This window comes from Rhea pennata, chromosome 9, assembly GCF_028389875.1.
Source record: "Rhea pennata isolate bPtePen1 chromosome 9, bPtePen1.pri, whole genome shotgun sequence".
In the NCBI taxonomy this organism is placed as follows: Eukaryota; Metazoa; Chordata; class Aves; order Rheiformes; family Rheidae; genus Rhea; species Rhea pennata.
Genome location: NC_084671.1, coordinates 15,573,107 through 15,645,195, shown reverse-complemented (window position 1 = coordinate 15,645,195; position 72,089 = coordinate 15,573,107).

Below are 72,089 nucleotides of genomic sequence, written 5' to 3'. Positions count from 1 at the left end.
AATCTATCTCAATTTAAGTCAATACAATATAACATTTTTGTACCATCTCCGCAGCATAATCTTTCTGCTAACTGCTAGTAAATGGCTGCATTCTAAGATTGGATTAAAAAATTGTTTGCGCAATCAAAACCGCATCATGTGCATTTGAAACAAGAGTAAAACCAGAAGCTAACTCTAATTCCACCCTCCCCTGCTTCACTCAGTGAAGTCCATAGTAATGTACATTTTCAATTACTTTCCATTCAAAATTCAGCAATTCAACAAACTGTCATATTAGCCACAATTGTGTCTCACTGGCAAAACCTAACACCATTATTATGCAGAAACTGTCAGCACAAAAGTAGTGTCATTTCTCACTGGCAGAAATGTTTTTGCAGCGCTCTATCCAGCAGCAACGGATAGCACAATTTAGGCTATATGATTTCTAAACAGAGTTGAGTCATTTAAATATCATTTTCAAGCAATCACAAGTTCTGCCTCAGAAAATATAGTAGCATCCAACATCTAATTGTTATCCTGGAATATTCTAAATACTGTATCTCAGAAGAACATTAAAATGAACTTCTATTTGTCTCTTCAAACATTGAATAATGTTATGATAGATCAGTTTGAACTAAAAAAAACAATCAGATGCAGAATATTGTTATACTAATTTATAAAGCACCAATCATGTTTTCTAGTATGATGAACTGTCATGCTAATGAGGGCTGTAGTATAACAGAGCAGCTAATAGACAGACTAACTCATATGAGTTACTGCATACTCAGTTACTTACTTTAATCAGGTAAAGTATTACTGTATTACGTTTTCAAGTTCTATTTTTAAGTCCTTTAGGGAGACAGTCTCTCTTCAGGCAGAAAGCAAGGTTACTTGGGAATAACAGGTCATCTTCATCAACCGAGGACAAGTTACCTGAATGACCTCACTGTTACCCCCCTGGTCTGGGAACACAGAGCAATTACCAAAGAGCAACTGATGGGTGGCAACTTGCAGCCTCGCTGCCTACACAATCACCACACATCTAGCCTCACAGTAAATGGAAAGTAATTTGAGATGCTTTATTTCCCCCAAAAAGAGGGATAAACTGTCTCACATATACTCTATCCATCTGGGCAGTAACTACAGAAGTGCTGATGTCTGATTTCCGGTTCACGTGGCCATGCTGTGGGTCTCCTTCACTGTATTCAAAATAGGAACAATACAGGGAAAAAATTGGCCAGAATCTCATAAAGATGCATTCCCTCTAGCAGGCTTTGGAACAGCAAAAACACCATCCTGGGAATGGGGAAAAGTTAATTTGAGTATAGTATCACATATGATCAAAGCATCAGTTCTACTTGAACTGTGTGAAATGTTTTCAACAGAACATGATGAAACTATTCAATACACTATTGACTTCATGTGATTCGCTATAAAGTTGTGTTTGGAAGGACTACTAAAGTTCATGAAACTCCATCAAATAACTGCCAGGGTGCACTCTTGCACATGTCACAGCATAACTCAGTTCTTAAAATCTGGGAGGTTTGACTCTATTTTTTCAATTTTCTTGAACCCCCAAGCTCAAAGCTAAATTGTTGTCCAGTAAAAGACACTTAGGGAAATGTTTGCAGCAACTCTAACAAACGAAAACCACAGTGCTCTGCACAGCTCTTTCCTGCTAATGCAGTACTGGTCACATCTGGTGCTCCTTTTATCCTAAAACAAAGATAAATTCATATGCGAGAACAAAGAGATATGCATGTCATTTGGTGTTATTTTACAAAAGAAAAGAAAATCTAGTTTTCCCATGTCAGCAATCAGAGCTTTAAATCCATGAAAGGAGATTTGCATTCATTATTTAACCACAAGGCAACACAACATTTTTAGAAAGATCCAAGATTGACTAAACTTCCCCTTGGGTTGCCTTTCAGACGTATCTTCTGTAACCCCACACACTACAAACATTCCACTAGAAAAATGTATTTACCAGGTTTTAAGATCTCTGCAATGCTCCTTATTAACATATTATGTTGCTAGCTCACCCCCAATCAATAACACTTACCTTTCTGTTACAGCGTTTGATAGTTCTTAATCCATCCTAGTGTTTCACTCAGCCTGCAGCTCTGGATGTGTCCTGATTTTACAGCTTGTCATCCTCAAACATATTTCAGATAATTGTTTGAGTCTCTTCCTAAATACACCAGCAATTTTGAAAACTTGTATTACAAATAAAATTATGAATTTCTTTAGCTTAAAAACTGCTATTATTACTTATTACCATGGAAAATGTTATTTAGTGACTTAGGGCCTGATTCTGTTCCCACTGAACACAATTGCACGACTCCCATCGCCTCCAGTAGACATAGGATCAGGCTTCTGACTTGCAAAGCTTTAAGAACATCATTAGTGGAGTTTGAGTAGACTTTACAACTAGATTCTGCTTAGCTCAGACATCCTGTAAGAGATCAGCACATTCAAATGCGATGACAAGAAATTGAACATCAGGATAAAGTTGGAGGTTGTTTTATTTCTTCTGGATTCTGTAGTGTAAATTTGTGGTTGCAAATGCTGCAGTGACAGCTAGAACTAGAACTGTTGCAGGTAACTCCTGGTGTACAGCCCGGTGCTGGACAGAAGTTTTCATAACCTAGGCCAAACAGCCACAGGAATCTCAGAAGGCATATTTCTGGTAACATGTGGGTCAGAAACAATACTTTAAATCCTTCCTTAAGCCTTTTCTTGCTCTGCAAAAACTTCCATAAGGAACTCACCACAATAAAAATGGTATTACCCCCCACCAAGCAAAGTGGGAAAAGCCACATATATAGACATTCAGGACATTTTATATCTGATATTATATTATATATCTTTGTGGCATGAAGATTTAAGCTCCATTCTTGAAATTACTTGCTCACATGCTTTATTAAATGTAGATTCCTTCACGACCCAATTGGCTTCAACTGGACTCGTTTTGCGTGTGAAGTTAGGTATACATGTAATTATGGGTAGGATTATCACTTCAGCTGTAAACTCTGCAGGCCACACTATGTCTACATCATTATCCATTACGAAGCGGAGTCCATAACAGCAAGCAATACTGTGATAATTGTGTACTGAATTATACAGCTCACAATAAGTGAAGTACAGCACTTGGATTCTGTTCACATATTACTATTGTTGCTATTATTCTCAAACTATATAACTTCCCACACCAAGTGATGCAACCGCTTAAATTCTTCTCTGGACAAAACGTGTGACTATTTACTCTATGGATCTATTTTGTATGGTTTGAATTATGTCTAGTGGCTGCACATTTGGACTCCAATTTGGCAATCAGAGCCACATGTGTTGACATGTAAATTTAACTGACTTAAGCCAGAATCTGCTTTTTTTGACAAAACCTAACATCTGATCCCCTTTCTCAGAAACATCAATACAAATAAAATCCTGTTGACTTCAGTGGCAACTACCTCAATTTTATACCACTTAGAAATAGCTACCGGGATTACAGAATGTTTCAGAGAGTATGTCTACATCAGCATTTTATTTCTGACCAGGAATGCATTTCGATTCCTAATCAACCCCATTCACCACATTTTGCCTCATATTGCAGGGAATTCTCAAGCTGCCCAAACTGGATTCCCCTTGGATGAAAATTAGACTGGAAGATGTACTCCTAGCACACCTGCTGTGCTTCAGCTGCTAATGGCTATGGAACTAGCAGAGAGCCAGTCTGAAGTAAACTCCCTAGATAACACGTGCTGTGGATGTCAGGCCCTCAGTCCCAGCTTTGTTGCTTGGTAGACAGGTTTTACAGCATCCACACTACTTGTTGCCGTAGAAATAACCAGAAAACTCAGGCATCCATTTTTGGTTACCTATTACATTCACTCAGTGTTCATATCTCTCCATTCCTGGACTTTTGTAAAAATTTTGATGTTTCCTAAATTTTAGGACTGATCAGAGTCCTTAGTTGTTCATCATGGGCAAGTCTTAATATTCATATATATATATATTCATATATATATATTATTCCTTTCTTGCTTCCAATTTCAAACCCCATTGCAAAAACATAACTAAACGTTCATGGAAAAGTTCACAGTAGAGTGCTAGGTTAGTTTTTGCTAAACTGAATATAGCTTTTCAGCATAAAATTATCCCCAAGTATAGAAATACCTGTTGGTTTTGTCACTAAATTTTCAGCACCATTACCAAAAGTAGCATGGAAGCCTCTCTACTAGCATTGGAAATATTTGGTTGATGATTTCCCTTAAATCCTCTTTTATGGCAGGTCTTATACAAGGATACCTGTGAGGAAATCAATGGCCACTGAATCAGATGGCCTTCTCACTCACACTTCCCAATCTCTACTGCAATTTGCAAAGCTCAGTTTGTCCTTTGGCTCAGTTGCACTAACCCAGGATGAAGATCTTAAAGTTTCCCAAGTGGTCCTTAATTAATGGCTGACATGAATACACAAACACTCTTACCCAGACTGATACTGAAAGTTAACAAATGTATTTGCAGTCCCTCAGGATTTACTGATGGCCTTTTCTTAAACTACGGCTAGCATAGCTGTTGCTTATCTTGTCCTCTACGTCTTGGTTCAAAACTGGCCAGAAGGCTTTCCTCTTCCTCTTCGTATGTTGATATGACTTCATGAAGAAAATTATTATGTTACAGTTCACTTTTCGCTGTTCTAGTTAGCAGAGAGATACCAAGTACTTTCACACTAAGGACATAGATTCTCCAATACGTTTAGATCTCAAGTGTCAGCTTTGGGGCCCATTTTCCTAAGAAAACTCTCCTTTCTGCTAAATTCTTCCCTCTTCTAAGGATACATCGCATATACAGAAAGATAGGCCAGTGCCTCATACAAAAACAGAAAGTTAATTTATGTATTCTCCCTGGCATCATGGATGTTAATTCAGTGTGCATACAGCCACTCTGCTGCACTATTACACATACACGATGACTTCCTCGACATCTGCATAAGTTACATTAACAGAGATGTCAGAGAAATGTATTCCTTTAAAGAGTGCTATTGACAGCATCAGTATACCCTCATTCCTTCTAATACCACTTCCTCCTTCCCACAGTTCAGCAAGTCTGTTTCTATTTATAACAAAAATGTAATCTGTTTAAAGAGACCTCCGATCTCCCTTGCTTTACAGAGGCGCTTATCAGTAAGCAGAGTAACGAATATTTTAATAGGCTACTGGAAGTTTGCTGTAGTTAGTGTTTGGTGTATGCTACTTATCTACAAGGGCCCCTACTTACAAGTACCATGGGGGCATCACTGCAAATGGCAACTTTCTCTCTTCAGCAGGCTCTGCCCAGAACCGCTCTATGGACAGAAATGTGCTTAATGGCCACGTCAGTGGTGTCACAACCTAGCGCGCACAGAATACAAAAGTGGCTGTATAAGGTCCCACCGAAGATGCCTTTACCAGCTGTTCTGCATGACCTACAGAACAGAGGGGCAATCAGGAAAGTAAGAATGTCTCAAGCAGTTTGGGATCTGCAAAAAAAAATATGAACACATGACTGTAATAATAAGTAATAAATACATGCCAGTCTGGGCAGATGAGATAAAGAAAGGCTCCAAGATACTGAGTACCTTGAACAAGTCTTACTCCTCCCATTCAGGGGCATATGGGAGTACAAGCACTTTTCCATAGGCTTCGTATGGATCACATAGGCCTGGGCTTGTTCAGCTCAGCAGTGGGAAGGAAAGTGCACAGAAAAGCTCTGATAATGTAACTGAATGTTGAGAAAAGGTTACTTGTGAGTTTTCCTGAAAGCAGAGAAAAAGTGTGGGTGTTCTTTTAGAACAAAAAGTGTTTTCACTTTTTGTGAAGGTGCAATTACTTCATAGCAGTTAGTATAAGTAACAATACTGAACAAATTGCAGTGATTACAAAATCCGCTATAAATACGGGTAGCTCTATTCTTGACAATAATTAGTGTACAGAATCCTCTCAATAGTATCGTGATTAATATTTATTCTGATGTCATTTTTGTTCTTGGAGATGGGAGGGGACAAGAGGGAAAGGAGAGAACATCCTAAGAGCTGAGCATCTTTGAGAAGCAGAACCAAAAGCATAGGAAAATGTTTTATTTTTCTGCTTACTGTCATTCTCCCCCTCCCCCCAAAAAGGCAATGCAAATGGTGCTTTACTGGTTTAAAAGTAAAGCCAGAAATTATGTGGAGTTGGGACTGCTGAATTATTCATGAGTTCTGATTGAATGGGATCATTATCTCTGGCCTTACAAGCTAATAAATACTGTCTAATGCCTGGGTACTGTTTTGATCTAATAGTGTGAGAGGAAAAAAAAAAAAAAAAAAAAAAAAAGACTCCTTTTTTGCAGGCTAGAGCCTAAATTAGGGAGGAGCTCCCTGATGAGTTCATTGCAGGAAAACCATGGGGTTTTTTTTTTGTTTCCCCCCCCTTCCATTGACTACAAGGTGCACTATGCTGTTCTCAGTCTCACATGCTGCAAAGGCATTTTTAACTTGGGCATGAGGTTAAGATGTTTCTCAGTGGTGTCTACACAATGATTTATCATTTCTTCTATCTTTTCTATTTTTAATACTCTTTTCCTTTCTTCCCCTGCCTTCAAATCTCTTGCACCTCACAGTATAAAACACTCAAAACCAGAGTACTTCTACAAAGGCAGGCAGAGCAAAGTAAATGATTATACTAGCTAATCATCCACCTGTGAGCAGTCAAATAATCTTAAATTGCATATTTCTGTGTTTTATTTCAGGATTGATTGTGGTGACTCTATACTCACTTGATTTAATATCACTCTAAGCCAAATATCTTGTATGGAACGTGAACTAAGGTTCTGCTCAGAGAGCTATCAAGGAAGGAAGGAAATTTGTTAGAGGCACAATGCCAAACTGTATTTGTTGATATGATTTGAAACAAGTGAGCAAAAACATTCAAAAAGCATATAAATTAAAATTAAAGCCATGGTATTTCACTGCATAGTTTTACATATTGTTTCCTGAGGATTACTTTTCAAACAGGACTTGTTTCAATGAGAGGAAATAATTAGGATATTATTACAAGTTAAAAAAAATCCTTCATAATTAGATAGGGATTAGTAACTTCATTTTCATATGATTAACACAATAAAACCCATTTTTCCCCAAAGTAATCGGAGGCCTATTAAGCAACATGAGATCATATATCAAGGGGCCTTTTAGTAATTCATCAGTTTGTAACATTTACACAGGCTGAAACTCTTCCATGAAACAGCTGGCTTGATTCTATCCAAAAAAAAAAAAAAAAAAAAAACATAGGATTTTGGGTGCATTTATTTTGATGTCTAACACCATCCTTGAAATCATACGATTTAATGAAGGATTTTTTAACAAGAATTAGAAGCGTGTGAACAGCTAGTGAAAAGTGTGAACATTTCCTCATATAATGTACCAGTAATGGAGCTCTCTGCCTTTCTTAATTTAGCATGGGAGAACCCACCTGGTACATCTGGATTTTAAGGAGTAAGTATCTCCTAATAATTGTCACATTTCAAGCTTACAAATGCCTAGTCTTACGGTATTTTGTTAGTAAAAATCTTGTTAAATGCTTAGCTCCATTATGATAACTAGGCTAAATATGAAGCAAATTATTGACACATTTGCTCTTTGTACACACAGCTCATAAACAATAAGTAATAAAGAACAGATGTGATGTAAATTTAGCTTTGTGAGTCTATTCTGTAGAATAATTCTCCAAACATTACCTTTTTAGTCTCCTCCTTTAGTGCTTTTAACTGCAGCGAAAATACAAAATTGTTCCTTTTGTTGTTATTAAGTAGGGACGTGATCACCCATTCTGGCTTTTCCGCATTTTCTGCATATGATGCCAGTCATCACAGCCAATGAGACCCTCAGACACTAGTCATTATCTGTCACACTCCTGGACCAAAATAACAAATAATATGCCTGGAGGTGCTGCGTTTTGTGCCTGCTAGTTTCCCCGCATGGCATATGCCTAGATAGACTCAGATGAGAGGTGATTGCACAAAACAGTGATTGTGAGATGACTTAGCAGAACCCGTGATGATGTCCTAATGGCCTCCTGCGGAGGGGAACAGGGGTAATTGTTTGTCAGGGGAAGGAACACATCTGTAAGGAGGCATCCTCTGCAAACCAAGCAGCCATGTGGAAAAAGGAAAGTGAGAAGCACTGTGCAGCAAGGCAGCATTCGAGCCTAATAAAATGAATAACAAGGAGAGGTGAAAAATGAAACAAAATATTATAAAGTTATAAAGTGGGTTGCTGGGGTGCTCCAGATTAAAAATAAAACAAGCTGTCTCTGCACTATACTGTTCTCTTAAAATTGTGGAATGAAATTCTGTGACTCCTAATAAGGAAAGTTAAGGCAACAAACCCAGGAAATGTGAATGCATTCCCCCTCAAAACAAGCAGGCACACAGCAAACAGCCTTCCTGTATGTTCTTGCTCGTAACAAGGTGGCTTTGCAGCCAACAACCCTTTGTTCCAAAGTTTTCTTCTTCCAGCATTTTAATCCTCTGTTTCAAATATTTACTTTCCATGTGATCAGCTCATAGAAAATTGACATCCTCCCAACACTCCTCCTGTGGTAAAGCTATTGGATTTGAGAAATGAGAAACCATCAGTGTCAAGTCAGGCAATTAGGGCATCAGTCACATCAGTAGGAACTTGCCTTTATTGTCAACTGGGGCATAAACAGGCCCTTAGACTACACCCAGGACCTTATTTTATACTCCTTCAGCATCTTCTATACGATCAGAAATAAACTGGAGCAAATAAACTAATTAATCGCACACAGCACTAATTCCCCAGTCTTTTCAGCCTACACCTTAATTATTTATTTTCTACCTACAGTATAACCAACATCCTAATCTTAACAGAAGCAGTACTTCCTACAGATAAATTAACTGATTATAGCTTTACTGATCTATAAGAAAGTGCCAAAATTCTTTAAGGAACATAAAATCATCTGTACTCATGACCCACTCATTACACTTTACCAATAGGCATCCGGAAAAGAACCAAACAAAACAAGAGTTATGAGGGGTATCCCTGTAGTTCCATCTCGTGCTGCTTTTCCATTCACCTCCACTCTTGAGGGGCTATTGGGCTACATGAACTCAGAAAAACTGTATTTTTTCTTTTTTTAAAAAAAATGACCAGAATATTAAGTGAATTAGAAGGTGGTTTGAATCAGATCTACTTGCAATCCAAAAAGCATCCAATTCAGAATTAAATTAAATTTGCAAACAGAGCTGGACAAGTGACTTGCAAAAATTGGGCCAAAAGACAGCTACCAAAATACTTCAAGAAATAAACCATAACGCAAATCAAAACAGAAATTGCTTTGCATCAACTCATACAGAATTACTTCAAGTAATTTAAGTCATTTTAGAGCATATTTTTTCTCCCAAACGTAGGTTCATTTTTAAACAGAAGATGCTCCACTAAAAAGCTAGTTTTACTCAAAAATCTTCAAATGAAACATTTCAACATTTTCTGAAATTTATCAGTGCTTTCATATTTCCCTTTCATATTTTTTCTGCCAAAATTATCTACTTAATCTATATCTTCAAATACTTCCAATCCCTCCAAAAATGCTACTTTTCAGGACAGGAGCTTATTCTTTTTTCATACAGTAGATGTTATACAGTTCTATTCACCACCAGCTGACCAGAACTACTAAGTTTACCTTCAACCTCAGAGCAGACCATGTGGCAGTGGTAGAATAACCGAGCACACTGATGTTTACTTTGGGTTGCCTGAGCAAAGGGAACCCAAGTCTGATGGATAACTTTCCTCCTGTACCCACAAAGCATCAGGTCTACATACCCCTCAGGAGCTGTCAGTAACAAAAATAAAAAGTTCAGACAAAGGGCAGAAGGGAAAGATGTAAGATAGTATTTAGGCTTTACATATTGATTCTATGCTCTCTTCTCTGCTTAACAAAGAAGTTTACCTAACTTTATGGTGATGGTGGACTCCAGTTTAAAGCTCACATTCAGAGCATTTATCCTTCTACTAAATTCAGGGTTCATAGAAATATGCAAAGTTTCTATTCTACACGTAACATGCTACACATTTTTATATATATAGTATATTCCAGGTTTAAACTATTTGAGACAGTAGAAATCCTTTCTGGTTCTTCTATGATATTGTGAGCACAGTTAAAGCTTACCTTTTTTACATGTGATTAGAAAATTATAGGAAAACTTTTTAAGCCACTTAAGTGACAGAGAAGTTAAAAATCACCATTTCCCTCCTGAAGTTTTTACCACAGATCTTACAAATATCAGTTAAAACAGTTTTATTACTCCACTTATGAACTTTTATGGTTTTTAATTATTAAAACTGTACTTCTGAATAAGTGTCCTTCTGTTGTAACACTGAAGAGAATTTGCATCTAATTGCCAGGATACCAGCATGTGCTTTAAAATTGAAGAACATTTAAATATTTCAAATAGTACTTTAATCCTATTAGTTTTGAAAATAATGAAGGTCAACCAAAAAGTAAACTGGCAGCATGGCTCTGCCTTAGCACTGTTTCTCAGGCAGCACACATTGTTTTTCTGTAATTCATCATACAGAAGACATCAAAATGACACAAGACATCCCAAGACTACCTTTATCCTGGAGGCAGAAGCAAAAATGTGCATTTTGCACCTTCACACACTCATCAGCACTCACAAGCTTTTGCACACCAAAGAGCATGGCAAGCTGCTGTTCAAATCTCACCCACCGTCTTCTAAAAGTTTTTTCAACTATGCAGAACACTTCCTACTAACTCATTGAAATCTGCACGGATTAAAGGAAATATGCTGCAGACAATAGTAGTAAGAAAAGGTTTCTTTCACCCCATTGTATCTGTTGCACCACGCTAGTGTATTAAATATCACTTAAAAAAGGCTAATGAAGTAGAAAGAAACAAAATTCAACCTGCAAAATCTGTGATAATAATGACTATCAGAAACAGGAAAAATAAACAAAAATGCTCTGGTTTCAAATGCTACATAACCTCAGTAAAACGTGGCTTTTTACATCTTGAAGTCTTGCAAAATTATTGCATGTCTTCCTAATTTAAGTCTACAAAGTGCAGGAGACGCAAAGTCAGAAAAAAGTCTAATAAGATCTACATGATATTACAGATCTACAAGATCTATATGATATTACAATGATATTAAGACATATGAAGAATATTGATCCAGAACTGAATCACGAATAAGTGAACAAATCTTACTGGAGTCAGGAAATTATCTGAAAGGAATAGAAAGTCTTATTCTCTCTAGAACTGGATGCTCAATATGTTTTCTATTTAGTAAAGAATGGAAGATGATATTGAAAATAATGGATGAAGTTACTAAATAATTAGTGTGAATTCCTGCTCATGACAAAAACAGGCTGAGTGGATTTCATGTTTTTTTCTGTTTGTTTGTTTGTTTTTGTACAAAGTAGTAATAGCAGTAAGATATAATTAGCCCTGGAACACCATACAGTGCAACTGACTTACAGTATCTTGGAAAGAACAAGACATTATGGAATGTGATGGAGATACCAAAGCAGTCTGCATGGTCATTTATGTATAAACCTTTGGAGGTAGAGAAGTGGGAAGAGCCTTTATAGGACTTTGGACCCTAGCAAATTAAGGCAAGTTTTGCTCTTTTGTGAATGTACGGCACTGCCATGTCAATACTGAATTTTTGAACGTACAAAAATCAGAGCAAGAGTTATTTGAAAAAGAAATGCTGTGCTTAACAAAGTGCAATCTCTCTCCTACATGCTTAATTTCAGTGGCTGTATAAAACCATGAGTACTAAGCATATGAGTAATGATTTGTTGAATTGTGTCTAAATTGTTTGCTTGCCTGAACTGAGTCAGATGAAGCATATGTGGGCAGCTTAAACTCAAGAACAGCTATTTTCACATTTTCTTTCCTTAATTTTAGACACCACACCTTGTTCAGTTTAAACCTCTGGCACCCCACTAAATTGTTCTTCAGAACAAAAATTGCATGAACAGCCTAACTTCCACTTTACACAGCACTAAGAACAAGAAGTGTTCAGCTTAGCAGGCACTCCAAATGAACTATTTCCTCTTCTATCAGGCATTAGCTCTCTACTCCAGCTGTATTTTTCTATCTTATTCTATGCTTCTCTGGTAGAACCCTGTTGCCTTGCTAGGAAAATATAGAATGAAATTAGCACATTGGCCAACAGCAGGTAGTGATGGTGTACAGATGTCTCCACTACTTGTCCATGTCCAACAGAAAATATCAAAGTCGTATTTTATGCTATTTTACACCCCATAGGTATTTTGCTCTAATACATTTTATTAATCTGTGGACATATATATGTGTATATATATATGTAAATATATATATATATATATATATATATCTTTCAAAAGCTTTCCTAAGCTTCCTAATTCATCATTCTCACACAGATCTTGCATAGAATTTTAAGTATAGTTATGTATACTGTCTGCTCCTATATTTAAACTTCATATTGTCATTTTAAAATTAATGCTATTCTATAAAAGTGTACATGTTGATTTAACAGAGATAAGGTAACTGCTCCTGAATACAGCTGTATTGCAATGTTTTTGATACTCCAAAATATACTTGTAAAACGCGAAATTTTCCTCCTGATCTATCAGGCTAACAAAAATCATTTTGAAGATTTTTCTTGTAAAGCCAGAGAAGAAAAGGCATCAGTGTCAGGCTACCCTAGTGTTAGGGCTACGGTAACATTTGCGTATAAACTTTCAGCAAGAGCCTTTATTAGTAACTCAGAACGCACCCCACAATCTTCATGTGGTCAAGAGCCCCAAACAATCCCTAACACCATCAAGCTGAGCGGAGTGGGGTCTTTACAAGTGGTCCTCAAGTAGGTTGTGACAACAGCACTCTTTGGGGATCCATCACTCCTTGCAGAATTGTCTGGGGCTGGGCATGTTGACTGTTGGCACCTTTCGAGCTGATTCCCCTCACTACTCCCCGAGGCCAGCCCAGTTCCTCAAGAGAGAATGTGAGAGCATGCTGTAGCATGGGAATTACTTTTGAACCGTCAAAACTGTCCCTCTGAGCCAATGTAACTATACAAAATGGAAAACTCAACAGGAGTTATTGAAAAATCTCTGTACAACATACAGGCTGCTCACCTGAAAGTCCCTGGTTTGAATAAGGCGAAGCAGGAATTTGAAGTTTCCAAGCAAACATCCTGAATTGGAGGTCTCATGCTCCACAGTTCCCCCTTCATCTGAGGAACTTCAGGCAAAACTGGCACACTCTTGAAAAAAGTTTTTCTATAAATCATATTTTTCTGGAAAAATAAATGAAGCCTTTTCAAGTCAGTTCCACTGCTGACCTACTCTTGTTTTCTGTCTGGCAGACATCCCTAAAAAATGGGATAAAACCCAGAAAAATGTTTGTCATGTTTTACTTCAGTCTGATTTAGCATAACATTGCAGTACTTTTCTGCATCTTTTATATCCCCAATCACTTGATTACCAAGTTGCATCATTGCTGAACCTGGCCCATACAAAACGAGAGAACATAATGACAGTCAGCCAAAATAGCATAAACGGCTGCTTGTCTAGACACATTAGTAGTGTCCTGAAACCTTGGCAGCCTGGTGACATAATCTAAAAAAATTTGCACCGTTATTCTTGAAATGTTTCATTGTGATTATGTAAATCTACTCCTTTATTTTCACTGGAAAATGTAAAAATGCAGGCAAAAGAAATCATGAATCATTTCCCCCTAACTAACAGTATGATTCAAAGGGAGGTATCTGCAAGCTTTTTCGTCTAATGAAAGATTCCTAAGAATAGCATATTCAATAACATGAAGGGACAAATTAACAACAGGGTTACAATATAATTTTTTTTTCTGTTATGTGTACTTACTTTGCTGTGGTAATTATTTGTTTGTAATCTGTTAAGGTATTTGAAAGGCCTGTTTCATGTTCCACTTCTGATTTAATTAGAAGATGACATTCACTTTGCAGTAAACCAAAAAGTTTAACTTTTTATTTAAATTCCTAGTTGAGTTTATCATTTCATTTCCTTGCTTATTTTCACTTCTAATTGGAAATAGATGGTTTCACTCAATCAAAATGTGCACATAAATTCTTCTAAATATGTACCAGATTGCCACCAATGACACTAGGTATCCATAGTTCCCACGCAATCCTTCTACAGAAGTCAAAGCTGCTGGTTCCTCAAATTCTGAAGAAAAAATAAATATTTTTTTTAAAAAAATAAAAGAAGATAATAGGGCCTGACTTATGCTAACTATAAAAGACATCTAGCAGTCAAAATATCTGTAGTTAAAGCAAGGAAGAATTTCTAAAGTCACAGGCTTGAACTTTTTTTTTTTTTTTTTTTTTTTTTTTTTTTTTTTTGAGTGTTTTTTCCAGTTGTAGGTATATCAGGCTGTCAGTGAGTGACCCAATCTGCAACTTTTTCTGACCTCAGCCAGTGATTACATCTTTGAAAATGCAACACCTTTGACGACTAAGCAGAGGACTCCAAGTTTCAAGAGCATTTAATGGCTAGAGACATTTTGACTTTCTTGGCTACTCAGAATGAGGCTCAGTGGTAGTCAGGATGAATAAGGGATCTGAATTTGACCCCCCTGTTTTTGTCTCTTTAATATTTGCCATTTCTGTGGCCTAAAAAGACTAGGGAAATCATTTAAGAACTAATGAAGAGCTATTTACCTCCTAAATCTTCTTCCCTTGAGTAATGAAATAATTACCCTCCCATAATCATGGAAATATTCAACTTGAATGTTAAATGGAGCTGTTGTGAAAAGTGATAGTGATGTTACATAGGTGATCACCATGGTAACGTTTGGAAACTGCACCGTTGTCAAACCAAGAATATAGTTTTGTTTTCCCATAAGAGCAGAATAAGAGACCAGGACTGAACTCTTCCAAGATCCCATAAACATTTATCTGTGTTCCCCACTGGGATGAAGGCTTAAAAGAAGAAAAAAAAACACCAGAACACCTTTCATAAGCTGAATTGCTTTATACTGTGATATTACTGTTAGTTTTGTTTTGTTTACTCTCTGTACATTAACCCAAGGCAGATCCCAAAGGGACAACGTAGCAGGACTACGAGAAGGAACTGGAAGATTTCATTTACATCAATTAGATAATTAGACATCCTGCAAACTATTAGAAAAGTTACTTAGCTTTTAAACTGTGGCTTCTATAGAGGAGCCCACTCTTTCCGCTTGCTCAGTTTAGGCTTATGCAATAAGATTTTCTAAACCAGCAGTGGTCGTGGGGACTGCACCTGAAGCCTGCTTACTGGTTGTATATTTATCCCTTCCAGGAATTCTCTGAGATGAAGTCTCACAAATGGTGTTACAAAACATATAAGATGCTACAGAAAATACAGATAATTTAGACAGATTTTCATGGAAAACAAGTGATGACCTAATGCATTTTGAAGTTACCAACTACAAATAATAGTGACTGAAGTATCTGTTAAAGCCAAAGGAGCTAAACTTCACCCAATGCAAGGATGCCAAGAGTTTAACAGTTGCTTTTCTGCTTAAAGGCTGTGTGAAAGCACCACTATTCAAAGAAGAGATCAGGTATCTGGGAGACCAAATTTCATGTTAAGCAAGATAAAGATACTGAAGTGTAAATGATGTTAGAGAAGGCCGGATTGAAAGTATATAAGGACACAGTACACAGTAGAATGGAGACAGTAGACAGAATACCCAAACTACATCTTCAATTTACAGCTTAAGAAGGATAAAGTTGGGATACTTGTTCCTGAAGTGTGATGTTCTTAAAAATACTCAGATCAGAAAATAGAAGATGATCTTCAGAAAGGATGTATACTTCTAGCAAATTACCAGGAAGCAGAGGATTAAATCCTCCTGTAAAAAATATAGTTGGTGAGGTAAGGACAGCAATAAAGGTAATACAGCCAGGCTCTAAAACTTTTTAGAGTTCCCCTTGAGCTAACAGTTGACCTACGGAGCACTTAAGGACTGTGTATAGTAGACTTCTAAAGGCCTATGTTCATTTAGTGGCAACTGAATTAAACTATTTTCTGATGAAGATGGGATTCATCTCCCCTAACTTTAGCTAACTAAAAATTAGGCATCTACTGTAAACTTTCAATGACATATGATCACTGAACATCCACAAAGGATAACACACTCAATTTTAAATTCCTCTCTTAGGATAGTACAACCACCCAGAATCTGCATGCTGCTACTTCTCTCCCATTCTACATAGTAGAGTTTCACTTCCTAAACATGTCTTTACATCTGTTAAACTCTGCAGGACCACTTTTACTGCATATGAACTCCAGTCTGAACCAAAGACTGCACTGTCCACAGCTGCCTACTAGTAGCATCAAATGTGGACTAATACAATGCCATCATCTGGCCTGAAGCTCCCTGTCACCCAACAGTTACAGTGACAAACTGGAACTCATCAAAAGATTGCCAAAATTCTGCCCCAGAGAAATGGAAGCAGAGGCCATTGCCACAAAGGAGTCTCCCTCCCTGCTTTGCACAGGGGACGACGACACAGATAGTGCTGAAGGATGTAGGGCTCAAGATCACTCTGACCGACGTAGAGAGGTGCTGAGGCAGAAACAGCATGTGGTACCAACTAAAAAATAGATTCTTTAGCCAAGTACAGCTAAGGACAACTCACAGACTTTTAGACTGTTCCAAAAGACAGAGATCAGTGAGGAGCGTTAGGCTTTGAGCAGCACTTCTTTCTTCCATGGACAGCAGGGGCATCTGACTAATACAAGATTGCCTACAGTTCACTCTTAGAGACTTTAGAAGCTGTAAGAGGCCTCTTTATTCCCGGAGCGCCTGGGATAACCACTTTAACAGATGACACGCTTCTAGTAGACTATGCTTGTGTGAAAGAAACAGCAGATTTCTTCCCTGGTAGAACTTCTGAGTCATATGCCCCTTTCTGCGACTGCCATTGAAGCAATTTTAAATATGCTTGTCAGTCTGCGGGTCAGCTGCCCTTTTCAAAAGCTTTTCCATTTTCATAAACATAGCACTTTCAAGTGACAGACCTGTTAGTCTCTTTCCCTTGAGGGGGATCACACAGATTATCCTCTCATGACCCATTTCCCGAGCTGCTTTCTGGAACCCTCCTGATGAGCACCCAGGTACCAAAGGGGGCTAAACATGCCAATAGGTTTGTCCCCTTGAAGCCCTATCAGTAAATCTGTGGAGACAAGAAACAATTCCTTCAAAACAAGAATTGTAGCTCTTTGCCAAAGAACACACAATTTAGGAAAACGCGTCCAAAGCACAGAAGAGCGTTATCTAAATATTTCATTACCTCAGCATAACCACTTTATTCCAAGTGAAGAGGGATCCAGCTCCTTCCTGCCTCCCCTGGAAGGCACAGCTGTCTTGCTTACAGTATTTTCCTTCGCTATCTGTATTAGATTCTACCTGCTGACTAAGCCATATTCCCTTTGATCTAAAGTTAAAGCCAGAGAAAAATAAAAGACCAGAGAAAATTAAGTCTAGCTCAGGTAAAGATTTTTTTTAGGTCAAGGGAGACAAATTAGGTATTCACTAATTAATATTTTTCTCATTGTGTCTTCCAGGAGCATTAGTGTTATCGAGGATGGATTCTTTCTTCCGCCTTTTCTCTACCCTTTCGTTTCTCTCACAACCTCTTTGATTTAACCTCTGTGCTGGCTAATATGTAGCCAAGATGTTTACTTTTTACAAATAAAGAGTATATCTCATGGCTCTCTTGCTCTACTTAGAGCCATGTTAGAGGCTGGGGTGTATTTCATGAATTATTTCAAACTGAATGCTTTACAGGCTACAGCTGTCACATAAGCAGAAAAACGTCATATGTCCATCATACAAAGGCATATCCTACTAGCGAATTGGTTTCTGCCTTGATACTGAAGCAGTAAATGCATTATTCATTTGCTTGCTCATCTTGGCAATCACCAGATCATATGAACAAGAAAAGGCCATGCAATGAAACCAGCTGCACTGACAATTCCAACAGCAGCTCACAACAGCCACTACAGAGCTAAAAGGAAAACTCAGGCAGTTCTGTGCAGCCCCTGTGGGTGGCAAACAGGACTGTCCAATGTCTGTCCATACCCTTACGCCCTCTGAAGTACTAGGGCATGGCCTACTGGGCATGGGCATACACACAGCTATCGTCAGTCAAGAGATTCGGATCTCACATGTAGGGGACACATACATGACAGGAATGAGATCCCCGTACGTTGCAAGTAAGGAAAGAAAGAAAGGCACATTTATGCATTAGCACAATGAAACAGAAAACAGATTAATCAGGTTTAAATTATTCCTCTTCCAAGCATTCCTTGCAGGACATATTCTCTACCTCCCAGTGCTCTCATCTGTATTATCTCTGTTCGGTCCACGTTTTATTTGACAGTAATCCAGATCAGATTTGTCTGGTATTGAATATAGTAAAAGCGTAATTTCTCATATTTGTGTTATCCTTTATGTGTATATCCTACTGTCGCATTTGTCCTTTTTTTCAAGAGCATTTCAATTTTTACTTGCTTCCCAATTGTTGTCCTCTACGACTACCATGTTATATCCTGCAAATATTTTATTTACGTGGAGAGTACTGGTTGGTTTGCATATGTTTGCAAACTCAGTGCCCAGTACCTCAATGGCAATTCCTGTAAGCCTGGTGGCACCTGCAAATTTAATAAGCTACTCCCTAATCCATTATTCAGGTCATTAATAAGAATCAGACCACCACCAGAACCCCTTGGATACTCACTCAGCACTCACTTTGGCAGCAAACCACTGATAACAACTTCCTCTGTACTTGTCTCCATATACTTCAGTACTTTTCCAGGAATTGAAGTAAAGCTGTGGGTCTTATATATTCCTCACTTTTTCTACTTTTTATAATTAGATTTGCATTTTTCCAGCACTTAGGTAACTTCTCTGTCCTTCAGAAATTCCTGTAGATAACTTAGAGGCTCTGAGAGGTCATCACCCAGCCCTTTAAGTACCAAGGACAAAGTTCAGCTGCTGCCCAGCTGACATAAGTACATCTAAATTATATACATACCATGTAACCTGTTCCTTCCTTATTCTTTCCTGTTGGTGCCAGTATTAGCTACCTTACTGCAGTTGACCTTTTTACTGAAATCTGACACAAAAGACATAAAACACTCAAGCCTTTTCATTGTCACCCACCAATAACCATTCCTCTCTCCTGAATCGTTTCTCTGATTTATATGCTTGCAGTTGGCCTTAGTGAGCTGACCTAGTTTCCACTTTATGCGATCTTCCTTCTTATGTTTGAAGTGTGAGAAGAGCTCTTGATTTAGCCAACCTAGGCTCTTACTGTACTTCCTATCTTTCCTCCTGAATGGGATAATTCGCACTGTGCCCTTAACAGTATTTCTTTAAGGAACTGCTAGGTCTCTCATATTACATTTTTCACTTAAAACAGCCTCCAGAAAACTTTACCTCCATATGATAGACATGTTTACCCCATGTCCACTGATATGAGCCCTGATAAAAGCATCAAGGATCACAAAAACAAGGTTCATATTACTAGTATGTTTTATTTCAAGCAGTTAGTGAACTGTTGATAAACATGCCCTTCACTTCCCCCAGGAGTAGCTGAGTTCATCTATGCCATTCAACATCTTTTAAATAGCATGTTTCCTGCAGACTATTTTAATTCGGTTGATACGGAATTCATTAACAAGTGAAGGATTCAGTAAAGACTAGTTGTGATTTCTAGTAAAAAAGATATGCAAGTACCCACAGGTGATCTCATTTTTCTTGAGATCCCAGTATGATGCCCATCCCATTTCTCTTGGGTATTCCTGCCTCCAGCCCATTTATTCCTTTTCCTTGAAGTCATTCTGGTCAATACTGTGAGCCTCGCTAATACACTATTCCCAAGATTTCTAAGCAGCTGTAGCATCTTTTGGCATTGCTATACAAACAGCAGCACAAAAAGCAAGAAATGTGACATGCTACAAGACCAAAGCATATCAGTCTCTTAGATCTGCATCCATTGTCTCTCTGCTTTGGACAGTTCTATTCAGCTGCTTTTGACAGAGTTACCAAGGTTTGGACTCCCTTCACTTTGAAGTGATTCCAAACTCTTAACATGAAGTGCAATTTCTTTTAGACAACACATGAAAGTGTGAAAAATTCTAATGCATAATACAATCTAAGAAAAAGAAAAATCTATCCAATAATAGTCATTTTATGACCAAGAAGGACCAAGGATTGATCCTTATGCTCTATAAAGAAACAAGGAAAGAATCAAAGAGTTTCAAAGTTTCAAATTTGTCTAAGTAATTTAATGGCATGTATGCCATTGACTTGTGTTCTTGTTATTTAGCCACATTTGAAAATCTCTCCTTTGTACTATCAAATTATTGGTGCTCCTTGTCTCTAGCATTACAAAAATAAAAGCATAGCTTGTCTGGAATTGGGCAGCTGTTTATAATGCAAATTAGTATCTTCTTCCCCCATAAAAATGATTAATTTACAATGTTTAGCAAGTTTACATTCTGGTCCAGACAAGATAAACCATTCACACAAAATTATTTTGAAATCCAGTCAACATATCTTCTGTAAATATGCTTTGAAGTGTCAGAAATGAGAAAGCTGGAAATTTTTAATTTTCCCTCCTCTCCAAACTCCTAAGAGAACAATACCTGCATATATCAAGTTTTCCTAAAACACTGTCTTCAAGGAATTCAGTGGCTAAACATAATTTGGAACACCTTGATCATAAGTGATTATTCAAAATGTGCTTTATATTATCAAAAATATTCAGTACTTCAACTATTAAAGAGTTCAAGACTTGACATGATTTCACCCAACTAAGATTCTCACATCAAGGCAGAGCTAGAGATGACAAAAAGCTAGAGATGTCCTCAGCTAATGTCCTCACCATAAGGTGCCATTCTGTAAATAGGAGGCTGGACACATATGTCCTAAATCTTACATGCTGTAGTGAAAAAAGCAATGGCACAAAGCTGCACCTGTGCAGACAACATCCAAGAATAAACTGTGACTCAGAAAGTAACAGTATAATTTCCCCTTTCTGCTGAAGAAAGAAGAGGAATAAAGTCAAATTCCTTGACTCTAACATCAAGGAGAAGGTCTGATAAGCAGAAGGAATGGCACCAAGTTTACTTTTACTCTGCTTTATTTGATCCCTACAGAGGAAAACAGAAGCCTATCGCACAAATCTTCTTCTCATAACTTCATTCACTGTTTGAGAAGGGCAGAAAAAATTGCCTCCATTGCTAAGTGATACATATGAAGCAGCACTGTACAATATATAATAAATTATTCTACACATTAGTATGAGAAGCAGTGGTGTTCAAATTTTAACAGTAATGTGCTTAGTAAAAACTAATTTAATAAAAAGTTGCTTCATGTTCAAGCTATAAACTGTCAAAGGCTATTAATAGCCAGAGACATCAGCTATTTTATATAACATGAGCTTTTCCATATTATAATCCAAAATTTGTTGTCTTTACTAAAAACATAGGCAATATCACTTTTCCTAGATTTCTTGCTGTCACCAGGATAAGAGGCTTAAGAGTCACTCTCCACTCCCTGCTCCAACCTTTTCTGGTCACCTGTGGTCCAAGGGCCATGGTGGGAAACGGAACTGAGGAAGGGAGTCACAACAATAAAAGTGCCATATAGTTCTCGCATTGTGAATCTGGTAGTCCAGCTTACAGATGTTGAATTAGCATTGGCAACTGCTCAGTCCAAAACATGCCACTGGGTGCTACTGGTGATTGACCAGTTTCTAGGCATACGCTGTGCTGCAAAGACAGGAGGAAGAGGATATGCTCCGCTCAAGAACCACTCACTTCTGCAGTCACCAGGAAACACAGACCAGGTCTGTCTAGCCCTATCCCGGTGCTAGCTGCTGCCTTTTAAGTCCAAGATTTGCAGCTCAGGCTGACAATGTAAAACTTCCCATAAGGCCTTTCAGAGACTAGAGAAAGCCACTATTTATTTACACAGTTCATGACTTTAAAATAGGATTTTTCTTTCCGATTAATACTAATGATATAAACAACCTGTATTATTCCTCATAAGAGTTAATAAAAAGCAACATTTAGTACTTGCATTCATGCCACTGGCAATACCACAAAATGCTAATTGAAACAATAGCAACCATCTAGATTATAGCAATGACCAGTAAACACACTGGACTTATTGAATTCAGTGCATTAATGCATCAGGGAATGAACAGTACAGTAAGAAAGAATAAGACCTGAAACAGGAGTAATTCAAACTGCAAGCATTTCAGAGGACTTCAAGGAAACTTTGTGTTGTGTTAGTGGGAGAGTGGATATTTTTGTTCCTTGTGCAGGAGGTAGTCAGTAACGTGCAGCTCGCTTATGCTACGTACTTTACCCCATGCTTTGCTGGGTTAGATGTCCAGACCAGAAGTGGATAAAGGTGAAGACTAAATCCTGCCAATTTCTTGTGTTTACCCATCCATTTGTTCTGGAGAAAACATCCACAAGTACAGCTTTCCAGATCTTCTTGCCTCAAGACCTTAAAAGATTGATGGTTATTTGAAGTCAAACTACCTCTTCATCAGCAAATCCTGATGTAACTTATTTTAAGAGCTAGATTCTGAGAAGTTTGTCTAGCAGCATTTACTCAGTGAATGATCTTAACATTGACAGAAGAATTCACAAAGTACACCACTTCTTGATGTGAATAAAATCCTGCCCTTAATAATTAATGTTAATCTTTCAGGTTATAACACTTTTATAAGGTTTAATTGTCCATTTTGCAGAAATGAGACTTCACTGTTCCTAAACTCTTGTCTACAAAGAGCTTTTATTAAGAGCCTATTTTTTAGAGTCTGAATATTATCCTTGTTAATGCCATACCCTGTTTGTAAGCTTACATAGCTACTTCCAGGCACACAAAATTAGGCTAGTTTTTTCTTTGACATTCTTTTTTTCTGTTTTTCTTTTTTTTTAAACAAAATAAAGAAGATGTGATTAAATCTTTACTGAGACAGGGAAATGAATTGTGAGTTTGTGTGCAAATTCTGAGCAAAAGGAATTATTTGATAAACTATATATCAGATTGAGTGTTAATCACATGAATTTGATTTTATAAAAAGTATTATAAAAGAAACTAAAAGCACAAGAAAACAACAGGAGAGTGTCCTTTCATATTGTAATTCTCAGCTACAAAATAATATACAGAAACTAAACTCTTGTCTACAAAGAGCTTTTATTAAGAGCCTATTTTTTAGAGTCTGAATATTATCCTTGTTAATGCCATACCCTGTTTGTAAGCAAAAAAAATCCTCTTCTGGACTTTACTTGTCAACTGAAGTCTTCATTAACAGATGACTCAAACAGAATCAGATAAATATGATACAGAGTTTCTAAAGCAAGCAGTACTTCCCAGAATTTGCCAGGCACTATTTCTATAAATCAGTTTCTGATTTATGACAACAAATTTTAATTGACTGCTTGATTGAAAACTGTCCCAGGCAAGACCTACTTGATAGTCTCAATCTTTTCCTCCTGAAGTCCCCAGAAAATGAAGCAGTGCCTTTTGCTGCTCTTTTATCAGTTCTTACAACTCTGTATCTCTATATGGTATGAAAGACACCAAATCTAAAGATAATCAAGACCACATGACTGAAGAGTGAGCCAATTGTACGCAGATCGAGGATCCAACACCGTAAGGTTAATGCCTCCTTGTTGAAAGCGTATAATCATTTTGAAGCATCTTCTTTGTTTTGTTTTGCTTAAAAAAAGAAAAAAGAATGTCCAAAAAAAAGAATGTCAAAAAAAGTGCCTAATTTTATGTGCCTAAGAGTAGCTGTCTAAGCTTCAGGCAATACAAACGCTGCTATTACTGGGGAGTAAAAGCTCTGCATAATTAACAAACATCATCAGCCTTACAGTTCCTGTAGAACGTAGTAAGTTCCTTGCCTGAAGGCTGCTCTCAGCCTAGTAAGTCTGTTTACCCTGTCCAAGATTAGATTAGTTTAATTATTATGAAAAAGACTGCTAAGATCTTACAGCCTAATTATGCAAATGTTTCTAAATGTTCACAAAAGTAATTTATTTATTTGGAGATAAATGAATCTGTTTTGTCATAAACCAGATTGCAGTCCTGGCAATGTACAAGCAGGGTTATGTGCCCTTAGGCATATCTTTCACCACAAATATCAGTGGGACCCCTGGATTACAACATTTATAAATACATAAATGTTTTTTAGCAGGTTTTTATTGTTTTTGTAAATTATAGTAATCCCAGAAAGAACTATCACAGGTTTAATACTCACCAACCTTGTTATGAAAACAGGGTTTCTCAGCAGAAGCATTTAAAAGATGCTAACAGCTAAAACATTCCTGGTAGACCTATTAAGGTGCACCTGTTTTATTATGCTTTGGAACCAGTATCTTCAAAAGAGTTCTCCCCTCCTAGTACAGACTCTTGACGCTAAAATAGCCTGTATTAATAAAGTACTATTATGCTAAATAGGGTGGTAGTGTTCTTCAGGCATACAGTGCTAAGCTTAACTGGAAGTTACTCCTTTATACATTAAGAATTCTGTAGGTTTTGCTCATAAACCTCATTGTGGCTCAGAGATTTAATTCTTCATCTATTTGTAATTACATGACAACACATGAAATAGATGCAGAAAAACTGTTCTATATTTAGCTGCTGCTCTAGTTTCATTGCTATTATCATGGAGATAACCCCTAGGCAGCTCACTGCTGCCTTTCGCAAACTCATATGCACATTCAAGAGAGAGTATTTAAATTGGGGAATAGTAGACACTTAAAATCTGATCTTGACCACAAAGAAAACTGAAAGGCTTGACATGCTGCGCAGCTATGTAAAATGAAGTAGAACATAAGCCCAAAAGAAGACTTGTCTTGAAAAAATCTCAAACCTTTTCAGAATAAGACAACGAATCTCTAGGCAGGGGATGTTTTCTGCACTGCAGAGCATATATTCCTGACTCACAGAAGCATCAACTTTTCAGGGAACTAAACCAACATGCACCTTTAAAATGACAAACAAGAGGAAAGCTTAGCTAGATGTTAATAGTAGAGCAGATGAAAGAGAATCACGTCTCTGTTAAACTGAGACATTTTGAGCCAAATTCATTTAAACTGTAATGTCAATCTGATACAATAACACCTTCTGCCATCAATGTTTATTTTCTACTTCAGACAATGGAAAAACATTTTACTGGAAACATATTGCACTAAAACCAACATAGAGCGACTTCTTGATTTGTTTATAAATTAACTGTTGCTTAAATAAGCAGGGCAGTGGCTTTATGGGGGAATTAAACCCACAGTTCTCCTGTGCATTAAATGGAGGACGTGAGCGATGATTTTAACTTGCTGCTATGACATCACCATTATCATGGATATTCAAGACATTAGAAGCTGCTTGCTGTCAGTTAAATGATCACATCTCAAGTGCACCTGCTTTATAATTATTCATTTGGAGCAGGTTCATTAACATATTCCTTAAGTCATTTATAGGCAATTTGACTCTACAGTAATGATTTTTTCCCTCTTTGTAACAAATTAATGAGATATATATAAATACATCAGTAGAAATGAAATTCACACAATTCATAATTAGTGTATACCAAAGTCTGTGTAACTTGCATTATCCCTGTTACAGGCAACTATTCTGTAGCCACTTAACACACTAGATATGATTCTTTTAAAAGAAACACAATTGTCAATGTACTTTTCCTTCAATGGCAGAGAACATTTCAGCAAGCATATCTGCATTAAATACTGGCACCTTGGAATTAACATTTGTGGTCCAACTCAAGAATTTATATGATGAAAATAGAAGAGCTAAGAAGTTTCAGATTTATTAAATCTATCTTTTCAACTACATAAATAACAGTTACGTGTCCAATGTCAATGTAATGAACTGTCTCAGTTTCAAGTATGTTTCTTTCTGGCTAGACAATTCTGAGAATCACAGGGCTAACTTTTAAGTGTGAACAAACATACAGGAACACATCCAAGCACCTACATCTTAAATACTGGCAACTCATCTTAGGATTTTTCCATAGTTTGCATCCTGACAAGATTTCCCTAAAACACTAAAACTGCCTCATTAACATAAGATAGTGCTGATCTCATCTCTCTCAGGACGCGGTGGCCTGCAGAAATGCATGGCAGAGTTTCCAAAGATCATTCCTACATGCTGTTTCCCCTTAGCCAGTATCATTGGATTTCTGAGGACAGGCAGAGTGAGGAACAAGAGAATTAAACAACTGTTTTGCTTTACAGTAAAACAATCCCCTCCATAATCATATGTAAAAGAGAGGCAGCACTGCTCAGTGAGCCCCCAGGGCTAAGGTGCATGGACTGCAAGGGCCAGCCCTCGGTCTCTAGAAGATGTTGGCAACGTGACTGTGAGCAGATGACTTCTACAGTCATAGGTAGAAGGCAGCCAGGGGTACAGGAGTCTTTATTCTTCCTGTGCCCTCAAAAATGTTCAGAAAATATCTGCTATTTGTGGAAATTTGTTTCACTGCAAAGACCAAAATGGAGTGATGAGCCACTTACCGTGAGGTAAAAAAAAAATATATATATATATATATATGTATATGTATTTCCAGGTCCCCTTCAGTTTGATAATAGAGGGCTCGCTGAGGGTGCCAGAAGAGCCCTAAATATATCTTCACCAGGGTGATCAGCTCTGCCACTACAGACCAATCCCTCGTGGATAAGTTCATAAGAGGAACCCTGCGAAAAGCCACTGCATACAAGCATAAGGAGCTCTGAGAGAGCACTTTATAACCCAAGGCACAAGACCAAGGAGCTCTGGGTGGATGATACATGACCCTGTATGACTAACAGGTGCAGAAAAACTCCTGGCTTCATCTGCAATTATTTTATTTTCAACTTCCAATCTGAAATCTTGGCCTTACTAGACAATGGATTTTTTCCATTCAGTTCTGCTCCCAGGCAGTGACGGTGAGCTAGCGGCACGTGAGAAACTTGGTAACATGATGTAAATATCACTGAGCTTTTGTAATCTGTTTCTCTAATTACCCTGAGGAAATTACAGCACCCTTTCTGGAATAAAAGCGTTATAAAAATAATAGTTTGTTACATGGTTATCAAATTCTCCGGTTACAATGTGTCAATTTGACAGGTGCATAAAAAATTAAATCAACATATTTACTAATGTCATCGGTGGGTGAAGGCACTACCATTATTACAAATGTTACAGAAAGCTGAAGAATACTAATTACCAAATGGCACACCAGTTATAAAATCACAGCATAAAGGCACCGTGGTAGAAGGAAACAAGCTGAACTGTCCGTGTTTTTTCAAGTTATAAACTACTCAGACTTAGATAATCTCACAATGTAACAATATCTATTGCACAGGATATGTATCATTCCTAAATATCTTTTAGAAATGGAGATTCAAAAAGACTGCTTAGACCTTTGAATATTATAGTTAATCTATCAGGGTAATTTACTGTTTTTAATATACAACTAAAATGCTACACAAAAAGAAACATTGGATGATAATTTATTCTACATTACTGAAAGACACTTCTTCCAACAGTGTATTCTGCATTATTGAAGACTGAACATTTGCCCTCCCTCTTCTCCCAGCTGTAGCTCACATCACAGTTATGAGACTAGATGCTTTGCTGCCCCTTCTCAGGATCTCACCAAAGCCACATTGTGTATGTCAAATCCTGGGGTTTTAGCTCTCCCAGGATGAAAACCTACAACTCACCAGCTCTTAGATCAGGATCTAGATTACATGTCCCTGCATACCAGCCGTGATTACTCCTCAGCCAATGAAGGATGGACTCCCCATAGCAGTCACCCTGTGCTGCACCAGGTCAGCAGCTGATTAAAGCAATTCACAAGCAAAAAGTACTTGTTATTCTTTATCCAGTGATGAAAAGTCCTCAGTGCCAAGGTAGAAATCCAAGGGACAGTCCTGTGCACGTATTCTATTACCTAAGCACAACCTCTTCTGCCAGTACTGGATCCAATCCAGTCTACAAGTCCAGTTTGGGATAAACAGAAAATCTTTGGACAGTAATTTCTCCATGCCTTGATTCTTCTCAAAGTCTGAGCATTTGTCTTCCCTTTCTCTCCCCTCCCTCCCTCTTTCAAATCTTTCACAAACCATTATTCCTAACCATGAAATCAGTCCTGGAAAGACTAAACCATCCTACTCCAGACTGTTACTGTGGCACTTTAAAGCTGTGCATCAGAAGTTAATGCATCTGTGCCAGCGCTTTCCTTTTCCCTCTTTAACTTTAAAGACCATTTTACAGCCCTCCTTGACATAAAGCTGCATTCACTCAGGCAGCAACACAAAAGTCTGAAGAAATCCATCATACGCATAAGAATAATGCAGAGAGCTCATCACAACTCATTCTTAGTTTCTCAGCGTTCACTGACAGCATTTTTGCATTCCTGAAATGCATGATACCACTGAACAGTGCCCGAGTGGCTTCTCCAGGTGACATAACTTACCACTTGCAGTTTGTTGGACTTATATTCAGAGCCAGAGCAGGGCTTTTGCATGTCCTCCCCTTGGTTTCCCCAGCTCACCAGGTCCTCCAGTACAACTCCCCCACCCTCAGCATCCCAGCAGCAGGCACAGATGAGTGCTTCTTCCAACCTCTCCAGACTCCTCAGCCACCACTACTAGCTTACTGCACCACCACGGACTTAATTTTTGTAAATGGCAAAAGCAACAGCAGCAAAGGGAGGTGGACATTATTTGCTCCTTCTTGCTGCATGGTTGGTGTGGGCAACAGTGGAAGATTCCCTCCTTGCCCCCATCTTTTCTATAGTTTTGCTTGCATCATTTACTGGTTTGTCAACTGAAAACATATGCCACAGTAAAGCGGCTATCTTTAAGACATTACCATTTACCAATAGTTCAGATACCTTGACATCTGACAAAAACTCCAAGAAAATATTATGGCATCTGCATGTCTCACAAGCAAATAACCAAACTTAAATCAAGTGTTACATCATTTTTCATCTCTCATTATTCAAGTAAAAAAACAAAATAAACTGAAAGTAGCTTCCACAGTACTTCACACTCAGAATAGATCTATTTCATTTTTCTGAGGCTTTCTGTATCATTCGTCACTGATGTATCCAGAAACAACATTTTGCTTATGAGAACAACAGCGTGTAAATTCTGAACCTGAAATATTCATGAGCAATAGGTAATGACATTTACAGCTTAACACACACACACACTTTGGGCTTCTAATGAAAGACCAGAAAGAAACAGAATGTAATGTAGCATTATCCTTTGTTTTGGGCTATTTTGAAAGAGTCATTCTACATAGGAAAACAGCTGCTAGAGCTGGGGGATTTCCAGTTATAGCCATTGTCTGGGAGGGGTTACGTGGTCTGTCCATGATAGTGGTCCCTTAGCACTACCAAGTTACTCTTACAGAACAGCATCCCATCAAGCAGAAGGAAATGTTATCTCCTCAACCAGTGCTACTGATGGAGTGGGTCCACTCAGTGCTAGGGCTCATCAGTTACTATATAATGGTAAATATTCAACCGTCCTTACCATTTGATATGTTTTCTTTCATTTTAAGTCTTTCTAGGAAAAGAAAATGTTAAACCATTTGGTAGAGAAAGCTTCTTTCTACTGAATGGCTAATCTGGGTTCTGAGAAGACTAGTAGTCTGACAACGATTTCATTTTTAAATCAATATTATCATGTCATTACAGATTTGCCAGCTTAACGCAACAATTATGCCACTGATTATCTCACTTTACTAAAATATAAGCATGGTAACTTTCTTTAAATAAATATCACTCAATGATAGTTATTAGCATTTGAAACAATTCAGTTTATTTTCCCGAAGTTCCCCTACTTTATGTGGCATAAAGTAGATAGACATCTTTCATAAGAAATTGATTTTTGATTTTAGTATTGCAAGTACTGAATTACAAAAAATAGACTGCTGATGGGGAAAACAAACAAGTGCCATGTTCCTTTCTGCATCAAAATTAAAAGCATGTTTTAATTCTAAATGCAAAAGTTTCTTCAGATGTTCATTTGCTGTTGATATAACAAAAGAGCACTTTAGATTGATTTTAAATTTGATTTCTCCTCATTTTGTATCAGCACTACTCCTTAGCTCATAAATCCTCTGCAAAATAAGGCAGAGAAATGTTGAAGTCTTTAAAGAACTCTAAGCTAAATCAGGGCTGAATTTCTCATTTGTAATGAAATCAAGCATGCTGAAAGTGATCTACATCTTTGAAAAACAGGAATTTCAACACCCTGAGAGCACCCACTTACTATAGCGTTTGAGGTACGGGGTAGTGTTATGCTAATGATCACCTCAGTACTTAGATAGACAACTAATCACAAGCCCTAGGCCAACGTGTGCACTTGCAGCCTGCCCTCTCTGCTCTCACAGGACAACCCAGTAACCAGCATTCTCATCCTTACTCCACACAGAGGATGCGGAGTACAGGACACACTAACTCAGAAGCTAGAGGATTAGGCAACATTTTCACTTTGCCCTTATTGAGAGCTCAAGCCTTGCCAGACCCATGCTCTCTGTTCTTACCAAAAGGATGCCGTCTGCTCCTCCTTTTCTGCTTGAAGCAGGAGCCCCTCTCTGCTACATACACAATCTTGTTGCTCTGTTTACACATGGTTTGCAGCTTCATTACAAGCATTTTGCACATCTCTAGTTGGAACCTACAATGAGAACAGCTTTTTACTGTTCGCTGTAGTCTGGAAGAATTGTGCATTTATTCAACTGAAAGCAGTAATGATGAAGGGAAAAATATTATTTTTAACTCCACTTTCACTGCAATATTTCCAAGAATGAGGCTGTGAAGCTTCATTTGCAGTCTGTTACAAAGCAAATCAAGACACATATTTAATACCTAAATTGTGCACAGTAGCTATATGGAAAGAAGAGAAGAAATTGCTGATTATGTAACTCAAGATTGGGCAAAAGAACATGCTGTTCACATATATTATCAGCAGTCAAATCTTGAATCAGTATCATTCTGTACTCACTTAATGTGCCTTTGTGCAGAAACTGCTCTGTAAAAACATCATAGGATATTCACTTGTAATTGAGGTCCAAAATTGTAAAAATAAAGTCTAGAGAATTACTATTTTCTGCAGCCCTTACTAAAAATTGAAACATATTTAAGCAGTCTTCCACAAGGTGGCTCTCTCTCCCTCTCTCCCTCTCCATATTACTGACTCAGAGCAATGTGGAGAGAACATAAATAATATTCAGGACAAAAATGCCATTACATACATTGGAGGAGTAAGAGTGCCTCCACATGGGAACAGAAATGCTTTGCTGCATTAGGGCAGCCTGTATGACAGTCAAGTACTGCACATCATCGGTTTTCTACAGACTGCAAAGGGGCTGGTGGGTTTGGCAGGGTGATTTGAATTAGAGGACTTCACAGGTAGCTGCAGAAAGGCACGAGCTTGCTCCACCTGTACTCCGGGCTGGCTAGATCCAATGCAGTCCAATACCTGTGCCTAGGTACTTAAGTCCCTGTCTTTCAGGGCTAACAGAAATGTTCATCTTCTGGACTGTATTTGAACAGATAGCTCCTAGCCCACAAAGAGCATAGGCAGGGAGGCATGGTGAGGTATCTTTGTAAATGCATGTGGATACTGGCTCTCCATCACTCAGAAACAAGCAAACAAAAGCATCCTCTCATAATTCGTATTTTTTTTTTAAGATATATTTTATGTACTTTATACAACTCAACAGTTATCTTTGTGACATCTTAGGAACACATAATTACGAGTGGACTCGCAGAGCCCCTTTTATCCTCCTAATTTATCTTGAACTGTTAAGCATCTTCAACACATTTTCACTGAAATGTACCTTATTGTACATTATTATGCCATCTAGTGTGTTTACCTGAGATTTGTGGATACGACTTATGCTTGGGAATGAGCATGTTACAGATTTATTTATGAAGGGCTTATGTACATTTACAGAAAATTCTCTCAGGAATGAACAACCTAAAACGCATTTGACTGAAATAGAAATTCTAAGACCTTGTCTTATTCCACCAACAACTTTATGTTAGCTGAGGATCTGCCTGTATCTGTCATTACAGAACCTCTGCCCTTTCCATGTCTTGGCTAGGTCTTCCATGAGGCAGATTCATGACAGTTGTACTACCAAATAACTGCCCTAAGAAGCAAGACACAAGCAAACAAATAGCAAAATTGTGAGGTGGGAACATTTTTCACACTGTTGCTTCCTTCATCCCCAAACAGTATACTGGGGACAGGGACAGCGGCAGGGAAGTCTCTAGCACCAAACCTCTCTTGTTGCTGGAAGTGGGAAAGGGAAATCTTCAGTTCTGTGGGATTCCTGGTACAGCTCAGAGCTGGCTCCATACAGCAAGTATTGTACGAGCCTTCTTAAGCATGTCACAGGAACAAGCTGGGGCACCCTCTTACTGCAGTGATAAACCTGAAGCAGCTTACAGCTCTAGACTACCACACTTTTTTTTTCATAGCACAAGTGTATGCCACGGGCAACTGCAGCAGAGCAGCTGGGATGCCATGGGATTACACTCTAATTTACCCCCACATGCCCATACTTATTTGCTCTCCCTTTTGATGGAGGATACATGCAGTGTGGTAGTCAGGGACCTTCTTTCTTCTTGGATCGTTGTTATGTTGTCTCTGCAGAGCTATAAGAGGATAGCAGAAGTGCAGGCCCACATCTGGCTTGGTAATAGCCAGCAGAGAGTTCTCCTACCATAGGAGATTTTTTCAGTAAGCATTTGCAGCTACATTACATCTCCTTATCAGAGTTTGAGGACAGGAAAGTGCCTACAGGGTCCCCCAAGAATATGGCCTATTAAACTGGCAAAGACAGGAGTAGGTCTAACATCTAAAAGAAATGAGAGAATGCACTTGCTCTATCTTAAAAATTAGTAACATTTTTATGCAGCTAGAATTGGCCCTCAAGCACCTGTTCCTTACCGCACACGCTGGACCCTGCATCACCCTTTTCCAACACCATGGCTGCCCCTGTAGCATTCTCCCAGTAAGGGAAAGGAGCTCTGTCTTACCTCGCCCACATCACAGCAGTCACATTCTGGTCCAGATTACATGGCAATATTACCTGGAGAAACCTGAGCTCTGGGAAGAAGCTGGCATGCTGCCCTAGCTGCTAGTCAAGTGCAAAGCATGAACCTCAGGGATGCCAAGGAAAACAAAAAAGTACTCTCTGAACTTTTAACGTGTTGCTTACGATGCCACTTCCACTAGTTTCTGCTGAAGCAACTCCACTGTTTTCAGGATGGTTACAGTAGTATATACCAGCAGGAAACCAGAATCGCATCGCCCCGCGCACACAGCAACGCACAGCGTATCACTGCCACGATCATCAAGTTCCGTCTGCATCTCCCACCATCAGCTGTGACTTACAGCTACGAGGTTACAGTGAGCTTCTGGCACTCATTTCACATACACCCTTAAAACTAAGCAAAGAACAAAGATAATCTTTTCTTCTATGTTTTTTTCAGTTCTGGTAAGACAGGCCAGGCATCTGTTTCACTTGCTGCTTCGTAACTACTTCATTCCGTGGCACATCAGACAAAGTCTGCCGCCAGTGCTCACTCACAGGCCAGGGGCCGGCCATCTGCTCTGAAACGGTGACCTCCTACCTCGGCAAACACTCCTGCTTTCGATTTGCTCAGACAGGTAGTAGCAATGAGTGAAAGCAGTTTAATTATGATTTGGCAAGCTGCATACAGTGAATTGTCTTTTTCTTCTATTGGGATAGGAAAAAAAGAAGATGGTAATTTTTACTGAATATAAAGGCTCTTGTGGCAGCAATATGGCTTATCTTCATGCTGACAAAAAGGAAGGAAGATTTTTTTGGAAAGAAACACAAGGATATATTCCTCACATGTTCTCAATCTCTGTTAATTAAAAGTTATTTAGTTTTACTGTCTGTGAAGCTTAGGCATGTTACTAAAACCTCCAAGAATCAACTCTGATGTCATACTGATTTGAATCACTTGTACTAATTTTATTTTATAGATCCAAACACCAGATATTCTGTAAAGAAAAAAAAAAAAAACAAGCCAACATTTTTCCTTACAGCCTCGTAATTCCACTGAATCATGCTGTGTTGTTGACTTTTAAGCAAAAGTCTTTATGGAAATCCACTGAAAGTTCTATTTAAGAACTGGTGGCAAGATATGGACCATTGACTTCAGTACAATTACTCCAAGTTGTGCTGCAGGAGTCTGAGAGTCAGGTCCCTAGGCTTTCATATGAGCTTAGATGTGCTTATGGTACGTTATACAAATAAGATACATTAAGCTGAGCAAAAATCAACACAGGAGTCCTCTGGAACCTCCATGGGCCTCTTTTCCTTTAGCTTTTGCTTCTGTAGGTTTAATTCATACTTGAAGCTATGATCAAAAAAAAAAAGTAGTTCATTTTCATCCCAGGTGAAATTATATCATTATATTACTGACTATTTTGAACCTTTTTCTTTCAAAAAAGTTTCTGAAGAATGCCTGCCTGATTACTGTCACAATTTTTAAAGAAAATACATTAAAATCCAAATAAGGTTACTGAAGTGTAAACAGAACTGGTTCATTTTCCTTTACTGGGGTATTTTGATATTTGGGGAATATTTTATGTCCACAGAGACACAAAAGGCAAGTCATTTGAAAAGCAGTGTGTATGCAGAAAATCACCATAATGCCCTATGGGACCAATCTGAGCCCATCAAAATCAACTGGAGTCTGTTTAGTGACTACAGAGAGTTTCAGTACTAGTCCTCAACGCACATTTTCTAAACCTAAAGAATCATTAGGCCTTCCAACACTTCTCTGCTACCATCAGCACTCCAGCAGGCTAAATAAAATCCTAGAATGACACACAACTAAAGGCCGATGCTGAGCTGCACTTTGGACTGCCTAGTTCTATTTTCTTTCCACACTATTGACCATGGCAGTGGCCGTACATATACTGCAGCAAATGGAATAAATGGAACAGATGGAAAAGTGTTAAGGATGACAAGTCTAAGATCAGAAAACAGCCACTCAAAAAGGAGAATTTTTACCAGGATTAAGGCCAGTAAACAGAAATATTTGGTTTAGTAAGTCGAGCTCCAAACTGAGAATGTGGAAGAGCAACGATTTAGAGATATTCACTGGTTATCTATAAGCTGCCAGGATATTAACAGGGTAAGTATCCAGGTTCCCAGGTTTAAGACCCAGCTCCTGAAATCATAGTGCCACAGTTGAGACCAGTGAAAGTTGCCACTGCAGAATTTTCTTCAGGAAAAATCACAAACTGTGAAAATACATTTTCCATGGATTTTAGAATTAGTTTTACTGCACTGGAGTCTAGATCTCTCCATCTGCAGACTAAAGCTGAGAAACCCCCTTTTCTAAGCAGCATTTTCAGAAAAGTGTGTGGGGCCTGTTGTGAAATTATTGTAGCTTTTGACGCATGTTTACTCTGCATAGGGAAAACCAGTCATTGCATGGTTTTGCATAACTTAAGCTTGTTCAAAACAGCTTACCATAAACAATCAACTTTTAAAAACTGAAAACAGTAAGTACATAAAGTATCATGTGATCTGAAAAACTGACAATGTTTTGACTACAACCATTCTGGTGTTAGCTGACCCCACTTTACACTTCCATGCACTTTTTTTGCAGGAGAAAACCAGAGAAACTTGAACGCTACAAAATATGAATCACTTATTTACATTACTTGACTTCTACAGACATTCAGCTTACACAATTTTGTTCACAATGGTTTCTTCAGGTAGGATGTACTGTGAATACTTGTGCAAATATTCATGAATATTGCAGTTGGACACAAATGACTTACCAAATTATATTCAGAGTGGTCAAATGTACCTTTCTCAGCTTAGACCAGGGATTCTAACACTATGGAAGAGGCACCACCAGAACACACGTGTCTCATGTGCAACTACAAAGGAACATGAATACAACCCAAAACACCTGAGCACATCCTCTGGGCATGCAGGTAGCCAGGAGCTGCCTCTTGCACTGCTGATGTTAGATAAGCAAATTAGCCTGAGGTACACCTGCCCTTGGCACTGAATACAGTGAACAACTATCCTAACCCAACATGCACAAGCTGAGTTGCTGCCTTACAACAAAACCAATTTACATAATTTGAGGATTGAACCAAGATGTTCCTATTTCAACTTTAAATATTTGGAAAGTTTTTCTCTGAAAAAAAAAGTACACATTTAAAGAGCAGAAGAACATTTCTTATCTGAAATAATAATCCCGGTCAATCTATTTACATTCTCTCAGCTAAGCTTTTGTTGAGTTCCCTGCTCTTTATCCCTGCTTTTATATTCTTTCTATTTTGTATCCGCTTAGTAGTTACACTTCTGCCCACCCACCCAAACAAGAAAATGAATATGAGAAAGCTTGTAATATTTGTAGCAGGTACATAAATCTTTTCATATAATAAGAAAATTCCTCAAATGCTTGGAATTCCTATAAATTATTTCTTCCTGGCATATGGATAGAAGATGGCTATGACCCTTTATACAAAAGTCTGACAATCTTCTCAACAAATATCTCCAAGCCATAGAAGCTAATACACATTTATGTGTAAGATGGCTCAGAATAATTGATTAAGTTTGCTAAGGTTCCAGTTCAGAAACTACAACTGCAATCTGTTTTTTTTTTTTCTTTTCTCCCTTCACTGTTTTCTTGCATAACAATATTTTGCTTATCATTGCTCATTTTCATGCAGAACATGTTTGCTTATTTGCTATGGTCAGGGGCACTTTATTTTAATTACTTCAAAGATAAATATATTTGAAGGCATTTGGCTCTGATTTTCAAGGAAGAAAAACAATACAATGGTCATAGAACTGCACAGGAAAAAATGTCAAAAATACTAGTTGCCAACACGCAAAAACTAGATACATCAATATAGCTTTTTCTTTGTCTCAGCCTAGACCTCTCTCTAATGAACACAGTAGTGGCAACAAGTTAACTTATTCGCTACCTAACTCTTAACAGAGGTTACTATGGGGTTATTTATCAACTGTGAACATACAGCTTCATTACTATAATTATGTGGTAACCATCCAATTAACTCCTGGGGCAAATGTACATCGCTCCCGCACTTCCTGCTCTAATACATGTTCAGCTTTAAATACCTGTTGTTATATGCCTATCTGTGTGATATGTTTTAGGGATCAGAATACCGCTGTCACTGACCCAGAACAATCAGATTGCATAGGAACACATGTGTAGCTTCAAAAATTTGTTGCTGCTGTGTAAGACACACATATAGTGTAAAACACAATCAAAGGCAACAAGACAGAGAATATCTCTGTGCTGTGCACTTTCCTTGTCCATAATGATATGGACAAGTCAAGAGTGACCAGATCATAAATTAGCATAAATCACTTTAATTTGAATGAAATCCAGGCAGCATCACCAACACTCAGCATAAGGAAAATTGCCTCCCTTCCCACTCCACATGATATACACACAGAAAATGTTAAATTTAGAAAAGTAACTACTAGAGAATTTTTACACAAAATTGATTCAATAGCTAAGTAAACTGAGGCACAAAACAGCTAAATTCTGAGTGTCTCCCCCTCTGAAAAGACAGTAACACCTAACTTCAACTCCTCAACAGCAACGCAGAGCTCCTGCTCTCCTATCGGTCTCCAGAGCCCGCAAGCAGAGCTGGATTATTGCACTGCCATAGTGGCTCTGCAATCGAATTCCACCGTCCTAAAGGCCATTTAAACATCAAAAGTTTGCTCTTCAGCCTTCTAAAATAAATAGCCCCTTTGTTATGGAAATGTGAATGAATGGGATAAAAATTCTTTTCTGGACACAGGTCAAACAAACATTTTTGAGAAATGTAAGAAAGATGTAACAGAGTCCCTCACAATGATTTGCAGCCAATAGAACTGACTGTCCTGAAGAATATTCTTTCCCTCTAAACTACATCTGAGAATACATTTATTGCCCTCATCCTCTTTCAGACTCCCCAGTCTCTTCAAGGGCATGTAAAAAATTGCTAGGCAAATAGAATTTAATTGCATTAACTAGCAAATTAACCTTTTCCCCCTAGATATGCTGCATTGTCTTGCCAAAACAGAAAACAACTGAAAATATACTCATGGACTAACTGGAGTTTCACCGTAAAAAGTTATTCCAGGGTATTGGCTTCTATCCAACAGGTAATAGTAAGGGAGATGATTTAAATATGCTTGAAATGGGAACAAATGCCTAAGCTCTGTTGCTCTCTGTTGAAAACTACTCTTTCAGAAAAACCTTTTCTTTACCCATTGGACAACAAAAGGCATTGTCAAGAAATTTTATAGCAATAATTATAAAAGATGTCCATTTGAACCCATCGAGGTCTTACTGATTTTATAACACCCTGCAGACCTCCCTGCAGGAGAACACTATATTTATGTTAGCAATATATGCGAGAATTGAGATCGTAAAATTAAATGACCACATAGAACTGTCATTCATATGATGAGCGCCTACATATATGAAGGCTGGTTTATCTTGCAAGATAGGGTAGTACTAAACGGTCTGCTCTCAGTGAATGCTTTTAATCACGCATTTCTTCACTGTTTCTGCAATATTACACTTGAAGGACTGGTAAGCAGTTTGCTGTGAAATGTTAAATGGCTACTGGCAGTACAAGCCCGATCGAAGTGCTCACTAAAATACAAGTACAGTACATATTGTATGCAATTGCTTTATGAGACGCATTATGGTTACTAGAATAACATTTCACCATTACCAACTGCTGAGAGAAAAGTCATTAAGATATTTGGCAAGCCAGTGTAATTTTTCAGCAGAACTGTAGTACAAGACCTCAATAGCTTCTGTACGGAAAGGCTAGCTGTCTCAAGAAAACAACTTAAGTCTTTGGTGTCATTTTATTCATAGCGGTTTATTTTCAGATTCCAATGAGAAAGTTATTGCTTCTGGAGAGTGAGCAATTGAGCCTTAACCCTTATTATATCAGAGCAATTTCAGAGCCACTATAATAAATCTTGAAGCAGTGTTTTCATTAGAAATCTCTTTTCTAAGGAGTTTTATGGACTGTAGTGCTATCCAGACACGTTCATGAGAGATTTCTTTAAAGTACTGTTTTGAAACAAAAAAGAGATTAAATGTGTGTTTAAGCATCATTAAAAGCTACGATAGAAAAAGACAAAATTCAAGTCACTGTTTTCAGCTCAGCCACTTCCCTTGCTTCTCACATGTATCACAGCAACAATGCTAAAAACCCACCCCCTCCGCAAAAAGAGTGGAGCACAGGTGGGATACAGTCCCCCTCACTGCCACCAGTTGTAGCAGAAACCACACGTTTTTTTATCTTGCCATTAACATATTAAATACTGACTCAAACACACAGCTGTCATCCCATCCTGACCGTTTCCAGGAAATATATTTTTCCTCTTCCTAGAACTGTACTTTAATGATGCGACCAGGCACTGCAGCTTCAAGATGCAAACATTTTCAACAGAAACAGCCACCATGCATCACCTAACTGAATCCCATTCTCTATAACAAGAACAGTAATGACCTATTACAGTATTATCACAAGGTAACAAAACATAAGTAATGAGGCCCAGTGCAACCAAACACTTCTAGTTGTCAATGTTTCCAACGGAAACAATGACTTCTGGTTAACGTGAGCTGACAGGAGAGCTCATGAATGTCCTGTAAATGATTCAGGCCAGCATTAAACAAGCTCCTATTTTATTCCCATTTCTTTCTGCAAGTCTAACTATGACAATCTCTAAATGGTGAGCAGTTTCAATAGGACTTGCTGTTTACTCAATTTGGAAGAAGGCAATTCTGGATATTTGATTTTTTTTTTTTAATCTTATATTGCATGCTTTTTATGAATATACTTGGCAACAGAAATTAAAACATATCAGTGAGATTAAGCTCAAGAAAATGCATAAGAGGTGACCCATTCACTAATGGAAGAATTAATGAGTAGAAACTGTCGACAACAATACTGTTATCTGATGTTATACAAGTGTGAAAAAGGAATTATGCTTAGGAATATTTGTCTATGAAACTTGGTACAAAGGCCCGGTCCCGCAGTGTACACTGGAGAGCGCCCTGCACATGAACAGGTTTTCCATTCACTTTCTGAGCTCAGAACGCTATATTTGTAATTCTGAAAAAGCTCATGTTCTAACTTGCCAGCTCCCATTTTCTGAACAACATTACGGCATGGTTACTCCTGCATCTGTGACTTTCAGTAGCAGCTAAATACCAAAATTATACACAAGCTTGGTTATTTGCCTGAATGTCTCAAATAATTACATCTCAGTGTCATAGACCCTCACTCCTGCAAGTGAGTCTCATCCACACCTACAGGTATGTGGGATACTCACAAGGGTTGCAGTTTGCTCAAGTACTCTGTTGGAAACACCATATTTCTGTGCTGCTAAAACAGAAAGGAATAAAAAACAGTAGTTTACTTGGTAATCATCAGGAGCAGTCCTGAAAAGGAAACGTACATCACAAAGTGATGGTGGAAATCAGCTCATTCTCAAGTAAAACGAACGAATGAATGAGTGCCACTTGAGCTGAAACTTCTGGCCACGGTCACGGCGTTTGGAAAGAGAGGGCTCCCATCCCTGCTGTAACTTTGTAGCCTTGCATCATTATAGCTCTGATATAATGATGCAGCTTGCATCACTATATATTCTGCAAACGTTCACATATAGACTTGACTTTGCTAGCATGAGTAGTCCTATTGGTCTCCCTCCAGCACAAAAATACCTCCCAAGAGTGAGAACACCCACTCACTTGAAGGGATGCTTAAGTCACTGTCAGTTTTCATGTGCTTTGTGCACTAGGTCACTTACTGGGATTAGTCCTGATGATTATCAAGTGATTTCTCATCACCTGTAGTTCATTCATACATTTAAATGTATAGCATGTTCCAAGACTATGGCATTCTACTCCTCTAATCAAACCACAAACCACTTTTGAAAGTCAAGAGATAGATGTTTAAAGCCATACTACCAGAAAATAAAGGAAATTTAATCAATAGAAAAAATACAATATTTTTTATTCAGTCATGAGTTTGGCTGTTAGATCCAGATAATCAAATCAGATAAAGGAATATATATATATATATATATATATATATATATATATAGCCACACAGTGGCAAAAAGTACTTTCCTTTTAACTCTAAAAATGAATAAATTTAGCTGTTATTTTAAAAATTCCAGGAAATCAGTATCACCATTTTTCCTCGGGAGAAATAAATAAATAAATAAATAAATAAACTCTCTCAAGTCTTTCCAGCTTTTAAGAAAAAATTGTGAACATGCACACAAGTAAACACAAACAGTTTGTCTTTAAAGCTCATATGCTGTGCCAGAAGGATGTCTCTTCATCATTTTTAATTTAGAATGCTAATTTTACAGAATGTGAGAATTTAGAGATAGTTCTTCACAACCCCTATTCCCAACTAGGGGCCTCACTGAAAAGTTAATGACATTAACAGTTTTTTTATTCTTTTTTGTTGACTTTTGACTGGTTTGGGGGGGGTTTAAGTAAGAAAAAAAAATTTAGAAACATTTAAAAAGAGATGGCTAAAATTTCCCCCATTAAACAAAAAATTTCAGGATTACTAAATTATTCACCAGGCTTTCACAAAATTCATCATCATTTCAGTATCACTTAGCAAAAAATTTAAGAAGTGATACCTAAAACATTATGCATAGAATTATAAAAATAAGTTTAATCTTAAACATGAGAAAAGTTTTATTAGCTTCTTGCTATTTTTTGTGCAAATGGAACACTGAAATGATTGATCAAAGAGGCCTCAATTAATTTTTATCTGTTAGAAGAGTGGAGGCAAATGAGTGAACATAACTGTCCAATTACACACTTAAATGTAAGCTGTTAAATAGGTCTAGCGGGAGGTTAAATGACATTGTACCTGTAACAAATCAGAGTTAGTCTCATTCATGTAGAACTACAGACCTTTCTTATTTTCTTGTGCAATGTCCAATACAAGCAATCCACAGTTATCAAAATCTTGATACTTTAAAAACTTCAAGTTTTCAATTCAAATAAAGAAGAAAATTTAAATAAAATTCTAAAATAAGTTCTAAAAATAAAATAAATTTCAAATAGAATGATTCTTAGGCCATTTACAATATTTTCCACTCAGAAGTTATTTTCAGAGCTGTAAAACCTTGAGTGTAGTTCTTCAAATTGGCCACACAAACTGCTGCCTCACTTTTAAAGAATGGTACTTAATATCACTATTATACTGAACAGCAATGGTTCCAATAGAATTTAACAAAATACACACTTCAGTCCGAAAAGGAAGTTGGGATGAGTTTATGATGAGTAAAGAGGATTACTTGTTTAAGCAGTCAGTTTGCCAGGCTTGAAAGTCCTAAGGAAAACTTAATTAAAAGTCAATAAATAGAAAGGGAAAGCTCAGAAAAATTAAGTAATAAAATTTATGAAAGGCAAAATATGAAGTGGTCAGTGATCAGTGCCTGTGAGTCAGTTTTGCAAATGTTAGCCTTCACTCTACGGCGTCCCTGGAACAGATTGAGCTTCATGTGCTACTCTGTACAGTCCCTTCTTAAATCAGTGAAGTTACACTGAATTTGGGGTGCTAAAACTGACAGAATTTAGCCTATTCAAACAAACAAAGATCATCAGTGCCATGCCTTCCTGAGGACTTAAAAAATTACTCCCTACAAATCTCTCTTCACTGTTCTGACAGCTTTCTTTTACACAGAATTCAGAAGTGATGGAGACCTGGGATTCTCTGGACCTCTTCTCTGCTACAGAGAAGTAGATGCAGAAATTTGATGCTGATAAAACTTCCCTAAAGTCCACTGACAAGCAGTGAATATTTTATAGATGCATAATGGGGAATAATCAGGCTCTTAGTTTTATCATCTCATTACTTTCTTGTCATGTTTCTTCTAGACATTATGTATTTGGGAGCATTACTCAGTACACATTTGAAAGCTTTCAGGTAATATCATGTATTTATAGACTACCTAGCAAAGACCGAAAGTAGTTTTTAGACATAAACTTACCAAATTCTTAAACACTTTCTGTGCAACTGGGAATTGGACCATTTTAAGAACAGGAACAAAAAGGGACAGATACTCAAAATTTTATGCAAGTCTGCAGCAGCAGCAGACCCTCCTTCCTTTCAGTTTCTCTTCCGAGCCATCAAGCCAGCCCCCTTCCTTTGGACTCTCCAGGGTTTCCATACGGCTGGAGAAGTTTCACGAGCTACATGTGCATGCAGAAAATAAAAAATTATATTCGTTCCAGAAGCATATTGCCACAGCAACTCAGTTAGGAACTTTACCACTTGCTACAACTTTACTACCAACTTCACTGCTGGCTCTGGAAAGGTTTGTGTTTCCAGAGCTTCAGCAACATCACTTAGCATTTTGCATCAATCCAGAGTGTGTTAGGCATAGTCAAGATCAGGTTGCCGGAATGCCAAAACCTGCACATTTAAATAGGCTTGTTCAGCAATGTTGCAGCACTGGTTAGTGTGCAAGTTTGGTGCAGGTCAGACTTCAGTTCAATCTATATCACGTCACTTAGCTTGAAGCATTTAAATTCAGCTTAAACTACAGCAAACTTGCAAATCCCAGAGAAACAAGTCCCTCATGGTGGAACAATGGTGGCTGATATCTCAAGACGGGTTCACATGCTACTTCCAGTTAAGACGAACGGTTTGAGGTGAGGAAGGAATTGCCTTTCTCAGGCAACCGGCATCATGCCAAGGGTCACAGAAATGAGATTTGCAGGCATTTGGGCCAACAGTAACTACATTTATTTCAAAACTTTATTATCTGTATGAAATATATTCAAGACAAAGGCATCAGAGTGAATATGCTAAATGAGTTACTTAGGAATCATCATTTTTTAACTGAGCAAAGTATTAAGCTTAAATTATTTGCCTCTGGTGACCCCTGAAAAAGGCTTATTTTTGTGGTTTGAATATAAAAAGCTCAGAAATGCTGATCATTCCATCTGGAAATCAAAATCATAAATTGTTAGATTAATGAAGCTACAAGTAGCTCTCACATGCAGAATAGTAAAGACATTGTTAGCAATTTGTTTTGACAAAAGTGATTAGAATATTTATTATTGCTAACGCTTTTCCTACAGGTAGACCTAGAGGAATGAAACGTGTTTGTGTAATTCAGTAATACACAAATCTTTATTAAAACTCAGAATGTTGCTAAGTTAATTATATGATATTACGAAGGAAAGGAATAATCAAGAAACCCTTTACAAGTTCATAATCTGTAAGGCAAACAATGCCTCACTGGTCTGAACTGTAGTGCCACTTAGAGCTATTTTATACGGAATTGCTAGTTTTTACTTTTTATTATTAAAATGGTGGCTCAGAAGAGGGGGAGCAGAACTGATTATAGTTTCTTCTGATCATAAATACAACAGCACCAAAACCATTACATTTTAGATGACTTTGATTGCAAATAGTGCCTCATGAATGAGAGAGAGGAGACATTGTAAAGGCTATTTGTGTAGTCTACTTTTCTTTTTGCTTATTCCTATTTTACTATACCTGCTGAGAATTCTAGAAAGAACATGTTTTCTTGAGAAAGCAGTATTTGTTTTCAATTACATCAAAATCAACTTTCAAATAAATACTTTTTTTCCTAGAAAGTTAGAACAGGCTAAAATCTCAGCCCTAATTTCAAACTGAACAGTAGGATTTCCCTCCAGTTTTGCTTTTAAAGTAACCACAAGTGTAGAAAATGACCAAAATTAATAGCAATTACTCACAGATTTTTAGATCAGTGGGAACTACATTATCTACAGTTTCCAGCATAGCAAAGGCCAAAGATTTAACACAGCAATTTCTATCTCAAGCCCCTTACTCGTGGTTGAGGTATAGAAATACATTCCATCCTGATTGCAAGCAGTACAGCATCTTACCTCCTTCAGTTCCAGTGATTAATTACTTTCTCTGTATAAACCAATTTTGTCTGCCTTTAGCATCTAACTATGCAGTTTCATTATGTCTTTTTCTGCTAGATTAAAGAGCTCATCTAGTATCAGAGCGCTCTCTCCTATAGGAATAATGTTAGGTTACATATATCGCAGTTTAGATGAACAATTCCTTTTATGTTTGATCCCAAACGCCAATTCCAGTTCTGCAATAGGATTCTAACATATGTTTCCCTTGGGTGGATCACACTAGCAAGAGCGTAAGGGTCCTAAAGCATTTCAGCAGCTTGTAAAATCCCAACAACTGAGCTGCCAATTTGTCCTGCACTGAATGGGAATTTGATTCCGATTTTGAATCTGACCAAGACCCAAAGCCTGAACACATCATTTCCATGCATAAAGCATAGTTCACTGGTTTCAGAGCAAAATGTCCTTTTCACCTGTCATCTGCTGTAAAATCTTTGCTTTTGAGAAAGTACATGGAGAAAGCAAGGAAGAGAAAGAGGATGAGAAGAAGCTGTAAAAACGTTAGAGGGATATGATGTTTTGAATTAATATTTTCTTTTCTCTGACGATGAGTGAGGAGTGTTGGTAAACAAACATGTTTTGCTCTGCATAGCAGGCACAACTTCCTCTCTAATATGATCTGCATTCCCACATTCACAGCTTCCCTGATGACTTAACAAGACAACCACTAAATTAAAGTGAAGGACATATTTGAAACAACTGTACATTTCGCTGTTGCAAGGAAACTGAAGTTGTGGCCACCCACATCTACAGCTAGCATATGCTTTTCCATACTTATAACCACTCCTACATACTTATAACCTTAGTCTAGGAGTAGTGGTCTGCATTAAGAAGAAAAAAGGAGCATAGAAAAGTACCCATGCAGGAAGAATCCACTACAAAATTCAGAATTAAGGCAGTCCACATTTCCACATTCATTTGGCAGAGTTATATTTTTCTTATCAAGTTTTGTTCATATCTGCAAACCAATGTTACCACCTTCTCCAGGCATACAGCTGCTTTGGAAACACCCAGAACTGTCTCTTGGCAGCAGCCTTTCTAGCGGTTCAGTGAAGCTTTGCCTCTCTAAAAAGCAGCAGCTGCTAATTTTGGTGTGATACCAGGCAGTACACTGCCACATCAGGTTGCGTCCTGCAAGAAAATGAATTTCTCTGGCCTAGATTAGTTGACAACTGCTACCACGCAAGAATAATTCCATCTACAAAACCTAGCGAAAGCAAACACAGAATAAAACCGCAAGCTGTGTGCCGCACTGCGTGGCCAGAAGCAGCCCTAGTTCAGCCAAAGGGTGCGACAGCTGCTTCCTGAGAGCACTGCCTGGCCACTGCACGCTGACTAATCAGCCAGCCAGTGGGAGGCTTCCCCAGCAGACATTCCCGTGTCGCTGACTGTACGGCTTGCCATCGTAATCACTTTGAGATCAGTTAGTAAAATCAGGGTTTAAACCTATAAAAGTATGTCCATAATAATTCCTTCTTTGAATTAACTAACCTGGTTTGGCAGTGTACACTTGTCTAAACTTGTGTCATTTTCTCATGTCCAAAAAGCCTTTCACTTAGTCTTACCCTCCTCTCGCTTCTAGGCCAAAAATTGTGTAACAGGGACAGCAAGCATCGCAGTTCCAGACAAAAGTGTTTTTCCAGCTTTTAATAACACACACAGGAAACATACTGTAATGGAAAGATGCAATGCTTTCAGTTTGTTGTGCTGCCCTTGTCTCACCCACATTCAAAGCAGGAGAGGAGAAGCTAATCAAAGAGAACATTGCTGTTTCTGAGTCAGATTTATTCTACCATTAAATCTGAAATACTCTCCAAAACAGGAGGCGATTGCAGCTCCAGCACAGGCTGCCTGGTGGGCTGTCTCACACCTTTGGCCGTCCACCTGCCTGGGGCCTCGCAGGCAGTTGCCCGCAAGTCCAGGAGCCCCAGACCAAAGTAGCCCACCTGGCAGAGCAGTGAAACAATCTCCAGAGCTGCCGCAGCTCACTTTGTAGCTGGCAGGCTTCCAAAGAGCTGCATGGGTGAACCAGCAGGAAATCAGGCTGAAACTTTACATGTTTCTTGAACAAAGTTTGTCAGATTGAACTATTTGCATGGACTATTTGGATGAATTAGCAGCCCCACCACTGGAAGTTTTCCGACAGAGTCTGCTGTGTTTCATGGTCAGTTAGCACAGTGGCAAGTGTTCCATCTGTGTGTGGGCTCATCATATAGAAATACGAAGGATTTTTTTTTATACATAAAAACGAAAACTGACTGTAAAAGTACAATTGTCAGGGGTAGGTTCCAGGTTAGAAGCATTTATAATGCTTTCCATTAAAGCTTTTGACACTCAAGCTCACATTGCTGCTTTTATTTTCTTCTGCCTGGTTCATGCTAGTCACTCCTGTCTCACTATTCCTGCCCACCCTTCCCAGTCATCACTACATCACATACTGCATCACTGATTCCTATGCTTTCATTTATAAGTAGCCTTCTATAGCCAGAGATACTCATCTTTGGCTACTGTATTCTTTAAGCATTTGACTACTCACAGAGAAAAAGAAACACTGTATCAGCTGAGGCACTTAACTGCATTGTTTAAACAGTAATTGTCTGCAATGGTGGTTTGGTACCATTTTATTTGTAATGGTATATTATAAATAATGGTATTTTGTACCATGTATTTATCAAATAATTGAACAGAGGACACATGTTGTGACTGACTTCACCTTGAAGTCCCTACTACGGACAAGAGGTAAAATGGATAGTTTTACCTAGATCATTGTCATTAGCATGAAGTTCTTTGAACAGTCAACACCTAGTAGTACAGCTTGACTTAGACAAAGACTTAAGTAGTAATCTGTGGTACTCAAGGCCATCAATTTGCTTCTTTGTGAGCTTGGATGACTCAGAAACACAAAGCCAAGCTTTCTTCTGGGAAGTTAATAGGGAATTTCATCACAAATGGCCAGCCGAAAATCTCCATAGTCTGCCCATATCTAGCTTCTACCTCTCTGGTATTAAAACCAACACACAATAAGTAACCTGCACTGTTACTTGCCAGAGGACAACATGAATTCAAAATCTGGGACTGGGAAATCGCAATGAGGAGGCAGATATCAAAGGGGAAAAAAAAAAAAAAAAAAAAAAAAAAAAAAGACTTTTCCCTTATCCCAGCTGCCCACAGAACTAACTGCTAGAGGTCATTTCATCTCACAATTCCAATTCATTAGCTACTGAGGGCTGACAACAGGCAAAAATGAGGGAGCCTCTATTGCACGAAGAAAAAAAGTGGTAAGAATTTGCAGGCCAGGGACCTAATCATTCAAATAAAAATCAAACAGACCAGAAGAGATTGGCAAGATAAGCAGAGTCCAGCCTTGATGAAAAGAGTAGATTCAGTAACAGATAACCTGCCACCACAGCAAACAAGATACAGAGATTGGAAAGTGAAAGCAGAAATACATTTTGTTTTCAAAACAGAAGGAAGGAAGGAAAGTGTCTATAAAAGTATGAAAATTCTGAATACAGAAAGGAAAGACTGATGAGCTTGGTGAGGGACAGGAGCTAAGCAGACGGATCTTGTTGAGAAGGCAGTAAGATTAAATAATCCTGTTCTAAAATGCATACAAATTTGTTACAGTTAAGAGAACTGACTCATTTGAGAAATCTGTGTCATACCAGGCACCATTCACAATCTTCTGCCCAAATTTGTGATTTTTCTTCCTCAGAGTTCAGGTAAGGGGTGTAAGGGCTGGGGGGGAAGGACTTCAGCAGCTCCTCAGTCTGCCCTTGGCCTACAGACCATGACACTACCACATTCCACATCTCAGCCTGCACAGAAGCTGATTTTGCCAGCACCTCACCAAACACAGTATCCACACAGCTGGGTACTAAACATGCTGAGCAAAACACTAGCCATGCTTTATTTTTCCACAACCATGGTCTCCTAAGCGAAGCCATCCACATATTCCCTGCCATACATGCATGCTCTCTTCAGCTAGTTCTGCTTGTACAGCTGTGTACATACACTTGCCCAACTAGTCCTAGCAGCACTTTCATATCTGCGCTACTTATTCAACTTTCACAGAATCACCGAATGGGTAAGGTTGGAAGGGACCTCTGGGGATCATCTAGTCCAACCCCTCTGCTCAAGCAGGTTCACCTACAGCATATTAGACAGGGTTGCGTCCAGGCGGGCCTTGAATATCTCCAGAGAAGGAGACTCCACAACCTCTCTGGGTAACCTGTTCCAGTGCTCTGTCACCCTCACAGTGAAGAAATTTCCCCTCATGTTCAGGCAGAACTTCCTGTGGCTCAGTTTGTACCCGCTGCCTCTTTCCACACAGCTCTTGCTTGAATGTGTATTCACAACTCGTGCCAAGACTAAAAGTACCACAGAGCACAAGCACATTCAGAAGAGACTTATACAACTCTCTGAAATCACCATCCTTCTTGGTAAATAAGTCCCTGATGACCCATACTACATGTATGGCATTATGTTGCATTTGCGATTCAGATGCCTGCTCCAGATCCAAAGCACACATATTGTATTGGAGAACCTTCAACATAAAGGAGGTATAAAAGTGGAGCTGATGCACACTCTTTTCTGCAATCAAACTAGCAGAGGATCATGAATGATTCCCTCTGCTCTGGTTTCAGATGTTATCTGACCTCATTTCTTGCTTGTGACATTTTCTTGGGCAGCTCAGGGCTCAATATATTATCATTCATGCCAGCAGCACTCAAAGTCATACAAATGTGAGTGTATGTGTATGTCTCTGAAGGGGGATAAGGGGTGGGGTAAATTAAAGGCTTTTAAGTATTACTGATTGAGAAAGAGAGAAAACAACATTTAAAAGCCTTTTAAATTGCTATTCCTTCCTTTTGATCCTAAATTTCTCTGTTTTGTTCTATGCAGCTGGCTGAATGATGACAGAGCTGCTTGCAGTTATCTGGATGACATTAGATGCCAGCTGAAATGGACACTAAAGGAAGAATCTAACATCCTGCATATATAATTCCTATACCATTTGGCACTGAACCAAGCCAACAAATATACATTCCTTTTTTCCTCCTAGTAAATTCCATGGTCAGTGAACACTGCTATGGTAACAGAAGCCTGGGAAGCCAGGGAAGGGGAAAGAGCTTAGATATAAACAGAGTTTTCAAAATGTTGTGGTAGAGTTTTGAATCAGAAATGCAAAATCCTGTAGGCAACTCCCAGAATGCATGCCAAGCATTTATGTGTCTGCCGCAGACCTGGGCTTTAAATGCTTACCCAGTTTTGAAGGGCTCTAATTAATTGGGCGGTTTTCAATTTCAGTTATTGGATGGTTCATTCAAATCACAGGTACTTCTCCACCAGTTCTCTGAAGCTTCCTGGAATAGACCTTAGAAACCGAGCACAGCTGTTGTAATAATGTTATTTTTTTCCAGAATCTGTTTCAAAGATAGTTATTTCAGAGAAACTTAAAAGTTATATTCCTATATTAGCACACTAAGTAGTTCATAGCAGTTTAGTAAATCAAATATTCCATACTGCTAGCTTAATAAGATGGGGAGTCATGCATGAAATGACTGCCAGGTTAATAACACAGAGCCATGCATGGCATGTATTTGCATATAATAGCACAGAATATTCTCCTAAATCCTTTAAATTACTCATCAGTTGTTAAATAGGCATTTAACTACGACTTCATCCAGAATCAGAAAGAAAGAAAGAGTTACCTACAATTTAAAAGAACAATAGATAAGGACTAAGTAAAACCTAAAATGCTAGCTTGTAGGAAGAACTGGAAATCTGCACATACAAACAACCAAACCATAATGTCTACAGCTAAAAGCAAATGGACCAGTTTGTGTATAGTAACTGTTAATGAAAATTAAGGGGTGGCTTTCTATCAGGTGTCAAATTAGTCATACTTAAAATCATGCTAGATGCTGCAACTCAGCATTTTGTTCTTCTCCTGTGTGTTGCCTGCTGTAACTCTTCAGATGGTGAATTCTTTGGGGCAAGGACTTTTCAGTGCGTTTGCAAATGGGCCCTCAAGGATGCTCAAGGTTTCTCCAAGACATTACACCCTAACACAATTTCTATGCAACCGACCAGTTTGCTCATTACTCAAATACCTTCAGGCCCAAAAGCCTATAATGCACAAAACAGAAAATACTTGTTGGGAAATCTTCTGCCTCACTCCAGCAAGCAGTACCTCATGTAACCACACCGCTGCCACACACGCTGTGTTGCACAGAGCAGAGGTATTATCTTCTGGATGTTGATCTGCCCATTCATCCACTTACAGTGAAGAGAACATCCTCAGGAACCTGCTCCCAAAATCACTTTTTCATATGGTTGGATTTACATGTCCACAACTCCAAGTGCTTTGCTCTAGATTACCTGCAGTATGTATAAGTCACCAACTGATAAAACTGAAATTTCAAAATCTTACCAAGAAGCATATTATCGTTCCAACACGAGAAGATAATATGCTTATTAATTACTATTTGAGGATTTGAAAAGTACTTAAACTAATTCAAATTAAGCAAGTCTGAAATTGTGAGCAGTGAACTTTCAAACTTACCACTGCAAAAGATATGTCAGAAGAATAACAATATCCGCCAGCAGCCTATTTTTCCTATGTTTCACTTGAATAGTACTGGGGAATAACAGCAAATGATTTTTATAAAGCAAAGTGTTAAAATATATCCATTATCTCATAAGATGATGCCTTTTCGATCAGGAAAAATAGGAACTCACCTCTCTACCATCCTCCACTTCCCTGAAGCATCAGTTTCAAAGCCTAAGCAAAATGAATTGCTAACTTCATTAAACTCAAGATCTCCCTTATTTCGTCATAAAATAAAAAGGCAGATATCATGTTATTGCCACTTTATGTATACCAGCTTATAATTAAAGAAAAAAAGGTGGTGCCTTTACAATTACTTTCCCAGGAAAGAATGGCAAAATGATATAGCAGAAATATACTTTAATGATTCACAATAATCGTAATGTCCCAACTGAAATACATTTGCACTGGAAGAAATAAGGGATGATAAGCTGTGCTCTCTTCCTGAAGTGACTGATGCATATTGGTATACAATATGGCCATACTTTGAGGCAAATAACAGATAAAGACTTGTTTGGGAATTTGCCTTAGGCCACCAGTTACGTTATTCTGAGTTTGTAAAATACAGTAAAGGAACATATAAATAGATACTATTCAACTTCAACAAAAAACCTAACTGTCTATACTCATTCTCAAGCGCACTGAGTAAGCAAAGTTAAGAAAGAGAAAAAATATCAGCATTCTTATCTAGAACTCTTGCAACTCAAGTACCTAGATCCTTTCTAAGAAAGATGACTTTTCAGTTAATGAAATTTCTATCTTTTTCTACAGTAGATTTACCATTCATTTTCAGTAACTGGATTCACGTTAGTCATTTTAGACATCAAGGTGTAACATATCTCAATTTTGAGCAACAGCAGCAATAGCCTATATTTTATTTACCAAGAAATGTTTCTTCTATTTCCCCAGAATATAGCTTGTTCTAAACTATATTCTTATTTCAAGCTATTGCACGTACTGGAGGAAATGCTTTTATTTCTAAGTATGGTCTTTTGTGTTAAGAAAGATAAATGTCAGACTCATTAATTATGTATCTATAATTAGATACTGCTGAAAATGAGCTGAAACTTGTTTTGACATCTTCTTTGAAGAACGTATTTGTACATTGCATGTAACATTGCACACATGCATTTGCAAAACCTGAGCCAGCTGAATGGCAGCTATGTACAAAAGTCAGTAAGCTGTATACAGGGTAAACAAAATCAAAGAAAAGCACAGCTGAAGAGTTAATAAGCACTGACTTTGAGGACAAAAATGTACTAGACAGTTTGCTCAAAAAAAGCTAAATGACCATCAATAGGAAAAGAAGTCTCTAATCAGGGACATGTGATGAAAGCTGTACTTTGTTGATTGTAGAACCTTCTCTTTTATATACACCCTTCTAAGTGTTTAACTAATTTCCAAGAGGCTTGATTATACTTCACTCAACTTCACATTTTTCATACTTATTTGGAGATAGATTGTACCTTATAGCACAGCCAGGAACACGGAGTGTGTGCTTAAGCGGCAGGAACCCAAAAGCAAGTGTGGGAGGCACTGCGCTTCAGCAGCAAAACATCCTTCCCTTCCCCCCCCCCCCCCCCCCCGACAAAGCCAAGGAGACGATCAACCCTCCTGTTAACTGTGAATTTAAGTATGAAAACCAGCAGCGCACAGAACATGCTGCAGGATGGAAGCAAACTCTCTTCTGCCTTTCGCACAATCTAGGAATTTAAAGAGGTAGTGCCAGCAACCTTTCTATGTGAGTGGTCCCATGGATGATGAAACCACATGCGAATTTAATAACAGTAATAGTAATGGTAGGAGTATTTAATGAAGACTCAGGAAGAACTATCTATGCTATTATTGTAGGATAATGATAAACAGTTTGACAATGCTGTTTCAGGGACTGAATAAACAATTCAGCCTTCTCACAGCTGTTGGACTTCAACACCCAGCATTTAAGTGCTGTTATGGTCAGAAAAGTGACTCTGTAAAAAATAATACCTTCTTACTCAACAGAGCTGCTTCTTCTATGTATTCTGAGTCATATCTGATACCTTTCCTGACAAAATAAGTTGTTACTAATGATAGCATGGCAGTGCTAATCCAGCAGTAAGAGGGGAGGCTGGATCCTCGTTTGTCTCATCATGATGCAGGTTTGACAATGGCATACAGCCCAGAACTCCACCAGGCAAGCAATGCAGTAGAACAGCAGAAGAATCATTCCCAAGTACCTGGGATTAGGCACAATCATTGCATTTCCCTTTGGAAGACTAACATGCTTGCCTCTAATCCAACCAACCCCTTTGCTGAAGCTGAAACAAGCAGAGGTATTTGCCCTGAAGGCACCTTCTATGCCACAAGTACATCTGTAAGTACATAGCTCTGCAGAAGAAAAGCTTTAAATTTGATCTGTCCCTTCATTATTACTGCCCAACTGGTTCCAAATCTGCCCAAATCACAGGTAGGGAGGATAGTCCTGTCTTTGCAGTCACTGCAACTAGCCTTGTCATTAGGGTGTCATTTCCACATCCTACTTTAAAATAAAGGCAGTTTCCAAACAAGAGAGGATTGCTGGTCATGCCCTTACCTTTCTACATTTCAGAAACTAAAAAGTAATCTTGAGAAACTAGGGCAAATTATCATAGCTACAAAGATTGCTTTGACTGATGATGTCAATAACTTTACTGATTGCTTCATTTACACTTGATAAGCTGTTTCAAAGAGGAGCAATCATGTTGCTGTTCACAAAGTATGCTATGGCTGGTATTGGCTCTGCAGTTCCTTGCAAGCATGGTCTTGCTAGTGCTTGCCAGCTTGGCCTTAGTGTTGCCTAACATTCTCCTAACCCTAACCCTAGCGATAACCATATCAGCTAACCCTAACCATATCACATCAGCGATATGAAACTAGCCACATTACACATGAATATAAAATGGTCAGCAGGATTTCTCTCATTACAGGTACAGTGCTAAAGAGCCACACATTAGAACTAAAAGCTTCTATAAAACCGTGGAAAAACTAAACACCTACGTATTCATTTTAGTATTCCCTTGAAAACAAAAAAGGGACGGGAAAAATAAATACATGCATTGTTTCTAAGGCTATAGCAAATAAGAGATTAGAGTGAGCATAAGGGAATGCTAAATTAAAATACATTTAGCCAAACTTGGACAATTTCACTGTTTCTGTATCCATAAGGAGACCACAGTGTAACAGTTCATCTATTTATGGAAATCACATTCACTTAAGAGGATATAACCACCAGAAAGGCAAGACTTTCTTCTATAAAGCTTCCCCAAAAGCCAGCAGCACAGCAGTGCTTTCAAACCCGCTCATTAAATTCAAAAGATCTTGAGACACAACTGTGGACACTGCTCTCTACCTTGGGCAAACCAGGGAAGAGATGAGGTTTATTTCCCGATTAGTGATTCCTCAGTGGTAGTCGTGGGGAGGGAATACCTGCCTACAGAAATCTTAGCTGTTTGGAAATATCAGCCTGTCTATAAACAGATGGCTACTCCTCATGGGATACTGTCCTCTCCAGGAATGCTGCACTAGTCCTGAACCTCTTCCAATGCAGCTCTGAGCTAGCTGTGCTCTTAGCAAAGGTGAGGCAAGTTAGAAATGGAACTGAGCCAATCTGTGCATATAAAAGCTCTAAATTCATTACTCTCAATTAAAATGAATGAGGATAAGGATCGCTTCCAAGTACATCAATCAAAGAAAGTACTTGCTGCAGGAAAACAGAAGACACTGGTGTATACACGGAAGAATTTATTCACATATTAACAAAATGTGTGCAGAGTAACACACGTGAAACTGGCAGTTTATTATTCACCTGACAAGTTGTGACTATCTAGGAATAATGGTGTAAAATCTAGAATTATTTATCTACCTTTAAAAAAATACTACTGATAAAATAAAGCCAGTGTCTATACTGAAACAAATACTTGTATGCCTGCACACATTTTACAAAAATAAGGAGCTTCAGACTGGAGTATTTCATGCAGCAGAAACAGATATATGATGCTTAGCTGACAATGAATGCAAATTTGCCTCAGAAGTCATTTCTCTTTACTGTTCTATTAACTTTGGAGTGTTGTGAATAGCCTTAACTCTTTCTGAAATCAACAGCCAAAGAGACTGAGTGCTATGAAATTAGCTCTCTGAGGGGGGAAAAAATCCTTATAAACAAAAGGTAATGCTTCTCATTTATTGTAAAAAATATATAATCATTTATGATGGTGATATATTTCTCATTCTAGTTTCGCTTTGCTTTTTCGCTGACTGATATATAAATGAAGTTGAGGTTTTGGGCAATAGGAATAGCTATAAATTGACCAATAATGGGACAGATTAACTTGTCTTTGTAGGTGCTAGATGTCCTTTGTGTACTTCTTGATGAGAAGTACATGTTCTTTACCTCCTCTGAAGAAGCTGTTCTGCCTGCAATGCTTGCAAACATATCTCTGTGAGAAATTGAGAACACTGAGATGATCCAGTACCTACAATAATAAAATACAGCTGGTGTTTATGTAACAATAGAATCTGGCTACAGAAGAACTTCAGAATCTGGAATATTGAGCAGTATTTGGAAAGGATGGTAAAGACCCTGGGGCTGGGCAGCTTGTGGAAGAATTAAGAAAAGGACATAAGCCATTTAATCATTGCCTCAGTTTAGCTAATATTGCTTACCTCAAAGGAGTGTTGGGAAGCCAAGATCATTATTTGTAAAGGAGTAAGTGATTTCTCTTTATGAAGTAGACCTACAGAACCAAGCCAAAGGAAATTAATGGAGAGTTTTCAAGAGCTTGTCATTTTTAAGGCTGTAATTTCATCAAGCAAGGCACAAGAAATCTGCTTATTTAATTAGGCTCAGCAAGGAGGAGCAACCCATGTTTGGTAAATTCTTTCATTCAAGCTTACAGGGGAAATTTTGCAGAAGTAGCTGCAACACATCAAAAGAAGCTATGTGCCTTTCTCAGTACTGAACAATTCATGTAGTCCGGCTCCAGCTGAAAATTTCTTGGTGCTCTTAAAGGAGGTTTATCAGCTATGGACGAGCCAGAGCTTAACATGCAGCACGGCACAAGGGCAACCTTTCGATTCTCACATAGCTCACCAGCTTTGGCAGGTCATCGTGGTGTCAGAGCCTTAGTACAACAAAACGTAACATGGTCTAACATTGTCACACAATAGCTCTTGTTGCTGATGGCAGACATGAGATTTGGGTGACATAATCAGCCTACAGTAGTTGAATGGAGGGCTGAGAGAGATATATGGATGATAACACTGCATCTAAGCTGACCAGGCCAGCGAATAGGCAAAAACTGACAGGTCTCTCACCTTCACATATTCACTGACTCCTTTTGGGACACTAGGCCCTTGCTGCCTTTAAGCTTTTCTTGCAAGGGTAGATGGGACATGTAGGGGAAAGTCTGTCCCATTCATACTGTGGAACATTTACAGCTATGCTACATAATACTGCAGGTCTCATTTTCGTCTGGCATTCCAGTGGATCAGTGATGTGAAATTCATTGAATAGGCTTGCTGTGCTGGGAATCAGAAAAACAAAAACACAATTGCAACAAGTATTGTACATGGACTATACTAAGTTTTGGAGTAGGAAAAGCCTCTTCAATTAAATGATAATATAAGGTTCTTATCTATAAGAATTTCCAGAACTTTCAAAATTATCAAAGAACTAAAGATCCCGTAATTTCAGAGTTAACCCTCAGTGGTGTCCAGCTAGGAGGGATATGCCAGTCTACCAAGAGAAAGTGACTCTATCAGAGGAAAAAAGGAAAATGAAAACAGAAGCATGGAAGAAAAACGGAAAGCATAAAGATACAAGAAAAGGACATCCAAAAAAGGGCTGCACATAGTCTAAAACAATAATTCTTTGAAAATGGTAGTACTCAGAAAAACTAAATCCTTGTTTCACTACCTATATAACAGCTCAGCTTTTCTGAAAATTCAACCCAAAGAAATATACAATAAAAACCTAGACATAAATCATAAAAAGGTATATAAGAGAGAGAAGGTACATGAGATCGTTAATATAGTGTCTTTTCCCTGCATAAGCCATAGAAGCTATCTGCCCTATGGCCATTTTTAACATACAATTACACAGAACTATATATATTTCTTGAAGTATCACAGGTCTCAGTTAGCTCTGTTAAAGTAAGGCTGTGAGCTGTACCAAACAGATAGTATACTAGTACTTTAGTATACTGTACTAAAGATAGATTTCAAGAACCATGACTAATTTAAGACATCATGCTATACACAGAATTCCTCAAATTTCCTTTGTCATAAATATGATTCACTGAAACATCTTTGAGGCTGTATTAGGAGCTACATCAGAGTTAAAGCTTTGGCTCTGACACAATACTTAGAAAGGAGAAGGATCCTCATAGAGTTATGGTTTCTGGCTTGGCATAAGGCTTAGATCCAGGAGGTTAATTAGGGTTCTCAGTCTAAACACAAGCTCCTTTTTGTCCTAGGAAAAGTCACTATCACCTACTATCCCATTCCACATCTGTACGGTGGAATTATGTTCATTTCCTTCCCCTTTCCACACTAGAAGCTGCCAGCAACAGCTCAAACATGCACCAAGACTCATTAGCTGTACACTCAGCCTACTGCATTGCTACCTTGTACCCAGCACTACAGACTCTAATCTTGACTGGAACTGCTAAGTGCTACTTAGATATAAATAGCATCTCTTACAATAATAATACTATAATTAAAACACACATATGTTTGTGATGAGCATACTTCCTGAAACTGGGGACTAAAAAAGTCCATTAATTCATTTACAGTTCTTTCCTATACACGAAAAATATTCACCAGTCAGTCCCATTGGATTTTCTGAAATTGATTTAACAGCAGAGCGCTCTTGGGAACTCTTATGAGAATTCACTAAACTCATGGAATATTTGCTTTGATAAGTACAAGTACTTAAAACTTGTATTCTTCATAAGGTATTTTAAAATAAAAATTCTCAAAAAAGAATCTACTCATCCATCATCCATCCATCTACTTAGCCATATTACCTTGAACTAGGGCATGCAAATACATGCTTATACCTCTTAGTCTGCAGTTTAGTGGTTTACCACAAATCACCACATGTTCACTGGAGAAAATGCACAATAGTTAGTTTAAATGGACTTTCCCCTTCTGGCCAAACAAGCATTTTAACAGTGTCACTCAAGGAAAGAGGGGGATGGACAGAAGCTGAGAGACGGCTCCCATTTGCTGTTCTTGTTCAATGTCATAAAGGTACAAGAACACTAGATGGCAATAACCACTGCACACATTTCTCCAGGGAAGCTTTTTGTCCATTCAAATTTACTTTTATTCCTGTTAAGATGTTGCCTGTCATGCAGCTTTTTAGGGTGATATTCTTTAGAAGGCATCGCTGCTCTGCTAAAAAATATTTTTTTTCTTTTGTTTTTTTTTCCTACCTACACCAGACTTTCTTAAAGAATTAGTTTTCAGATCAGGCTTATATAGTAGTTCATAGTAAACTTTGGTGAAAATCAAGTTGCTATCTTTTTTTTTTTTTTTTTTTTTTTTTTTTTAGGGCATAGAAGCTATTATACCAGCAAAATAAAAAAATAGTAGAGTGTTGAAACACTGCTGAAGTATTCTCATTCCTAATTAAATATTTGTTTAAAATTATTTGTTTAAGTTTGCTTTGTCACACAGAACAAATGCATAGAATACACAAACAACACAAAAGAATCATTTGTATATGTTGGGATGATGTTCTAAAAATGCAATAATAAAAAATGATGCTTTACAATTTTGTTTTTCATCATCAGGAAATCTAAAAGACTTCAGTATAAGGTAACGAAGATTATCTAGGCATCTGAACAAAAAGTCTGAATAACTTAAAGTCACACAGTGATTTACTCTGAGAACTAAGATTAGACTTCAAGTCTCATGAAAACCAGAAAACTCCATAAATTGCTCTTTCCCATTAGGAAAGGAACTTAAAAGCCAAGAAACTCACATCAGCGTAGCAACAAGTGAAAACTGTAACCCCAAGTCAGTTAACTATTATTACTTGTATCCTCATAGTATTATGAAACCTAGTCATGGATCAGGGTCCTGTACGAAATTCTATCTACCTACCAAAGTGAAAGAAAGCCCAAAGACTTACAATCCAGCCAGCATGGTGGTGTTTATCTCACCCAACTTCAGCTGCTTAAAGCTGCTAGTTTCAGCTGTTCAGTGGTCTCGTTCAAGTTGTCTGAGCTCTTTCTAAAGTGGAGTAATTCGGTCATTTCCAGAGAGTGATTTAACCCATCCTTGCACAGGGTTATGTGGAGGAGCCACATTTGGGGTTATCTATTTTCCCCACAGAGGAAGTTTACATTACTAGTTTAAGTCTAACTACCTAAAGATGCATCCCATCCTAGTTCTGCTTGGGATGTCCTCCACACTCTCAGGGGTTATTTTACAGTAGCACAAGGTGCTGAAGCTACTTCTCATCTGTCCCAACCAAGGGCATATCTAGACCCCTTGCAAGCCAGTTTGTCCTTGTTGCAACAGTCTCTTTACTAACCGGGAAAGAACAGCACTCTCTGAAACTGAAATCTGAGGAAAGGAAAACCTGAGTAACAAAGATATTCCTGATATTACAGGCAAGCGTTCAGTGCAGGGGTTGCAACCTACACGTTTGTCTGTGGAAAGCATAACGTCAGTATTTTTGAGGCTGTGTGTGTAAATCTAACGTGAGCTGCGTTTCCGCAGAATCAATGCAAAATTATTGCCTTACAGAGACATCTACCGGCAACCGAGAACTGGAGCAAGCAGCTTTCCTGGCGCTCGGGGCATCCCGGCCCGGGCTCTCGGGCAGCGGGGTGCACCCGCCTCGCCGGCGGCAGGAGCGCCTGGCTTCGCGCTCCCCGGCGCTAAGGACAGCGATGGTCATAGACTCACCAGAGCCTCATCATCGTGCTTCCCTTTCCTCCCACTTCCTGATCTTGCCTTTAGATATAGGAGATCATAAATCACCGCTTAAAAGTCGAGCCTTCTGCCTGCACGCCAGCTATGTACACATCAGCCCCCATTAAACCGTAAGCGATCGCGGGAAGCGGCTCCACGGTAAATAAGCTTGTTAACGTCTTGCTACGGATTTGCGTATTAACACGCCAGCTACAGCTTCTCGTCATTCAAAGCACGCTCCACCTGCCCAGACTGCGCTCCAAGGACTGCAGCCAAGTCTAACCAGGGTCTTTTTCCTCCTGTTGCAGGGGTGGGTTTTTTTGGTTGGTTTCTTTTTCTTCACTCCATGTTTGTACGTCCTTGGGCCCTTATAAATGGCAGACCCCTGCTACAACTGATCCACTTGTGTAACGGCACATTTTTTCCATAGGGAACATCAAAATGAAAGCTTGCCACAAGAACATATATCTGGAGTTAAAGAATAAATTGTTTCATCAAAATACTTCATATTGACCCTATATTAGTGATTATGAAGGATTTTCATTTTTCAAAATGCTCTTCCCCCCCCCATCTTGACATTCTACTACAAACTGTGTAATTTAACGCACCAGTTTTTAGAAGTCAAAATCAGTGCAACGCAGTGTCTTTCAGAGAGCAATACGTCAACTGAACCTAAATGATTCTTGAAAAATCAGGATTAATCTGAAACTTGCAGAATTTTCTGTGAAAATAAACATTCTAATTTCTACACTGATCTATATCACACCAGTTAATTTCCTTCCATGCCCTAAAACACAGAATATATTTGATGGGCAGGTTAAATTAATGAAATTTTAAACTGGTTTTAATATCCAGATTTCAACCTGAGTTAGAAATCCACCTGCTTAATTGGGAAAAGATAACTAAAAATATGAGAGGCTCATATCCGCTTTTATTCTCCACCCCTTTGCTTTTAAAATCTAAAAAGCTTTGCATTCGTTTAAAGGGTTCTCAGCCATTTTCTGGACTCCATTCAAGCAATGGCTAGTATAACCACTGAAGTTATGATTCAAGAAAACTATGACTACCAAGGATAGTGATTAAATGCACATATATCATCTCTACTGACAAATGATCAGTTTAAATATACGTGCATGGGCTTTTCTGAAAGTGAGACTTAGCCACCTACAGCTACCATACATAAATGCTTATAGACAGCTACCTCAATATTTAGAAAATCCATGAGTGGAGAAGCTAGTAGATGTCCTCCGCTTAGAACATCAAAAATAGACATCTCCACCAGCTGTTTTGTGCAGAAACTCTGGTATCTCCCTGCTGCAAAACAGTAAGCTCCCTCTCATACCCAAGCCTGAATATGTGCACAAAGCTTCCCATTTCACATGGCAGGGAAGGAGGAGAGTGTGATCTAGCCTTATCCTTTCAGGACAACCTTAACCTCATAGGTCATGTTTTTTCTAATAGTATTTTATTAGGACCTATTACATTTTTTGTTTGTTTGTTTAGGCATGCTGGATCCATCACTTCCAGTTGGCTTTTCTTCTCCTGTTACAAAAGAGGAGCGAAACAAACATGACAACTTCCAGCAGAAGGCAAAAAGAAGTATTTGCTAGAGTAGTTAAGTTCCCCATAAATTTAAGGTTCTGTTTAATAAAAAATTAGCTCTAAGTTAATGGATGAAATTGGGTAGGATTTACTTGAAAACTGCTTTTTTCATTATGGGGAAAAAACATCTTTTTCCCATCTACACCTTCCTCTTTTCCCCCAAACAAGTTAGAAAAAAAAGAAGAGACTTCTTAAACTGCAGTCTACAAAATGAAAACTTCACAATCTGTCAGTAGCTCAAAAAGAAGAAATTAACACAGAAACCCTGAGGTGGCCTTTTCAACCAAATTTTGGGAAGCGTCTATTTGTAATGCAGACCTATTAAAAAGTTAAATGAAAACAAAGATATCCTGCGGAAATAAAGATATCCTAAAGTAAACATAGTCAAAAATATATTATACAAAGCAAAATCAATTACATATGCCGCTGTCTGTGTGTGCTAGAACCACCAGGAGTCTAATTTGAGCAGTCTGCCTGCAGTCTCACGCGGCCGAGTCCAGCCCTCCTGATACCCAGGGTATCGCGCTCCTCGGACACGAGCCCCGTCCGCAGCCACGATGGGCGCAGGGAACAGGGTTTTCCTAGTTCACGAGGGCTGCCTAGCTGGCCAAGAACGAAGACGTAGGCTCCCACTAAGGACTGTGACAGTTTCTTCCATATTGTGTCTCAGTGCATCCAGAGCCAAGGCTTCATTTCACAGTGAACTTTTCCCTTCGTCTAGATCTGAAAGTCAGCTGGGGTTGCCTTTATCATAACGAAAATGCAGTTAACAATCCTTATAGTAAAGCAATGAAAACCAGCTCTCCTTCCAGTATCTGTAGTGGCTTTGCAGACTGAAATAAATAAGGCAATATATTTAAGTACATGAACTGAGGAAAATAGATGGTTAGATGGAAATAGATGGAAATAAAATGGTTTATCTCCATGTTTCCTTGTATGTGACATTGTTAACAGTCACTTATTAAACAGATAGTGAATAAACAAATAGATAACGCCCTTGATAAAATAAGAAAAAGGACAGTGAGAGGGACAGTAATTTTCAGAATGACTTCTTAGGATCTCCTGATATAAGTCACATTCCCAGCAGAAATTATAATTAAGTATTTTGCATCCTTTATCTTATTATTTCAGTATTCTTATTTTCAAAAAATTTTCTCCAGGACATGCAGTTGCTCAGGGAAGGCAAGCAAGTCTTCTGATGACCAGAGATAGCAATTCTCTTGCTAAGTCTTGGTGTTATAACTTCTTTTCTCAGAATTTTGTGTTGGAAATCAACAGACTAGACAGGACAAGACAGCTTGGGAAAAGGTATTGAAACAAATCCAGGAACACAGAATATATCTCCTATTCTCAGGAAAATACATTATTTCCAGTTGAAGTGGGGGGATAATCCTGAGAGGGGGGAAAAAAAAATCTAGAGGGTGAAGACAGTCTTTAAACATCACTCTCAGGCTTTCACTATATTATCAGGAGAAGGAGCAAAGATACTCCTGGGGAAAAAATTGCTGGGACAGAGCTTAACAGCTTAATCTTTTCCTCGTGTTTTTGATTTGTTGGGTTAGCTACAGCAGATCCATATTTGCAGTATTATCACCACGTTATGCTCTCTAGCTTGGGAAGGATGCATCAGTACTACCTCGCTGCAGAAAATGGCTCCAAATTAAAACCTCTCTCGATGAGGAAGGGGTTAAATTCCCCTGAAACCAAAGCAGCCCTGAGTAGCCGGCAAGGCGGGCAGGCACAACAGAAAGGAGACCAGAGCGTGCACCTCGCTATCTGCCAGCCACCATTTCTAGCATCACACTAAAGAGACCCACTGAAGTCAATGAAAAGGTTTCCATGGAAATCAATGAGGTCTCAGTAAAGCTGTAAAGATGCATCATTAATTTTTTCAGTCTTGCTTTCACACACATCCATTGCCTCTCTAATATCAGTGCTTATACTATTTATATAACTCAGGATCTAATCAAGACACGTACTCCTACTTGCTGGGAACTGAAAAGATCATGCTGATTTGTTACTTCTCCTTTAATATTTAGGAGGTACTCAGTTACACAGGCTCTAAGAAAGCCTACATGGAGAAAGTGAGAAGCACTTTGGACATTTTCACACCAGAACTTTTTCATCTAAAGACCTATGACAGCCCCTGAAACAAAAATTGCTTAGAACTTAAATATTGCAATCACTGTTTTATTAATATCCAGGGTGGGAATTATTTTTTTTTTCTGATTAATATAAATGCCATTAAAAAAAGAGCATCAGTAAGCATCTGCATCTAAGCATTACATAATTAAAGACCTATTTTTACATCTCCACTCTTCTCTGCCTATATGACATTTTGTAAAAAAAAAAAAAAAAAAAAAAAACAAAAACAAACAAAAAAAAACAGTTTCTCAAGCAGATACCTTTACAGCTGTAGGTTTTTTGTTGCTGCTTTTTTAATTCACAGCTGCTAGAATATATGAAAGAGCTCAGAAGCACGGAAATTAATAACTGCAGAAGCTGTGAGATGCTAATGGCATTGTATTTTACAAGACTAAAATGTGGGCAACTAACTATATTAGTATTTCAAAGTACAGCATAAACTAAAAGAAAAGATTTTAAATTATTTACCTTTCTACTTCAGCACAAATGTCCTATAGCCAATTATCATGAGATATTGCCTAGAAATTAACCAGTCATCTTGTGTTTCTATCTCCAGATTTACAATTAGTAATGCTATTAATGTGGATCCTGTACTTAGCATCACTAATTACATTGCTATGAACTAATGGTGTTAAAAATAGCAATAGCCATCAACTACCAATTAATGCTTAATGAGAGCATATAAACTCTGGCATTGTAATGAATTTCCAAATTATTGTTTCTTGTGTGGCTCTTGAACTCATAGAAAAATATGTGTAACTCATGAAATAAGACAGCGCATGAAAGTACGTTTATCACAAAATTTTGACACAAAAAAAGGCAACAAGGATGTTGGGTAATGTTTGAGGATTCGTCTATGCCTTTCAGACAAGTACACAGTTAAACATACACAGATTTTTAAATGAAATCTCTCAAATTTTGAAGATGGTGGTAAAGGTAGTGGCCACTGAACTGTTGACAGGCTTGGGCTCAGCAAGGAAAGAGTCTAAAATGCAGGAAGGGCAGTGCGCACTGAGAACAGCATTAATAAAATGCTGTTTAGTTGGACAAACTAAACCAGAGTAACACTGAGATGTCTGCTCCTAGCACTTGACATGACAGTCTCAAAACTGTGGTTTACTGCTGTTCCCTAACTGATGGCTCATCTCTGTGAACCTTAGTGTGCTAATTGCAGTTACAATGAAGTACTAGCATTGCAAGCAACAACAGGTAGAAAACATGTACTGCTGAACCAGGAAGGTTCTCTATCCGGGAAGTGGGCAGGTTCGTAGGGCCCTAGGAATGAAAGATAACCTTCAGGACCAAAAGGAAAGACCCAGATCCAAGCATGACTTGGATTACTTCTGAAAAGACTGGAGTGAGGGAAAGGAAAATGTTCTCTTATTACAGCTGAGGCAGCATGCTGACACATCAACCACCGTGAGGGCTGCGAGGAGGTTAGCTGTACCATATACCCAAAAAAGTTACCATCTCTGCCCTAGAATACTTCTAGTTCAGACTTACTCCACAGACAGACTCTTCTTGTGCCAGGAAAAGCACTGCCTAAAATCCTGACTCCTTTCCCACAGGGAGCTTCGAGGGAGCCCAAACCTGCTAAACCTATTTGCAAAAATATCCCAACAAAAAAGGCAGCTCTGCTATGAAAAGCTGCACTGGACTCAGGCCTCTAGCTGCAGACCTCCTCCCATCAGTGTGGTTCAGGAGAAGATGTTTTACAAATCACCACTATAAGCCCTCTGTAGCATCCAAACCACTGGGCAACCAACTGCCTCTCAAAAGTGGCATTTAGCTGCATATACCCAGCAAACCAGGTTGTCTCATTTCTCCAGCCACCCTAGCCAAGCTGGCCAGCCCCAGTGAGGACCACACAACGGCACCCTCCCTGCAGAGGTCCCCTTCTTGCCTGGGGCGCGTGGCACAGGGTGCTGCCCAGGCTCCCAGGGAACACATGACTGTTCTCTCTTCAGCCCCCCATGGGGCCAGCACAGCCTGGGGAGGCAGCCCCACGTCTCCACACGGCAAGCCTGCCATGCTGGGGGAGTGGGCCAAGCAATGTGCTCCATCAGCACAAATCTTCCTGGGGAATCCTCTTCCAAGGACACTATTGTCTACCAAACAGTGAAATGTTTCTCGGCTCGGCTTGGTAAACTCCATGCACGGCTTTGATCAGAAATAAACCTCCGAAATTCCAGATATCTCCCTGGCTGTGCTATATCATGAACACATGCTGGGACAACTATAAAAGATAGAGGTTACCACTGGGAACAAACACCACGATTCCCATGGTGTTTTGCATGTCCCTGCAAGGAACAGGACCCTACACAATTTCATATGAGAAAGGCATCACTTGGTGCTTACATTCTTGGTTTACCTATGATATAAAATTGAGTAGTGGAAGATATGCTACCCAAAGTTGCATGGGGAGCCATTTTTTCCCCCTTAAATATCCCCCTTTTTATTATTTTTCCAAATGTTTTGTTTCTCTATACCAGGTCTTAATACTTTTCCTCAAGAAACAGATGTACAGGCAGAGTGAAGCAGGGTGGAAGATACGGGGACAAAGAGGGGTGGTTGCTCCCCAGGGGAGGCTGGAGGTCAGCACACTCACAGCTCTCACATGCTGCGAACAGGAAAACAAATCTGCCTCCTGCATACCGAGGAAATACCATAACCATCCTGCTACATGTTCTTTGGGACTGACCATTCTACACCTGAGAAACCTTTTCCAAAAGAAGCTTGAGATTAGTTTACCTAGTAAAGAACCTTGTTTCTCAACAAGCAGTTCTCTCAGCAAGCAGTTCTAATTCAAACTGTTTACCATCCATCCATTTCTGCCATTCACATTTCTCATACTGGGAAGAACAGCAGATTACAAACTTCAGGACCTACAGGACAGCATTATAACTTGTACTCCTTCCTGACAGAGAAAGTGTTTTCTCTCTCTCTCTCTTTTTTTTTCTTTTTTTTTTTTTTTGCTTTGTTTTGTCTTTTACTTTTCATTTAAATCAAAGGCACTAGAGCTTTGCTATGAGCAGTCAACCTTTTCTTTTCTGTATACACTCTTGCACATGGCTCAACATACTAGAATTGATGTACAATTCTAGTATGTTGAGCCAGCTTTTATTTTCATCTTGTCTTCTAGCATCCCTACCAACAGGATGCTTTCCCAGCTAATGTATTCAAAGTATCCCAATAAACATAAGAAACATCATATAGCACATAATTATGGTAGAACTTTTTTGCATCTCCTCTTTGAACTCTTACAGCATACAGCTTCAAAATATTTCAAGTAAGAAAGAGACACTCCTTGATACTGGGATTTTTCTTTTGCATTTTCTCATCTTTCTCAATCATAGCAAACTGTAAAAGAGAGCTTCTGGAGCACACTCGAGCAAACAAGCAAAATGAGCTCGTCTGTAATGGGGAACCTATTAATTTGGATCTGAAACAATTTCTGAAATATTAGAATGGAAATGTTTTCTTACATCTGGGCTCTGCACAAGTTTTTGACATAAAACCAACTCACTAAGGCAATATTTACCTGTTTCAATTACTTTCCTGAAAATAGGTATCTCTGACACCTTTGCATTTAAGGTTAAATGCAGTTGTACAAAACAACAAGACACTTGCATCTTTAATGATTCAGCCATGATAATTAAAGCCATGCACCTCAACTGCCTAGGAAATCTTGCAGCATTTCTGTCTCCTTTCGCCAACAGCATCAATCTACTGTGCCTCCATGGTGGGAAAACAGGCTTTATCTGATGTATTACAAAGGATTCAGAGCAGAACTGATAGTATACAGCTGGGAAGTTCTGGGAACACATGTTGGGAACACATGCCGGGATTCTGGGAACAGCAGGGAACACACATGTAGACTGACAACCATCGTGGTTAGTTTACATGGTTCAGGGCAAATACTCAAAGCAAGAGCTGCATAACTATATACAGATCCACAATCTGTATGCATGCAATATGCATGCAATATTCACCATGTTGTCTATCATGTCTCAGTCTGAGCTCAAATAATTAATTCTGAAATGTAGCTACCCTTTAAAAGGCTTTGAGGAGTATGTTAGAGCTTAAATATTACGATCTCTGTCATAGTTCTTGGGACTTTAAGATTTATATGTTTTTCATTCATTCATACTACATGTATTCTTGTCATTAACAAGAGGACATTCTTAACTCAAGTATATTAAATCTGTAAATTCCTCTCTGCTTCTTTCAGTTCAGTTTCTCCACAAAACATTTTCCCCTTGTTTTTCTGTTTTCTTACCTACAAACCAATTTCATTTTGGACGTAGACTTTTGTATGCATACTTAGAAATGCAGAGATTTATTCTTCATATATCCACTGGCTCCATTACATGGCAATCTTTCTTGATCGGATCAATCCCATATAGGAAGAGCTTTCAGAAAAGCTCCTAATTAACCACAATAAACCTGGCTTTGGATGAAGGAGAATGAGAGATCTTAAATTCTTCTGGCTCCTTCACAACAAATATCAGGAAAATCAGGCTTAAATAACAACACAAAAATATCACCTGTATTCAAATTGTCTAACAGAAAGGGGGGGAGGGGGGAGAAGAGGAAATGCTTCAGTGATCTAGCAACCAGAAAGTCCTCCTAACTATGTGCTCATATACCTTTTATGCAAGGCCTCAAAAAATATTGCTGGAAACAATTCCCTAGCTTGTCTTCTAAAGATTAAGATAAAATGCAACATATCTATATTATTCCTGTATCAGTAAAGAATAAGTATTTTTGTTTGAGATATTAATAAATAATGTTATATGAACATATAAGAACTATAAGAACCATTACAGCAATTTCTTTAAAAATAAGTTGAACATTTAAGAACACCTGAAAACCTCCATTTTAAAAAGTACTTAAAAGATGCTTGAAATATCACACCTAGCTGCTAGGCTTCTGACTTCAGTTCCTAAAAACTGTCTTATAATTACTTTCCTTAAGATCACAGAGGAAGATTGTGAAAAAATTCAAAATCCTGGGTTTTTTTTTTTTTTTTTTTTTTTTTTTTTTTTTGTTTGGTTTTTTTAAGATGCAAGACAATCTTCCATGTTGCATTGTGAGTTACACAACCTAAAATGTATCTATGAGGTACATGATATGCATTAGAGGAAGGAAAGTCTCAGATTTCTCCTACCCTTTTAGGAATCAAATATTTTAAGTTTTTACTTTTTGTAAGCACAATATATATATATGTATATATATTAATTGCAAATAGTCCAATCAATGCATCAGGTCTTTCAGAAAACACTACCTGAACTATAAACCAGTGAAGTAGGAAGAAAGCAAAAAAGCTTCAGCAGAAATTTCTGATAAAATACTCACAGATGAACACTCATGGATCTGAAAATATAATCATCCTCTTTACTATGGATAGATTTGAAACGCCTTCCTAATATCTGATTCAGTGAAGATATAGCAAAACACATCGATCACAAGAGATCTTACCCCATGTACATACATAAACAAAAGTCTCTCAGTACAGCAGTAACTTTCTTTGCTACTTACTCCAGATGTGAATTCATTCTATTGCCTCTTAAAACAGGTACTGCATATACTTAAATTTTAGAATAAGCACTTCTGAAAAGTTACAGATTCTAGAAATTCAAACTCTGGATAAGAACGTGAATTCAAAATAGGTCTCAAGTGTCTGTGCATGTACAGACACCTATTCTGGCACTCTATTTATACCCAGTTGTTGATGTCTACACTTGTATCTTTTGTCTTTCTTGGCCTTTTACAGCATGAGCGCAACACTACTACACATGAAATAGTACATGCTTATTCAGCAAGTTCATTCAACTCTATGGGAAAACGTTCACATAAGGCGGTACGAGGTTTAGTGACTTGCTAACACAAGATGGTGCTCTCTTCTTATTAAATAACTTTAAGTCTGGCTTAGATGTTGAAAAAGAAAGAAGTCAAGCTTTTCTAGAACTCCGACCAACTTTCAGAGGTAATATTTTTTAGCAGAACCAGAATTTTGATGTTGGTAATTAAATCAAGTAGTAAAGCACTTTTTTAAAAAGATGTTTTATTGAAAGAAATGAAGCTCCTCATTGCACGTATCAATTCTGCTCTCATAAAACTGGCTCTAGATCTTTGATTCCATCATCCAATCTCTATCTAGCTGTATCTTTTTTCCTCCTTCTCATCAGCTGGATGTCAGCAGAATCAAGACTTTCAGCTGGAAGGGTTATATATATGCACCTCTCCCCAAGACTGCTGAAAAATCTGTTTAGCAGGTTTGTATCAAGGGGTAACTGAGGATGCAACTCAGAGTTCATCATCATGATCTCCAAAGTGCAGCGAGTCTAAAAACTAGATTTAACTCCAAGCCTGATCTCATATTAAAGATCTAATTGTGGTTCATTTCATATTAACATTACTAAAAATAAGTGTCAGCATTAAAAAGTTTGTCCCATTTCCCTTTTAGGAAGGGACTGATAGACCAACATTGCCAGTACTTTCACCAAATCTACCCCAAAAATATTAATCATAGTACCGTCCTTCAGAACCAGTGTATGTGCAACATGTGCAGCTGAAAATAAAAGACAACTTGATTTATTTGGTACAGAAGGTTTTCATTCTAGATAAAAAGAAACATTCAGAGCTATTTCAATCACGCCTTTTTCCCCCAGGTTTTGAATTTTCTAAGGCTAAATTTTTGCTTAACTGGAAACAGCAACAGGAGCACCAGCACTCTTGTAGTGCAGTTCAGATATATGGAAACTGTTTTACTGCCTGGGGAACTTGCAGCCCTTCCACTCAGTACATGCAAAATCACGGGTGAGAAAAACCTGTGCTGTTGAGCCAGCCTGACCTCCTCACAAATACCGGCCACCTTCAGGAACTCTCTCAGAAGTGCATGCTATAGATCAGAGACACCCTGTAAACTCTGAGAAAGCTGGTGCACCTAATATCCTATGCAGATACCAGCGGTGGAAATTTCCTACTGAAAACTGGACTCTTACCCTGTTCAAAAGCTTATGCTACCAAGCTGTTGACTAACGTTTCAACTACCTCCATAAGTTCCGTGACAAAGTAGAGGCAGTGGAAATCCCAAAGCACAAAATGAGCACAAAGAATATTTCTCATCTGTCTTTTAAAATTAAAGTACACCACAAGAATAGTAAGTATATGAGAAATTAGATAACTTTTAAAGACCTATGTTACATAAACATCTCTTTAATCAGATTACTCTGGTGCCATGGGATTGTACCATGTTTTATTTCCTCACAGAACATGCTGTCCGGTTACTATAGCATTTCTATATTTGAATTAATTAGAAACGGAAATGTGGAGACAATTAAGTTTGAAATTAAACACACTTTGTAGCAGAGAAGATAATCACTGCTTTAGAATGATCAGGCTGCTCCAACCTGTGAAGTATCAAGCTATTCTCTCAATTAACTGGATTAGTACTGTGTGTTCTTGGAGCCAGGTAACTGGCAAACCGTACAGAATATCTATGGACATATCAGTTCTCTGATCTACTATTTGACCTTTATTATAAGATGATAACAATAATTAAAATCCTTACACAATTCTTGATGTCAAGATAGCACTTACTCTTTTAAATGACTTTAGTCTATTCCACCTCTTCCTCTGACTCCCTTGGTTCGCACCACCC